Source organism: Nicotiana attenuata, unplaced genomic scaffold, assembly GCF_001879085.1.
Source record: "Nicotiana attenuata strain UT unplaced genomic scaffold, NIATTr2, whole genome shotgun sequence".
NCBI classification, from domain to species: domain Eukaryota; kingdom Viridiplantae; phylum Streptophyta; class Magnoliopsida; order Solanales; family Solanaceae; genus Nicotiana; species Nicotiana attenuata.
This window is the reverse complement of record NW_017673290.1, coordinates 72861-142015: the sequence shown is the minus strand read 5'-3', so window position 1 is coordinate 142015 and position 69155 is coordinate 72861. Positions and strand designations below refer to the sequence as shown.

At 38.9% G+C, this 69155-nt stretch overlaps 2 protein-coding genes across 2 annotated transcripts; one reads left to right on the top strand and one right to left on the bottom strand.

The window, feature by feature from the left end:
• Positions 1 to 18436: 18436 nt before the first annotated feature.
• Positions 18437 to 21517, top strand: LOC109215954 (receptor-like protein kinase ANXUR1). The gene has a single exon (XM_019380079.1). The coding sequence runs from the start codon at positions 18646 to 18648 to the stop codon at positions 21244 to 21246; it is 2601 nt and encodes an 866-aa protein (XP_019235624.1). The 5' UTR covers positions 18437 to 18645; the 3' UTR covers positions 21247 to 21517.
• Positions 21518 to 46142: 24625 nt separating this feature from the next.
• Positions 46143 to 65214, bottom strand: LOC109215953. Its single transcript, XM_019380078.1, has 3 exons — positions 64569 to 65214; positions 59083 to 59168; positions 46143 to 46229 (listed from the first exon to the last, which is right to left on the bottom strand). Exons 1-3 carry the CDS (start codon positions 65212 to 65214, stop codon positions 46143 to 46145), a joined length of 819 nt encoding a protein of 272 aa, XP_019235623.1.
• Between the last annotated feature and the right edge of the window lie 3941 nt (positions 65215 to 69155).

The following is a 69155-nucleotide window of genomic DNA, read 5'->3' as shown; positions in this document are numbered from 1 at the left end:
CCGCCTAGATTGTGCCATAGGGACCGGATCGTCCTCCTCATCATCAATCTCAATGGTAGTGCGAGTGCCCCTCCCCACTCTGATACTGGAAGCTTTGAAAGCTGCTTTTGGGGGCAAGTCACCATCAGCAGGGTTGGTAGGAGTGTTCCTCAGCAAGCATAGTGTGGTTACCAAGGAAGGGAAGTAGAATCCCTTAGACAGCAGCGGTCCCCGTAAGACCATTTCATCGCCAATTATCCGTGCTGCATCGAAATCTTTCCCTGTCACAAAGCACCAAGTCAACAATGCCCTGTTGAAGTTCACGTCCGTGGTGTTGCTAGAAGGCAGGAACCTGCTACAGATAACCGTCAACCAACACTTAGCTAGGTGAGTGAATGAGTTAGAGTTGAGAGTTATATCTTCCTTTAGCCAAATAGGTCGCCCCTCCGTGCAAAGCACATCTGTCATGACCTCCCATGTCACCCCGGGCCGGTCATGATAGTAGTCAACATCGCTGGTGAATGGAGGTAACCTCAACACCCGGCGAATTGTTGGAATCTGAGCACTGATCACCGTACCCCGCACAATCAACTCCCTACCCAAATTCAATGGGCAATTTGCATAAAATTCACGAACCAACATCTTGTTGACAGGTGCAGGGTCAGCAAAGAGGAACTCCATTTCCCGCCGCCGGATCTCTTCATACATCTCCACTTTTTCAACTCGGAGGGCAGCCCGATCAATCGGGATTTCCTGAATGAACGTTTTATTAGCTTTGGCATGGAAGTCATCCTCAGCCTATTCCGATTGGAATCTAGATTCATCATAAGTAGGTCGGTGGGAAGGACCGCCAGAGCGCCTGTGCCTTTTGGGAGCCATTAATCCTGAAAACAGTTAACAAACCATCAACCAAGTGCAGTAGCTAATGCCAATAAGGTGGTTACTCAGACTTCACCACCCAATGACACCAGCTATAACAAACCCTACAACATCTCCACCTTTTCAGTACCACATCCGGCAACATACACCCCACACTTATTCCATTCAATATTATCCCTTATATACAACACCACCAAAAGACCAACACCATTCTCCAACAATGAGCACCTATGCTAACAAAACTACAACACAATTATCTATTAAACCAACAAGTCACCCTACAATAATAACCATCCTGTACAACACCCCAAACCTAAGTCGGGCTTAGAACACCCCCAAAAATATACAACATAGTACCACCATTCATGGGCAACATATGACCCAATACCAATATATACCATAAAACTAGTTTAGGTCTCCAAACCACCAAAATAATTTCACAATTATAATATAATGGAGACCCCAACTAATGTGGCACCAACAACCCTCCAAACAATAACCATAGTAATCATTCAAGAAAGCAAAAAAAAAAAATTGAAATGACTATACTAATCCTAACTAGGGTTCAACTACAACTACAATATTAACAAATTACACTACTTAGAAAATAAAGAAATAGAGAGAGAGGAGAAGAACTTACTTGAGTTGAAGAGGGGAGAAAAATGGAGGTGTGGGAGTGTGGGTTGGGGATGAATGGTGTGGAAGAAGAAGAAGAAGAAGAAGAAGAAGAAGAGAGAGGAAGAAAGAGGGGAATGGGGGTTTGGGGCGGAATAGGGTGCAGGGAACACGAATTTCCCCACCTGAATAAGCACATCATCAAGAATCCCAAATGGACGCTTAACAGTCCTGTCAGCCAGCTCCAATAACATAGAAGTAGGTCGAGCTCTGCCAATGCCTAACCTCTTATAAATGACCAGGGGCATGAGATTAATGCTGGCCCCTAAATCACAAAGTGCCTTAGCAAATGCATAGTTACCAAGGGTGCATGGAATTGTAAAACTACCTGGATCAGATAGCTTTTCAGCAACAGGTCTAGATACCACTGCACTACATGTCTGAGTAAGGGTCACAGTCGATAAGTCTTGAAAGTCAAACTTCCGAGACATCAAGTCCTTCATCATTTTAGCATATCCTGGCATCTCCTTTAGAGCTTCAATCAGTGGAATGTTTATCTGGATTTGTTTGAGCATCTCTAGGAACTTTTTGTACTGCTCCTTTTTTTGATGCTTGGCCAACCTTTGCGGGAATGGTGCAGGAGGTCTTTTCTTCCCAATCACGTGAGGTTTCTCCTTTTCAGCTACTGTCTCAACTATCGGTTCCGTTGCTGTCTCAATTACTGGCTCAATTACTGTCTCAGTCTCTTGCTGCATATTCTTTTCTTCAGGAGCAGGCTGAACCGTTACCTCTGTCAATCTCGTAGAGTCATCCAGTTCAATGGGTACTGGAATTAGTGTCTCAGCCTGTATGTTTTCTTGAGCTCTCTCTTGCTCAACATCTAGATCCCTGCCATTTCGTAGACTCACTGCCATCAGCTGCTTTGGGCCTTGATCTTTTGGATTGATTTGGGTATCTGCAGGTAGTGTCCCTTGAGGACGATTGTTAAGTGACATTGAAATCTGGCCCACTTGTACCTCAATATTCTTGATAGTTGCATCATGTGCATCCACCCTTTCATTTATTTTAGCATTGGACCCAATAACCTGCTGCATCATTGCTTCAAGCCTTGCAAACCCGTCTTCCTGTCTTCCACCCTGCTGTTGCTGAGGTGGGTGGTACCCTTGCTGCTGATTGTTGTACCCTTGTGGTCTAGGATACGGTGCCATGTTGTTGGGGGGTCTCATGCCTCCCATGTTTCCGGCGTTATACTGTGGCTGCGGTGGCCTGTACTGCTGCTGAGTCTGCTGACCCCAGTTCTGATTACCTTGCCTCTGACCCCCATAGTTAGCCACATAGTTCATATCTTCAGGGTGCTGGTGATGATGATCATGCTCTGTATTCCATGGATTACCAATTGGCTGGCTAATGCAAGATGTGCACAAGCCCCCGTTGGTAGTGTCTACTATGTGAACCTGTTGCTTCTGCCCTGATTCCTCCACCTTTTTGGTGAGGATGCTCATTTGCGTCAAAAGAGTCGCCATGTTTTCAGCCATTGTATTAGAAGGATCAAGAGGCACTGAGTGCACCACTGGAGTGATAGGTGCATTTCTAGAAGTCCAACCCGAATTCTGCGCCATCTTGTCGAGCAAATTCTGACCTTCTCTCCAAGTCTTGCTCAAGAATGCCCCACCAGCCGAGGCATCAACTATATTCTTCAAGCTGTCTGACAATCCCATGTAAAACCGTTGTCCCAACATCTGCTCTGGAACACCATGGTGGGGACACATAACCAACATTCCTTTAAACCTGCCCCATGTCTCGTGTAGTGTCTCCATTGGTTTCTGTTTGAAACTCACAATCTCATCAATTTGTTGAGCGGTCTTGTTGGGAGGATGGAACTTGTTGTGAAATTGCTTGACCAACTCATCCCAAGTTGCTATAGAGTTTATGGGAAGCGAGTTTAGCCAAACCTGAGCAGCTCCTGTCACCGAGAATGGAAACAATAATAATCTGATTGCTTCCGGAGTCACGTTCGGTTGCCTTTGAGTTTTGCAAATAGACAGGAAGTTCTTTAAGTGTTGCTGCGGGTCTTCTGTTTGTGTCCCAGAAAAAAGTCCCTTGTTCTGCAACAAGTGTAGCATGTTATTTGTGATCTGGAACGATTCAGCTTGTATTGCAGGCACAATAATGGCAGTGGCCAGATTGTCAGCTGTGGGTTGTGCCCAGTCATAAAGTGCACCCTCAGGCACAGGAGGTGCCAATTGCTCATTCCTGACGTTCCCGTTGGGGTCGTTTATGTCGCCCATGTCAATTTCGAGTTGGTGTATTTGTTGTGATTGTTGAAGTCTTTTGTTTGCACGATTCAATGCCCGGAATGTCTTCTCGGGGTCCGAGAGTCCTTCAAGCAGTTCTCCAGTCCTCGTAGAATTTCTAGGCATGCACCTGTGCACCCAGATCAACAACCGTCAAATTTTCAATGAAAAAGTTGGTAGAGAGAAAACTGACTACAACAAGAATCTTTGTATTTCTGTCAATGGCAATTGATAATTCCGTTAACTCCCCGGCAACGGCGCCAAAATTTGATCACGCCCAACTATGCCTTATAAAAAGGACTCTGCGGACGTTGCAAATATAACCCGAGTATTACGCCCAGGGTCGAATCCACAGAGAGTTAACCTATCAACCGCTATCTTCAGACCCACTAAGTCTTCAGAACCAGCTTCCCAAATATTCAAATCTCAGTTGAGTGTTCTTTAATAACTAGCTTGCAAATAACTAAATGGCTGTAACTAAGTAAAAAAAAAAAGGGTTGTAAACAATTATGAGAAAAAGCTAAGGCAATGATTTCCCCTATTGATGGAATCCCTTCTGTTTATGCTCATACAAATTTACCCACACATCTCTATCAATCATGAACGCTAATCTTACCGCAAATCTCTCCCGAGTAATCACAGTAATCTACTATTGCACTCTCCCGAGATACACTAGCTTGCTTAAATTCGCACAATTCAATTTAAATTGCACCCAAGGCTTCGTTATTCCTAATCCCGCCTTTAAACCCGCAATTATAGATTCCTCTAATAATCTAGGAGTGGTGTTGTTCAACAATACCCTAAATATGCACTCTTTTCCAAGTTATGCACACTAAATAGGCACAGCTAATTGAGGATCCTGTCAATTAACTACAACGAACACGAAGTTGAACAAATAAAGATTTAACTAGCAATTTGTATTCACATAAACAAGAAGTTCATCACTCAATAGGGTCCATCAAAGCCTTAGACAAGGAATTTAGCTACTCATGACTATGGGAGAATAAACTAAGATTGAATTCATCATAAAATCAAAAGAAAAGAAGAAAGATGTTTAGAGTACTTTCTCACAATTGTTTTTCTTGCTAAGAACCCTTAGAAATCAATACCCCCCTCTTTTGGGCGAAGTCTAGCGTTTTAAATAGGGTTTAGGTCTAAAAATCCCGTGTTTTACACTTAAGTCCCCGAAGTTTACTGTACCCACCGCGGTTCTACCGCGGTCGCGGTAGAACCGCGGTCAAACGCCTTCGCGGAATCTTCAACCTTCAGAGACTGCCTTCCACCGCGGTTTCACCGCGGTCGCGGTAGAACCGCGGTGGAACTTGTACCCGGGCATTTTGGCCTGTTTTGAATGGGTTACTTTGAAAATTCAACAATTAGCCTCTTTTCATCAATAATTGACTCCAAAACCGCTCCTTAGCCTTCCTTACACCTATTTCACCTGCAAATCATGTAAAGCACTAATAAGAGCATTTTGTTGTCATTTTCCACATTAAAAGTTCACAAGAAGGTGATTATTTGGTGCGTGATTATAGTCAAATTCACCTATTATCACGAAGCGCGGGTAAATTGGCTAGTATTAGTATATTACTAAGGGGTTTTGTGTTACTTTATCGCACTAATAAATGCTGGTGGTCTATTTTATATTATCACCTTAAAAGAAATTACTGTAGAAAAGAGCATTCGAGATGAAGTTGAAAGGAGATACTGCCATCACTGAGTGAATTTTTACAGCATAGATGCATATATTGTAATATATACTATTAATCATAATCATGCGTTTAAACATAAAGTATTTATTCTAAAATATTTGTTTATTTCATTTAATAAAGATTTGTAATAAATATATTATTGATTTGTTTATTTGCTCCTTTACTTATATAATAGATGTTTCTTTTTAAGTCCTATATTTTTTATTATTTTTTATTTTGGTTTCTTTCCGTCCGATTGATCTAGATTCACGCGAGAAAATCTCATTTTAGGAGATAAAACGTATCCCATCAAAACAATTTTATTCCCAAAGCTCGAAACATCTAATTATTAACAAAGGATACTACCCACCATAACCGTTGGTGGTCATTCTTTTCAACTTCTGTTTCTTTTGGATGAACTTTATGAATATAATAAATCAATAAATTAATAGGAATTCATTATTTTACTCAATAAAGCCTCTTACGATGAATCAACTTCAGATAAATTCCCCATATTGTAAAACACAACACTTCAAATATAAATACCTTTAAGATAAGAAACTTTTTATCAACGTTTGAACAGAAAATATTACTCTTTCTCATTTCGTAAAAAGCGTATAGGATTATGCATACATGTCGATGTTTTGGCAAAATTTTGATGCTTTAATTTGGAACACTTATGCATTACATTTTTTTTCTCTCATTAATTGAACAAGTGGTTCACAAATTCACCTGTCAAGCAATGAGAATATATCTCACATAACAGCACAGAATATTGTGCTATGAACATATGACTATACTAGTTAATTTATTCGTGCTTCGCGCGGTCTTAAAGATCTTATCAAATTTAGAACTCAAACTTATTTAAATATCTACAAAATTAGTTTTTTTGCAAAAAATTTAAGATATTCATAATCCAAACACTAAAGAATTGAAATGACCAGAACGTCGCATAAAGTAGAGAATAGAATATACGTGCCTTGCATGAATTATAGCAGAAGTAGTAGTCTTTGATTCATACTCTATCTATCTATCTATCCTCTAGAAATGACATTAATTGGTCACTAATATAATTACCTTCTCAAGGTTGACTTCAGTTTTTAAAGTATTTGAGCATCTTTTATTTTATTTTTGTGTCGATGAACAATTTATACCTTCCAACTACAGACAAGAACTTCATTAGTCGAAATGAGAGTCTGAACTAGATAATCAATTAAGATAAAAGAAGCTTAAATGAACAACTAAAGAAGAACAAATTATTAATGTAGGTCCCTTGATGTGCTATTTGCTAATAATACCAACAAAATGATGTTATCACAACTTAACAATTCACGCAACTAGAAATTCGATAAATACCGACCAAAAAAACCGATCAACTTTAGTCGGTTATGGCCAATTACCGACCAAAACGCGGCCAAATACGCTTGGTCGTTATTTTGATGGTCGTTTTAATATACCGACCAACGTTGGTCGGTATATTAAAACGACCATGTGAAGAATTTAAATGATTTACCGACCAACTTTGGTCGGAAACATATTTTATTAATTTAATTTTACCGACCAAAGTTGGTCGGTGTATTTAATTTATTTTTTTTATTAATTATTAAAACTAAAAAGGTACCGACCAACGTTGGTCGGTAAATGAAAATATATATTTTTTTTAAATTAAAATTTAATAATACCGACCAAAGTTGGTTGGTAATGTTGAATTCTGGGATTTCCTTGTTCATTAACCGACCAACTTTGGTCGGTAATTGTCAATTATTTTTTATTTTTTAATGAATACCGACCAACTTTGGTCGGTAATGTGCAGTAATGTTTTTTTTATTAGATACCAACCAACTTTGATCGGTTTTTCTGGGTTTAATTTTGGCATAAAATTTCTGTTTTGGTAGCTACACCACCTGCCAGTATATACCAATACATCAACAACAACAGAGCAACAACACAACAACAACAACAACAACAACAACAAAAAATTAAAGTTCAATTGAACATAACAATCCAAAACCAAGTTAAAACTAATTACAACAAGTTCAAAACTGGTTCTATTTGTCTAGTTCAAAGTATATAAAAGTCAAGGGTATTTTGTACAACATCATTATCATCGTCTGATAAACTTTCATCTACAAAACGGTATAGAGAAGGGTCTTGTAGAGGACAGGAAGAACAACCACGGGGAGGATGGGAGGAACGACCACGGGGAGGATGGGAGGAACGATCACGAGCAGGACGGGAGGAACGATCACGTGGAGGTCGAACCTCTGGCGATGACTCACAAGACTGGGGCAATGGAAAAGCTCCAGTAGATAGGAAAGTTCTGATCTGAGCTTGCATGACAAGGAATTGAGCATCTCTAACTCTTTCTCTTTCCTTGGCCGCTTCTAGCTCGGATGTGAGCTTTGTTACAGTCTCCCGCATAGCGGAGAGGCTCTCCCCATTAAGTTGCTCGCCTTGTGAGGAAGTCCCTATTCCTTGCATTCCACACTTATAGCGATGGAACTTTTTAATGGGACGCCCGTATACCTTCCCCCATATTTGGACCGCCAACAGACTCCAACCATATTCTTTCAGCATCCTCGTCCAAAGGTTGGGTTGGCTCGCCCGATTCACCAGTTGGATGACTGCTAATGAATTCCTCCACGTTACTTTGGTAGCGACCCTATATTATTTTAAATTGAATTAGTATTTCAAAATTTATATAAAAGTAACTTATAATACTTAAAGAAAAGTGAAAGATTACATATGCAGTCGAGGCCCGGTCCTCGACCCACCTTTCTTGATCCGTCTCTTTCTTCTTCTTTACAATATGTTTCTCCTTAAATAGCTCATCATGGCTCATTGGACGCCCCAACTTCTTTTCCTGAAAATAAATTAATTTAGTTAATAAACAGAATAGATATACTTTGAAAAGTAAAATAATTTAAGCAATTACGTACCAATCTTCTTTTTATTGTCCCTAGGCTGATCGCACCTCCAGTGTGCAAGGAGCCTCCCTTCTCGGATGCGCGAGCTTTCTTTTCTTTTCGCTCTTGTCTAAGAACTCTGCGGTAAGCCATTGCCTTTGCATATCATCCCATAAATTCTGAAGTAACCAGCACGGCCTCTTGTTCTTCTTTCTAGCATCGGAGAAAGCATCCCTAATCTCTTGCGAGCTTTATGATGAAAATTTGCAGTCACTTTCGCGCTATAACGGTCTTTCCATACACACTTGTTCTGTATTTCAAAAGTTAAATATTATATGGAAATATTATAAATATAAATTATTAAACTGCTTAAAAGAACATTTATACCTTAAATTGATTGAAAATTTGCTCCTTCAGTGAGAATGAAAAATTAATCCAAGTCGCATAAGGGCCATCATAAAGCTTTCTGATGGCATTGGTGATTATCCTCGTAGTCTTATTAATCGGTTTGAACCTGCAATTTAACAATAAAAACACATTAATATCTTAGTAAAAACGTTACTAAACAATAAACGCAAAATAACAAATAACTCTTACCCATCATCCTCATGGACTATGATGATCCTGCCATTGATCATAATGCACTTCCTCGTCATCATCGTCTGAAGCATGTGTATCAGAGGCATGTGTGTATAATATAACATGCAACCACCTTCACAACAATCAATTCTCATTGACGAAAGTCCTAACTTAGAAACCAATCTCTTTGCCTTATAGAAATCACCATGTAAGTTGATATTAGGGTCAACTCGTTCACTCGTAAGGTCAATGAAAGAGTCCATGGCTGCTTGAGAAATATTCCAATCAGATTTGATACTTAGTAATCTAACTGCAACAGACAACTCAGAGTGCGGACTTCTGTCACGTAGTGGATGACTAACTTCCTCTAATTGTTCATAAAAATATTTTGCATCATCATTAGGAGTTTGTTCAATATTTTCATGGGGCTAACCGCCGAAGTGCATCCCAAAAGCATCTGCATCCATATCCTGTATTCTAGAATCAAGATTTGTATTCTCTACCGACCTACTACTTTCACCAACAACCATGTTATGAAATATCCCACGGCTACCATCAATCTCTCCATGATTAGTCCACACAAAGTAATTCTCTATAAACCTCTTCCTATAAAGATGAAGCTTAACTTCCTCCGGTTTTTTAAACTTCACACAATCGCACTTGACACAAGGGCACCTAATCACTCCTTCACTTTGGTATGGTGGAAGTGACATTGCATGTCTAATAAAGTCATCAACCCCTTCTATAAAATCCTCCCGCAATCCCCGCCGATTAGGATAATTCCTATTGTATATTCAAGTACGATGTTCCATCTATACAAATAAAACAAGAACAAATTAATTTATTCTACAATTATAGATTAATTAAATCTTTTTTAGTTAATTAAGATAATTAATTTTTAATAATTACATCCAAAAGGTTCAACAATTATCCCTAAAAGTTCAATTCACATCCAAAAAGTTCAACCATTACCCCTAAAAGTTTAATTTATATCCTAAAAGTTCAACCCATACCCTAAACAATTCAATATACCCTAAGCAATTCAATTAACCTCACACAACATAAGCTCTATCCGAAAAGTTCAAACTTACCCCTAAAAATTCAATTCATACCCCAAAAGTTCAATTCACAGGAACAGATCCTAAAAATACAATTCAACTCAAAGTTAAACATTCAATTCCTAACAAAATTACTCAGGTCAATACAAACTTAAACATTGAATTTACACCCTATATATTCAATTCAATTTTAACATGACCTAACCCTAGATTTCAATAAAATTCAAATTTAAACAATCAATTTAAACAATAATTAACTAATTCATAACGAAATAACAAAATATTAAAATTATACAAACAATGTAAGTTCAAATCAAAACCTGGAATTTTTAGGAAGTGGAGGGTTAGCGGCACTGGAGGCCGTAGCAACTAGCAGCGGCGGCGACCGCGGGGGGCAGTGGCGACATGGGGTGGGGAATGGGATTTGTGTGAGGAAAATAGAGAATGAGAGGAGGAAGGGTGTTGTGTGCGCATGTGGTGGGGTGGGGGGGGGGGGGGAAGAGGGTGGAGAGTTAGAAAATTTTGAGAAGAGAGTAAGAGAAATGAGGGGGAAATCCCGTATTTGGAATCTGGAATTAGAATTACCGACTAACGTTGGTCGGTACACTAAGGGCGTTGACTGTGTTTGACCATTAACCGACCAACTTTGGTAGGTTATTTTTAAAAAAAAGAAATTATTTTTTTTTGTGTTTTTATTTTTTAAAATATTATAAACTATAAAAAATTATTATAAACTATAAGCATTTATTTTATTCACATATATATATATATATATATATATATATATATATATATATATATATATATATATATTTACTATAGTGGTTAGGACACCTCTCTTTCAAGGAGGCGGCGGGGATTCGAATTCCCCTGGGGGTATGGGTACTACGAAAGGAAGTTGATCACGGAGAGAAGGGCCTTTGTCTGGTTCAGTTTCACTCTGAAGAATGTCCTTTTATCTTCCTATTCCATTCTTCCTATCCTACAGGAAAGAAAGCTCTTAGCGCACAAAGCGAAGGTAGGCCTTCTTTTCTTTCAATACTAGCTAGTAGTGAAGACTCTTCTTGCTCACCTTCCTGGGATAGTTTCCATCATCGTCCTTAGTTAGCCGACGCCTCTCTCTTCTCCTTTCTTTACAGAAGCGGATTCGAAAGCGCAAACAAAGCAGCAAGAAGAAAAGCCTAAAGGCACAATCAAGGGAAGGCTCGGACAGCTGCCAAAGGGCTTCCCTTAGGGGACCTATTATACTCTGGGCGACTTTCCTTTTAATCGATCGTGAGGGGGGTTTCCACTTTATTACTCGGGTAGAGTGAAATGGCTAGGCTCCCCTATCGCCTTTCATTCGGAAAAGGAATTATCTGCACTGGCTTCAGTTAGCCGTGAAGTACGCTGATACCCCGGTTGTCTATAAATCGTCACAATAAAGTGTGATAACCTTAAATTCTCTCTGTACTTTGTTTCAAATAAGCGCCTTGAAGCTAGCTAATCCAGCCAGCAAGCCATAAAAGAAAGGGGAAAATTAGTAAAGGTGCCCTGCGCGAAACTAACTCTTCTAAAACCTGAAATGGGGAAGGAGAAAGAAAGGAAGGACTAGCTATTCGATTGATTTACTTTTTATTACCCCGTCTGCTCTCTTGTTCATATATTGGTTTTTAGATTTGATTCCCCGTATGCTCTAGTATATAAATAATTATAAACTATAAGCATAATCTTTATAATAATTATATTAACTAATTACTATTAATAAGTTATAAACATATATTTTATTTACACATATATACAATTAATCAATCATAATAAAAAACAAAGGTATATATATCAGACGTTTATTTTATTTGAATTTCACATTTCGTCTTATATATTCATTCGTTTTATAACTAATTACAAATTACATAGATTAATAAATATCGATCAAGACGTTCTACCTTTTGAATTCATCTATCTAAGTTTTATTTTTAATATTCATCGATGCATCTAAATAAGTTATAAGTCGATGAATCAATTTACAAATAGATATATTTGATGATAATTAAATTATCTATACTAATTAGGATCTTCACAAGTGATCTATCCCTAAAAGAACCTGAAGGGTCGAGTTCTTTTAGGGATAGACTTATGAAGACCCTAATTAGTATATATAATTTATCATCTAATATATCTATTTCTAAATTGGTTCATCAACTTATAACTTACTTAGATGCATCGTTGAATATTAAAAAACAAAACGTTTGACCTATATCTATATCTATCTGTCTATCTCTCTCTCTGTCTCTCTCTCCCTCTCTCTCTCTCTCTATGTATATATATATATGTATGTATATATGTGTGTGTGTGTGTATATATATATATATATATATATATATATATATATATATATATATATATATATGTTATAGTATATGTTAGTGTATTCATTATTTGTATTACAAAAGTGTTAACGGATTACATTTATATTATTTAGATTGTAAATATAAAAGTGATTCATAATTTTGACCAATGTTGANTCGGTAAATTTAAATAAAAATTCTTTAAATTTTATAAAATATTTTAAATAATAATATAACTATTAAAATTTAAAAAATTGGGTCCACATTACCGACCAACTTTGGTCGGTAAATTTAAATAAAAATTCTTTAAATTTTATAAAATATTTTAAATAATAATATAACTATTAAAATTTAAAAAATTGGGTCCACATTACCGACCAACTTTGGTCGGTAAATTTAAATAAAAATTCTTTAAATTTTATAAAATATTTTAAATAATAATATAACTATTAAAATTTAAAAAATTGGGTCCACAATACCGACCAAAGTTGGTCGGTAATGTGAAAGTTTCTTTGACTAAGCAAGTCTGACCAGCTCGGTCAACTTGTTGACCAATTTACCGACTAATTTTGGTCGGTATTTTTTTTAAAATAAATGTAAAATATTTTTTTCCAGTTTCCGTCCTATTGGACAGTTTTTGGTCGCATTTTTTGACCTACCAGCATTGGTGAGAAAATTTTGGTCGGTTTTTTTCTGTATTTCTAGTAGTGTCAATTGAACGAAATAATACTCCAAAGTCTTCAATGAGCATACTATGGCCGATTTGACCATTGTAGAGCTCCTGTAATCTTGATTTCAGTATTGGAGTTGACAATAAAATTTCCAAAGGTAATACTTGCATTCATGACATCCCAAACATGTGAAGTAACTTCATATTTGTTTAATAAAATATTAGGTCAATTCGCACCGTGTCCGATCGATGACCAAATGTCAATTTGGCGATATATTCAAATATTCAGATATATTTCTTTGTAATTGTTGTGATACATATGTGCAGTTTTGGATACTCTTTTGGGATAATTTCACATAAATACAACTCACACACTTGACTTGCAACATAATAGCCTAGATACCACTTTGCAAATTTATAGCCCAAAAATAATAGGCTAATTCCCGAAAGAAGCTTATTTCACACAATCAACTACGGTTTATTGCTCCCTCTTTATACAACCAGTTGTTTTCATACACTATTATGTGCAATTGCTGAAGCAATCCAACATGATAAAAGAAAAACAAAAACTTGGTAAATGACTTGTAGAATCCCTCCAACGCGTACAAATCTTTTTTATACAAGACATATACGAAAAAGAAGAAGAGAAGGAAGTGTCAAACTTCCGTAGAGGTCTCTTACACACTAACAATGTATATACATCCTTATAAACTGGAAAAAAAATATAATTATATACAAATATACACAATTATACAATACTGGTACTAGACAGGGACCTCAGGGAGCTCGTGGTTGAGGTTAGGAGGGTAAATGATAGGTTGATGAGTATTAAGCTGGTAGTTGGTGGGTTTACTGTAAATGTGATTAGTGCTTACGCTCCTCAGGTAGGTTTGGACCAGGAGGTCAAGAAGCAATTCTGGGAGGATTTGGACGAGATGGTGCGTAGTATCCCGCACAGAGAGAAGTTGTTCATTGGCGGAGATTTCAATGGTCATATTGGGGATAGCGCTAGGGGTTATGATGATGTGCATGGCGGCTACGGTTTTGGGGTTAGGAATGAGGGAGGTAATTCACTATTGGATTTTGCTAGAGCTTTTGATTTGGTTATAGCTGACTCGAGTTTTCCGAAGAGGGAAGAGCAACTGGTCACTTTCCGGAATTCAATGGGCAAGACTCAAATTGATTATCTTCTTTGCAGGAAGTGTCATAAAGGTCTGTGCATTGACTGCAAGGTCATCCCGAGTGAGCACCTCACGACTCTACATAGGCTCCTAGTTATGGACCTGGAGATCAAGAGGAGTAGGAGGAAGAGGGCGGGTTGCAGGCAACCTAAGATCAAGTGGGGTAACCTGACCAAGGACAAAGCTCAGGAGTTAGGGGAGAAGTTGTTGGCTATGAGGGCCTGGATGAGTAGGGGGGACGCGTCTAGTATGTGGGGCACTACTGCTGATTGCATTAGGGTAGCTGCTAGAGAGGTCTTAGGGGTCACGACGGGCTCTCCTGGGTGTCATAAAGGGGACTGGTGGTGGAGTGGAGAGGTTCAAGGTAAAGTGGAAGGTAAGAAAGCTGCTTATTTGAAGCTAGTGGAGAGTACAAACGAGGAGGAAAAAAGGACTTATCGGGAGTGTTACAGAAAGGCAAAGAAAGAGGCGAAGTTAGCAGTTACGACGGCTAACAATGCGGCGTTTGCTCGTTTGTACGAGGAACTCGAGGGAAAAGGCGGGGACAAGAGGTTGTACCGGTTGGCCAAGGCGAGGGAGAGGAAAGCCCGCGACTTAGACCAAGTTAAGTGCATCAAGGACGAGGATGGAAAAGTGTTGTTGGACGAGGCACTTATTAGGAGAAGATGGCAGACATACTTTCATAAACTGGTGAATGAGGAGGGGGATAGACGCATTGTGCTAGGTGAGTTGGAGCACTCCGAGAGTCGGCGGGATTTTGGGTACTGTAGGCGGATTACGGTAGAGGAGGTGGAAGGGGCGATGTGTAAGATATGCAGGGGCAGAGCGTCGGGGCCAGACGAAATCCCGGTGGAATTATGGAAGAGCGCGGGGCGGGCAGGTTTGGAGTGGCTCACTGGGCTGCTTAATGTTATTTTTAATACAAAGAAGATGCCCGAAGAATGGAGGTGGAGTACGATGGTTCCGCTTTACAAGAACAAGGGTGATATCTAAAATTGCAATAATTATAGGGGTATCAAGCTGTTGAGTCACACTATAAAGGTATGGGAGAGGGTGGTGGAGGCTAGGGTGAGGAGGTGCGTGTCTATTTCCGAGAATTAGTTTGGATTCATGCCGGGGCGCTCGACTACGGAAGCGATTCATCTGGTAAGGAGACTAGTGGAGCAGTACAGGGAGAGGAAGAAGGATTTGCATATGGTGTTTATTGACCTTGAGAAAGCATACGATAAAGTTCCAAGGGAGGTACTGTGGAGGTGTTTGGAGGTTAGCGGTGTTCCTGTAGCGTACATTAGTGTGATTAAGGATATGTATGATAATGCTAAGACACGGGCGAGGACTGGGGGTGGTGACTCGGAGCATTTCCCTGTGGTGATGGGGTTGCACCAGGGATCGGCTCTTAGCCCATTTTTATTTGCCTTGGCGATGGATGTATTGTCGCGTCACATCCAAGGGGAGGTGCCTTGGTGCATGCTATTTGCCGATGATATAGTGTTGATTGAAGAGACGCGCAGCGGAGTTAACGCGAGGTTGGAGGTTTGGAGACAGACCTTGGAGTCTAAAGGTTTCAAACTGAGTAGAACCAAGATAGAATACTTGGAGTGCAAGTTCTGTGACGGGACCCACGAAGCAGACGTAGAGGTTAAGCTTGATGCTCAAGTTATCCCCAAGAGAGCGAGTTTTAAGTATCTCGGGTCTATTATCCAGGGAAACGGGGAGATTGATAAAGTGTCGCGCATCGTATTGGAGCGGGATGGATGAAGTGGAGGCTCGCTTCCGGTGTTTTGTGTGATAGGAATGTGCCGCTAAGACTTAAGGGTAAGTTTTATAGAGTGGTGGTTCGACCGGCTATGATGTATGGGGCTGAGTGTTGGCCAGTCAAGAACTCCCACGTGCAGAAGATGAGAGTAGCAGAGATGAGGATGTTGAGATGGATGTGTGGGTGTACCAGGAGAGATAGGATTAAGAATGAAGATATCCGGGACAGAGTGGGAGTAGCCTCCGTGGAGGACAAGATGCGGGAGTTGAGGCTGAGATGGTTTGGACATGTTAAGAGAAGAAGCATTGATGCTCCAGCTAGGAGGTGTGGGAGGTTGGCCATGGAGAGTTTGAGAAGAGATCGAGGTAGACCTAAGAAGTATTNTTATCCCTTATTAATAAAAGAAATGAAAAAACAAACGTGATAAAAGTAAGTCCTATAAATTAGGATTCATACCTAGTTTAAACAAGGAAGTATTTACTATACCAAAAATAGTTAATTTTGAAGCCCTAAATTTTAGGCAAATAATTTAAGTTACTATTTTATCCAATATATAATATATTTTTAAAGGGCCTTCGTGCTTTTAATATAGTATAGATTTTATTTTATTTTTTATTTTTTTATTTTTTTTTTTTTTATCTTCCATCTTTCTTCCTCCCTTGCTTTCCTCTTCTTCTTCTTGCCCTTCCTGAGCCGAGAGTCTATTGGAAACAACCTCTCTACCTGAATTAGGTGGGGGTAAGGTCTGCATACAGACTACCCTCCCCAGACCCCACTTGTTGGGATCAAACTGGGCTTGTTGTTGTTGTTGTATACAATATTGTCTAACTTGTATAAACATGTATAATAGTGTATAAGAGGTGTTTGTATATTCATATATACAATTATACACTATTATACAGTGTTTATACAAACTGCTACATAGTTATGATTTTTATCCAAGCCTCGAGTTGTAGTAGAAGGTATTGGATGATTCAACTCGTCTATAGGTTAGCAATTTTCCGCTAACGATTCGGAATTCAACGCACAGATACGATACACCCAATTTCAGATTCGAGACTTCAAGGAGGACAACACACATATTACGGGAATCAATAACTTGCTATGAGCCAAGAAGGTCAACAAGCTTAAGAACAAGCAAGTCTGAAGCTTTCTACTTCATCGTGTTGAAGATTGATTTAACTTCCGATCTTTTCTCCTCGGAGCTCGACCAGACATTGAAAATTAAGGTTTCAAACTGCAAAGAATCAGACCCAATTTCAAAAATCTTCAATATTCTTCTGCTTGCCACCATGGACGACGGAGTAGGAGCCCGAGCCTTCTTCGAGCCATTGATGACAGAACTGCGTAGGGGGTAGGAGAGGTGGAATAGCGGGGGCTAGGTTAAGAGAGGATGAGGGATCTATGTGGGTTGGAAAGAAAGAAGCGAGAGGCGGTGAGAGAGAATTTGGTGTGCTGGGAATGAAGAAAGAAGAAAATAATAAAAAGCCTAAAAGTGTGTCTTTAATAATGGGCTAAAGGCTGAAAAGTTTCTTTCAAGTTATGTACAACATGGGAATAGGGTGAGAGCTTCAAATCTGGGCCATTTTTCGGTTGGGCTGTTAGGCCAAATGACAAGGGCCGTAATTCTTTCTACTCTTTTTCATGTTAAAAGTTTCACAAATTATGATAAGGAGTATTTTCCAGTTTAAAGACAACTGCTATGGGCATATATAGCCAAGAAAGTGCATTAAATTAATAGGATGTATATAATGTATCTGTCATGTGTAGGTTAACCGTTGTGGCCCTAAATTAAAACTTCTACAGGTTCATGATCAGTTACATTGCAAAATAAAGACTTTAAAGGGTGTATAAATAGGAGAAGAGGAAAATACTTGAATAATTAGAGTTCTAATAGAAAGGAACGGTTAGTGTCTGTAATTGTGTCTTTTAGAAACGGCTGTAAAAATAAATGTCACTCTTCGCATATCTTTTTTTTTTTTTAAAGACTGTTGGATTTTTTTAATAAGAAAACATAAGAAAAAAGCAACAAAGAAAAAAGATATAAAAGATAAATAGCATTGCTAGTTGATGAGAGATGCCTCTCTTTTATATACTCCCATCGCTTGTATTAGATGAGCTACTTTCATTTTTAGTCTGTTCCAAAACAAATGACAATTTCTAAATATTGAAAATAATTCAAACTTTAAACTCCTCATTTTACCCATTTACCTTTAATGAGAAGCTTTTATAGCAACACAAATGGCATGACCCCACAAACCTTTTACCCCTTAAGCTTTTAAAACCATAAGTTTCAAAGGTCTTCTTCTTTCTTCTTAAACTCCGTGCCGAGTCAAACTACCTCATCTAATATGAAACGGAGGGATCATATAAGAATAAGAATAAGAATAAGAATATATATAGATTAATATAATTTAATGCCTATTTAATAGATGAATGAATACAGAGGGAAAAGAGGTGGTAGACGTTACCAAAGCATTTTTTTCCACTAATTTGCCGTATCTAACGTCTCTCAATCCTAATACTCATTCAAGGAAAAACACAAATCAAAAAAAGAAGAAAGAAGTCTTTGGAAAAGCAAAAAAATCAGATTAAAACTTGTATCTTTGATCTCCATTTTGTTTGCTTTTCCCTTGTGCATGGCTGAAATGCATTAAAGGTGAAATTTAATGGCTCATATATCCTTCATTTTCCGTGAAATCTATTGCCAATGGTTAACGCAGCAATGAATTTTGTAAAATTTCTGGTTATCATAACCACATTTTGTTCCGGCCTAAGCAAGGTGAATTCATCTAAAAATGGCTCAAATTCTTATTCCTTTGTTTTGGCTTGTGGGGCTACAAGTAATGCCACAGATGCAGATGGCAGGATTTGGAGTCCAGATTCCACACATCTCCCCTCTTCTTCTTCTTCTGGTAATTCAATCACATCTAAAGCTAAATACCAAGATCCTTCATTGGTTTCTGATATCCCTTACATGACTGCTAGGATTTTCAAGACTCAAACCACGTATTCTTTTCCTGTTTCTCCAATATCTCGCCATTGGATCAGACTTCACTTTTACCCTTCTTCTTATGACAATTTCAACTGCTCCAATTCATTCTTTTCTGTAACTGTTGGAGGGTTTACTCTTCTCAATAATTTCAGTGCCTCAATCACAGCACAAGCACTAACGCAGGCTTATATCATAAGGGAATTCACTCTTGTCCCTCTCCAAACTAACACCCTTAACATCACCTTTAACCCTTCATCAGTATACAAGGACTCTTTTGCCTTTATCAATGGAATTGAGATTATTTCAATGCCAGAAATCTTTCAAGCCGCGCCTATGGTGGGGTTCTCCGATCAGACAATGGAAACAGAAGCTTCTTCTATGCAAACCATGTTCAGGTTAAATGTTGGTGGACAGTATATTCCAGCAAATAATGACTCAGGCTTGGGAAGAATATGGTATGATGACGCGCCATATTTGTTTGGTGCATCATTTGGTGTGACATCTGCAGCTAATAACAGTGTCAAAATTTCATATCCTCCTAATCTACCTAATTACATTGCTCCGGTGGATGTTTATAGGACAGCACGATCCATGGGGCCAAATCCAGATGTTAATAGGAACTATAATCTCACTTGGATTTTCCAAATTGATGGAAATTTCACTTATCTCGTGAGGTTACATTTCTGTGAGTTTCAGTTGACACGAATGAATCAGAGGGTATTCAATATATACATTAACAATCAGACTGCTTTGGAAGAGGCTGATGTTATTTCGTGGACGAGTGCCCAAGGTGTGCCAGCATACAAGGACTTTGTAATATATGCCACAGATCAACCTGGTGGTGATGAAATGTGGGTGGCTTTACATCCTAATGATAAGACGAAGGCCGAGTTTTATGATTCAATCCTCAATGGACTAGAGATTTTTAAGATCAATGACACAACAGGGAATTTGGCAGGGCCGAATCCTGTTCCATCATCAACCCCACCTCCGGAAACTGATTCTCAGCCAAAACCGTCATTTGCATCAAATAAATCTAGTAAAAGTGGCATAATAGCTGGTTCAGTTGTAGGATTGGCGGCTGGCTTTGGTATTGTTTTTGGTGTAGTTGCTTTTATCAAACGCAAGAAGAATATGAACAGCGGAGGGAAGTCTAGTAGAGGTGGTTGGTTACCAATTTATAGTAGTTCTAGGACTACAGAAACTAGAACAACTATCTCAGGCAAGAGCAGTGGCAGTAGTCACATTTCCAACATTGGTGGAGGTCTTTGTAGGCACTTCACCTTAGCTGAGATAAAACATGGTACGAAGAATTTTGACGAGTCGTTAGTAATTGGAGTTGGAGGATTTGGTAAAGTGTATAAAGGAGAGATTGATGGAGGGACTAGTGTTGCTATTAAGAGAGCAAACCCTTCTTCTGAACAAGGTCTTCATGAGTTCCAAACTGAGATTGAATTGCTGTCGAAACTTAGACATAGGCACTTAGTCTCATTGATTGGGGCTTGTGAAGAGAATGAAGAGATGATATTAGTGTATGATTATATGGCTAATGGGACATTGAGAGAGCACCTTTATAAGCACAATAAGCCACCTTTATCATGGAAACAAAGACTGGATATTTGTATTGGTGCCGCTAGAGGTCTTCACTATCTTCACACTGGTGCAAGATACACTATCATCCATAGGGATGTGAAAACTACAAACATTTTGTTGGATGATAAGTGGGTAGCAAAGGTTTCTGATTTCGGATTATCGAAAACGGGACCTAATCTCCATCAAACTCATGTCAGTACAATGGTAAAAGGAAGTTTTGGATACTTGGATCCAGAATATTTCAGAAGACAGCAGCTGACAGAAAAGTCTGATGTGTACTCTTTTGGGGTTGTCCTATATGAAGTACTGTGTGGAAGACCAGCTCTAAATCCTAGTCTTCCAAAGGAACAAGTTAGTCTAGCAGATTGGGCATTACACTGCCATAGGAGACATACTACTAAAGAAATTGTGGATCCACATATTAAGGGGGAGATCACACAAGAATGTTTGAAGCAATTTGTTGATACAGCAGTGAGTTGCTTGTCTGATCATGGAACTGATCGCCCTTCAATGGGGTCAGTGTTATGGAATCTTGAGTATTGCCTTCAGATGCAAAATAATCCTGATGGACCAAAAATGGTGGCAGAACAGAAAGCAAACGATGCTTATGCGATGCATACAGAATTGTTAAGTATTACAGAGGAAGGCGGAGAAGGTGAGGAGTCAGAGGAGCACAGCACGGAGGCTGTCTTCTCCCAAATTGTGAATCCACAAGGTAGATAGTTGCTTAGTTCTGCTATTGTACTTTTGTTTTTCTTCTACAAGTTTATAGTTGACGAGCGAGGAGGCTCGCTTAGTTGGTAGAGCACCTCCATCTCCAACCAGTAGGTAGTTGGTAAGTGGAAGCACTATTAATCAGACTTGTAGCCTGTATTTCTGTCTTCCTTATTGGTGCCTTCATTTTTGCTTCTCCATGATGTCTCACGATTTGAGTGAAGCAGCTTTAATGTTATAGCAGTGTTATTTATGGTTAGCACAACGCTATCTTCTGAAATTGTATCCCAAGGGTCTGCGCTATAATTATTCAAGAAAACGAAAATGGATCAACTATTATAACGTAAGGGCTATATGTAAAATGCATGTTTTGATATGCATCTTAGTTAACTAGTGAGCTTAAAGAGAAAATAATTTATCCTTCTAAGGAAACCTATATGATCTTTAAGCATAGTTTTTTTTTCGCAAGAAAGCAACTTGCTTGCTGCTTTTATCACTTAAATGAAGAACTGTTTTATTCATTTGTAAATCTCAAGTGAACAATTCTGCAAGACAAAAGGACACACAAAATGTAAACCAAAAGAGCTGAAGACAAAAAGAAGTGCTCACATTAGAGGTCGGTCAAATTCAGTGTTGCTAAAAGTCATCGCTTTGGTGCTTAAAGCAATGAAGTGGTGCGAAGCGAGGATTATATCTTCTCGAGTGAAGTCGTGCACTTCATTATTCAACATATTTTTTAACGTATAATGCGGATGGATAACTATTTTCTTTTAAACATTTTGTCACCACTAGTAGCAAGAATTGTTATAGATTCATGGGTGAAGCCATGTGTTTCAGAGAAATGTACACTTCAAACAATGAACACCTTAAGTGAGACAAACCAAAAAATGTCTATCGATTCTTTTTTCTTTTAGGCTGGCTTCCTGTCCATATATATCACAAAAATGAGTACATGGAAGAGGACATAAAACTTAGCTTCCATTGTTAGACGATGAAGTTTAGTACCTACATATACCAAAGTGGAGAATGCTAAGGAGGTTGTACTCTAATATTCTTTACCAAAAAAGGTAATAGCTTACTGTTACAATCCAAAATCACGTGACTGATACTCAGCGTATTATCTCATCTGAGTGAACCTACTCGTACAGGAATACCCATCTATATGCCTAGTAGAAGTATGCGAAAGCTTTTTCAAAACAGGATCATTTCAAATGATTGAAATTGTACATCGAACAAAATCATTAAATTGTCCATTTTCAATAAACGGAAATACAAAAAATAACAATATTCTTTCATGCATTCGATTACAACCTCAAAAGAAAATAACAGTCTATGGAATCTCTAAGATATGAGAATAACATAAACGCTTGGGATAATACCGCACTAATAGAAAATGAGGACAACATGACAACTACCATGAAATATAATTGGTACCTCACTATATACCTCAGAAAGAGAGTCATTATGGTCATGTCCGATCATCATGTACCATACTTTCATGGACTCAACAAGTGTCATGGACTCTCTCTAACTCAAGTTCCTGAGACAAGACTTTACAAAAATAATGCAATCAATATTTGATATAAAACAATAAATAATTTAAAATAATTCATGCTCTTTGTCATTTTAAATGAAAAGACTAGTGAAATCTTGTCACGACCCAAAATCCCTCCGAAGGAGTCGTGATAGCACCTAGTCTCTAAAACTAGGTAAGCCTAACACATACCGAAATGATAACAGGTTCTACTAAACAGCTATGAAACATGAACCGGAAATTTCTAAATAAGCCAATAGTCACAACATGATACAATATCCCAAAACTAGTGGTACAAGTCATAAGCCTTTCTAAGAGTAACTACACATAATGAATACATCATTGTTCCGGAATAATAGAAAACGATGGAAACAAATATAATAGAAGGTAACTTCGGAGTCTACGAACGTCCAGCAGGGATACCTTGAAGTCTCCAGCCGCACAAGCATAAGTCTCAAAACCAACTCGATCTGGAAGTACCTGGTTCTGCACAAAAATGTGCAGAAGCATAGCATGAGTACACCATAGTGGTACCCAGTAAGTATCAAGCCTAACCTCGATAGAGTAGGGACGAGGCCAGGTCAAGACACCTACTAGACATGTAAACTTGTGCAGGGTATAACATAAAGCTAATAAGGAAAGAACTTCAATTTAAGGACAATAGTAGAAGGATTCCAAATTACATTCGACTGTGAAAATAATGGGAGCACGAATAGCAATGAGAAACAACCAAATAATTAAGTAACAACACAGTCAGGGTACAAGTGAGATATGAATGTGTCCAAGCAAGGGAAATCAATGACAACTCAATCAATCAAATTATTTCTAATGTACGAATTTCAACAAAAATTATTCCAAATACCATTTCTCGTAATCCCAAATCATAAATCCCAATTTTCCAAACTTTACACATAAGGCACCTTGTGCGCACACTTTTCCAAATCACTTCGCACGGCAAAATACGCATGCTACTCGGTACATAGTATCCGTGTCAAATACTAATTAAGATGTTCAAGAGATTTATTTATGTACCGTTAAGTAAAATTACAGTTTCTGAACCAAGTAGGAAATCAATGAGAAAAAAGGTTTATTTTAAAAATTATTTGGGTAAAGAAAATAACATTTTCAAATAAAATAAAGCATCGAATAAGCTACTGAATTTAATATAGAATTTATTAAATTAAAATATAATAACAATTCTTTTTAAGTAAAGTAAAAACACCAGACTAGGTAAGGAGATTAGGTTGAGAAATCAATTAAATTAAAATATGACAACTATTAGAAATAGTAAAGTACCAAATAAAACGACGAGTTTTAACTTAAAAGTCACATAAGGTAAGCATGTTGATAATTCTTTTATTTAAAACCTTTATGTTACCACAACTCAACATGGTATGAGATAACCACTCAGCGTAGTAAATTCATCTTGAAAATCAATTCACCAAAATAATAGTAACAGAAAAGGAAAACAAGGAATGACCGCAAAGTAGTAAACTAATGGAAACAACTCAATCCTTGAACACCAGGAAAAAAAATAAGAAAGACCAATCCTCAGAGTCTCGTACAAAAGAACCAAAGAAAACACAATACAACAACGAATACAAAACACATAAACTATTGCGTCCCACCGTATAACACGATCCTCCCTTATTCCATCGTGTAAATATCAATAATAATAAGTAGCTATATATATATATATATATATATATATATATATATATATATATATATATATATTGCAGCACGCAACCCGATCCCACCATATAATCATAATCAATATCATAATTCTCTCTTATTTCACCATATCTGTCCACCCTTATTTCACATGTTGTGGCGCGCAACCTGATCCCACCGTATCAATATAAATTCACTCTTATTTCACCATATCAATCCACTCTTATTTTACCTGTTGCGGCACGCAACTCGATCCTGCCATATCAATATAAATCCAACCTTATTCCACATGTTGCGGCGTGCAACCCGATCCATAGATAAATCAATAACATCAACAATCAAATACTCAATTTACAAGAATTACTACAATCATAGGGTGTGAGTACACAGCAATAAAGGAACCACGTAATAATCAAAGGAATGCCACAATATTACGAAAATGATAAGACAAGTAAAGCACATGACAACTAAGGTGTGCAATTACGACAATTAAGGCAACTAGCAGATAAGCACGGAGTCATGGAAGGAACTCAACAATTGAAAAGGTAACAAGATAATAAGAAAAGCGTTAACTGCAAATAAAGCATGTAAGGGCAAAATAACAAGTACGGGGGTACAATAAGTGCTAACAACGTCAAAAAAAGCATGCAAGGGTAGATTAACAATGAGAGACATAACACATTATAACAATTCAATTAAAGGCATGGAAAGAATCTAGATAACCTAAAACGGACAAATAAAATATATAGCCCGTGTAACCACTTGTCACCTTGCGTACACGACTTTCACATAACACAAATAACACAATCAACTTGAATCCTAAGGGGTAGTTTCCCTCACAAAAAGTTAGACAAGATACTTACCTCAAAGAAGTTAAACCGATACTCTAAAATGACCCTCTCATGTGAAACAACCTCTGAACGGCCCAAGTCTAGCCGAAATAACGTAATATCATAAATAAAAGCCATAGAAAATAATTTCAGATGATAAAGCTTCGATCTTTAATTAAAACTAAAAATTCAACTCAAAAGTCAACCCCGGGCCCGCACCTTGGAACCTGATAAAATTCACAAAACTCCAACACCCATTCCGATACGAGTCCAACCATACAAAAATTATCAAATTCCGAGATCGAATCGCCCTTCAAATCCTCATTTTTTATTTTGAAAGATTTTTACAAAAATTCCCATTTTCTCTCATTCAAATCACTAATATAATGTTAAAACAAAGAGTGAATTACGGAATACAATTATAACCAGATGAAGAACACTTACCCCAAGCCAACACGTGAAAGTCCCCTCCCAAATTCGAGCTCTCTAACTCAAAAAGTACTAAAATATCAAAAGCCCTCGAAATAGAGTACTTATACACTGCCCAGTGATTCCTCTTATGTGATCGCCGAACAATCCTCGCGATCGCGAAGAACCAATTGTTGCCCAGTGGAAATAAAGCTTCGCGTTCGCAGCACAAACCTCGCGAACACGATGAACAATGACCAGAGGCTTCGTGAACGCGTGCAGACAATCGCAAACGCGGTGAGTAAAAGTCCACTGATCACGTCCAATGCACGCCTCTTACGAGGTATGATACGGTCGTTTGCAATAATAAAATCCAACAAGGAGCCGGGATCGAATTCACAGGGAGCGAAGATGGGAATTAGTAGTATATATTTGGAGTGAGTATGTGAAGTATCTAGATTGCACTTCCACAAATAGGGTTTTGTTTTTAATTCTAAAATTGTGCTAAGGATTGCAATTATAAAGATATCAAACTAGAGAAGATTGTTTTTGAATGTTTTTTCGTAGATATAAAAAGGCGGTTGTGACCATAAACTAGGTGTTTGCCTAATAGGATGAATACTTTTATGTTGTTTTATTGACTAGGGTGTATTATAGCTCACAACACTATATTGCCCAATCAATACCTCTCAGTCAGAGAGTGATTTTGCCGAATTTGGCTTTCTCAAGACCAAATGGGTATCTACCAAAACGGTTGATAAGAGATCAAGTCGGGTTGTTACTATCTCTAGGGTGAACCCTTTAATTGGGTTAATCAATCTCTCAATTGACTCAATTCCTTATTAGCTAAGTTAACCTAGACTAGGTCTTTCTTTCTCAAGAAGAGACTAAGTCAAATAGACATGAATCAATGTTTGCAACCATTAATTTCACAATTGAAGCATAAACCTAGCTAAATAACAAAAACACGTTCATAAGCAAGCATAAAATTAATCACCCATAAGTTTTACACACTAGAGTTGGGTCACAACCCTAGTAAAAATCTAGCTACTCATAGTGGGATAGAAGAAAACAAAGAAGAAAAAGATAATAAAACTCATATTGAAAAACATAAAAACCCAATGTTAAATCACCAAAATAAGCTAAGGTTGCCTAAAGAAGCAAAGAAAAATGGCTACAGCACTTTGAATATTCAAAACTTAGACCTAATTTCGCGAAACTATTCTATTTATACAAAGCTAGAATTTTTGGACAAAAATGCCCTTTCGAAGGTTCACACTTTGCTTCATTCTTGACAGGATTTGAATTTGCGGCCGCACAATTCTGAAATGCGGCCACATCTCTCATATTCTGCGGTCCGCACATTTCTTGGTGCGGCCGCACAGGGCTCTTCTGCGGACCCCACATTTCTGAGTGCGATCACATAGCTGACTTCTGCGGCCGCACAATAATTGTGCGGTCCGCACTTCCTTCGATTCTGAAATGAGAACTCTCTGAACTTCTGCTCTTGGTTAGCTTCTGCGGCCGTACATTTCCATGTGCGGACCGCACTTGGGCTCTGATGAACTTTCCTTCACAATCTGCAGCCGCAGATGGAAATTTGCGGTCCGCACTTTGAGCTTTTTTGCCTAATTTTGTTCTTGAATTCAGATCACTCCTTCTTGAGTTGGATTTCATCTTAGTGGCTCATTTTCCAATACTCCTGCAATTAAGCATATTTCATCAGTTTTCGAGGATACAATTAAACGCTTTTGGACTAAAACGAAAGCAACAAGGTGCTAATAACTAGTCAAAATCCCCACTTATCAATTCCCCCAAAGTTATGCTTTTGCTTGTCCTCAAGCAAATATAGTAATTCCCACCTCCACAAGTTAAGAGCTATTCCAGCTAATCTAAGGTGCATCAATCACACATCAATTGGGACCAACAATTACCCACAACACTTATGAATTATCAACAAGGCAATGATTTGAATTTTTAAGCACAAATAGTTCTATTGTGACACTTGAGCATCAAGAGTTGACTTTATTCATCGAGGAAGCTCGCTCATTCATGTAGGTCATTGTGGATCCCAAACTCCTCCTCTACTCTCTGTTAGCATATCTCACTTAAGAATGTAGCACTCAATTCAAAGATTTGTGAAAAGTTCGCTCATCTCTCTCAAAAGAATATCACAAATACGGCTCTAAGTACCATATGCTTGCCCCTCATGTAGATCAGCACTAATGTAAGTTCACTTGGCTTGAAATCACGTAGGGATTTTTCGGAATGTAATGAAGGCTTTTGGACTAAGGTTGGATATGTGGGAATAGAATGAGTTCATCTTTCCTTAAGCACTCCATTTTCTCTTTTCGGCTCATGTTTTGCCGACTCTTTGAGGCATTTTCTTTTTCCTTAGGGGAACTAGAGAGACTTAACATCACTCTTTTTTGGTCATGATATTCATTTTCTCCTTCATTGTTTTCTCCATGCTTTGCATCATTACTTTTCTTTGAATCCCTTCAAATTGTCAACTTATTCACTTTCTTTTTGTATTTTTTCTTTTGTTCTTTCTTTCTTTTTCTTTGCCTTTCCTTTTCTTCATTCCTTTTCTCTTTTTGTGCCTTGATACCTTTTCAAACTCCTCTTCTCTCTCCCAAACTTATGTTTTAGCCAATTGTTTCTCAAGAGTGTTAAGGAAAGCTCGAGTGCCAAGAGAGGGTCACTACAAAACGGGTAAAGGCTTGTTACATAATTATCGAATGAGGAAGGTCTTAGGCTCAAATGGGTTGACTAGGGATAACAACATTGGTGGGACACGGAAAATTTCAAGCGGGTCAAGGAGAGCCTACAATCACTTCTCAAGCCAAGCAAAACTTAAAATTTCTCCTAGAAACACATTCGGGGCAAGTTCTAGACCATTCACACGGGTACTTGGACTTGCAACAAAACATCTCACCTCTCACACAGCTAGATTGTTAAAGAGGATAGAGTCGAGGGCCCACAACAACCATATTCAAGATTGAAAATCACTAATGGTTCTACTAAACCACTCGATGATTGCTTAAGTCAACACAAGAGTCAGAAGGTCACTAACTAGAGCTATTTCTTTCCAAGAACTTGTTTTTAGTTATAAGTACATAGTTAAGTGTGTTGGTACCAAGTGAAGCATGTTTTACTCTTCTAGTTTGACTCAGTTAGATCTTTTTATTCATTATTACTACTATTCTTACCTAAACACCAAAAATGGACTCAATCCATTAAGAAGGTTGTCACGCCATCCATCGTTGGGAAGAGTCACCCGGTTCACACAAAAACTTCCTTTGGAAAGAACCGCGGCATTAAGAATACCAAAGGCTTATTGATCACTTAGACATGAAAAGAAACTATTACAGTAAACAAAAGCTATTAAAGTAAACAAGAAGCTATTAAATTAAATATTGACTACTAAGAAAACAAAATAAAGAAGCTATAAAGTAAGCTAATTAAAGCATAAATGAATATACAAAATGAGAGAGGAAGAGAGAAAATATATACACCAATAGAGAGGGAGAAGAATATGTACATAATGAAAAGAAAAAGAAAGTGTTACCAGTAACTACAGGCCAATGTCAAGTATCAAATCAAATAAACTCCACCCCTCCCCCCCCCCCCGACCCGAATAAGAATAAGCATTGTCCCCAATGCTTAACAAAATAAAAATAAGGAAGTGAAAGAGTAAAGAGGACTCATTATGTGGCCTTGGACATCTCTATGTCCATAGCAGCGTCACCGCCCTCAGGCTCTTCCAACTGGATCTCATCGTCCTCTACTCGGGGAGTAGCTGGGTTGGTAAACATTTGTCGCACCGCCTCAGCAGTGTGGGTAGCCAGGTCTGGCTCCTCAGACTGACCAGCTAGTTCCACTGGTACTGAACGTGCTGCTGGGTCTACTGGTGCTGCTGGAGTTGTCTCCATTAGCAAATCAATGGAAGGTCACCAGCTGCTGCTATTAAAGTCACCTCTCTTCTCAACCTGTCAACCGACTTCTTGGATGCCTGGGATTTTATCATCTTCTTCACCTGCTTCCCAAGCTCCTCAATAACTCCTCCATGTGCCACCAAAGTGTCCATTATGGTCTTCTGGTTCTCCAAAATCTTCTTCAAAGTGTCCTCTACTGTCGGAGGAATCTGGGGTGCGGGGGTAGATGTCTGTGCTGCAACAGCACTAGATAGATCAGATAGCTTTGCAGTAGTTGTCTACATCCGGTTGTTAAGGCTCGCCAGTGTCTGGGAGACTCACAACCCAGAAAGTGGATAAGCAGCATAGGCACCGGCCTCAAAGTAGAAGTGGAGGGAACTGATGCTGACGGCCCAGAATATGGAGGTAGAGGCATGGTGGTTGTACTGGTGGAAGGCCCAGCTGTTGTGGAAGGCATGTCTGCTGAATCTACAACTACCACCGAAGGCTCATCAGATTGGCCTACGGTAGCAGTCGACTGACCCTTGTTCTTCAGGTTCCTCGGGTCCTTCAGAGAGTACCAAGTGAAGGGCTTCTTTGCCCGAACCTTCGTGTCAAAACTCTTGGACTCCACCCCCACATCCATAAGATACTCCATGATAGTGTTGGGATATGGGTAGGAGTTGTCACTTTGCCTACCAACCAGAGACATATTGGTCAACATCACGGTACCCACATTGATCGGGTACCCGGCCATGATGGAAGCAACTAGAAGTGCCCTCGGGATTGGGAGATTGTTTTCATTCTGGCATGGATCTAGTATTCTACACACAAAGGTGTGCCATCCTTTTGCTTCAAAGTTTAGGGTGTTCCGCTGAATAGGAACCCCTGCTGTGATCCATGGTAGTGGTGGTCCTGGAGCTGCCAAAATCTCAGCTAGCCAAGGGCGAACTACATCACCCAGTGCGTACTTCTCCAGATATTGCACCGGCTCTACATCCTCTAACCCTAAATATGCATTCAGGGTGCTCTGATCGAATCTCACTTTTAAGTTCCTCACTTTCGTCACCTTGGTCCCCTTCTTGATATGTGCCACATTGGCGTAAAATTCCCGGACCAAGTGCTCTTTGCTATCCACCACACTTTGAGTGAACCATGTCCACCATTTTCTCTCCTGGAATTATCTAGATACATTTGGGTTGTACCTATCCAAGTCTTTCAATATTAACTGACGCTCAAGAGTAAGCAATCTCTGAGGCCACCACTCTCGGAATTTATCAAATGCAGTCATGCTCACGAATTTATCTTCCCACACTTCTTTCTTCTTTGACCTCTCACAGCCGGCAACTATGGTATCACCCCCTCAACCATCATCGAAAATATCATCATCATCAATTGTAGTAGCTGGTGCGTCAGGGGCATGTGTAGATGAAGGCTCTGAACCATGACTATCATCTTCCGAACCCTCGGAAGTGCTTGTTGAGGTAGAAGTCTCATCTCGGAGCTGAAATCTCCCCTGAAGTTGTCGTGGCTGTGATTGAGAATCAGGATGCTCTTGCACAGAGTTGCCCTCCGATGCTTCCCTAGACGGGACATAGGAACTAGACTCAGCAAGCTCTGGAGCTCTCCCAGCTGTCGGCTTTTTGGCTATAACTCTTTGCCCGGCGAGTGGTAAAGTACTCTTGCCTTGGCCTTTGGAGGATTCACCCCTCCCCTTTGATGTGTCACCACGTCCACGAGACCTAACCATTTTCTGCAATAGACAGCAACAGGAGTCAGTTTTAGATCAAGTTCAGAATAGCAGACAGTTGCATAACAAAATATTGTGCAGGGTGGGGAAGTGCGGTCCGCACATTTTTAAGTGCGGCCGCAAATGGGATTGTGCGGACCGCACAATTTGAAAGTGCGGCCGTAGTGATGATTCTGCGGTCCGCACAATGTTGAGTGTGACCGCACATCTGGAGTGCGGTTCGCACAATTGTGGGTGCGGCCGCACAATGAAATCTCAAAAATGACAACTCTCTAAAGATAGAGAATTGCTTGATTTGCAGCCGCACACACTTTTCTGCGGCCGCGGTTGAATTTATGCGGACCGCACAATTTCAAGTGCGGTCCGCACAATCATGCTACACCAAATATCCTAGCCTACCGATCTACAGACCGCACAATTCCTTGTGCGGCCACACAATTCAAAAATTAATCGGGTAGAGTTCTAAGGTTTCTACTTTTACGCACAATTTGAACATGGTATTAGCAATTAAACTATATCAACCAAATGCCCATCCCCCATATAGCAAATAGGTAGTTACCCAACACAAATTTCAGCCCACATGATTATGAATTTGAAAATTGGTCTAAAAATAACTAAACAAATTATAAACTAAATTAAGAAAATTTAAAGATTCTAAAGAGTTGAACATACCAGTGATGAAGTGGTGTTAAGGAGTAATCAAAGATGATGGATTACGTGTCAGATGCATGAATTAGTTGAGTGCACTATTTTTGCCTTTGTTTTAATTCTCAGAGAGTTTAAACTTCTAACAGTAGAGTGAAGGCTACTATTTATACTTAACGGGTTAGGCAAGAGTTCAAGAGATGAGTGCGGCCGTAGAATTCCTTCTGCAGTCCGCGCTCTTTTACATGCTATGCATTTACCCTTAGACGATCTGCGATTCGCAGAATTATGTGTGCGACCGCAGATTTTTGTGCGGACCGCGCATTTCCTTGCACGGCCGCATTGGCCATTTCTCTGATAGGCAAACTTCAGAGAGTGTGCAATTTTTGAATTCCAGTTGTGCGGTCCGCACAAGAATTGTGTGGTTGCAGATCCCTTCTGCTCTGGCATTCCAAATTGTGCAGTCCGCACTTTTTACATACTTAGCCAATTTTTCTGAGCACGGTCCCTGCAAAGCACACTCATTCCTGCAACACACTTCAAAACCAGTTAGCACAAAATAAGACCTATCTAAAGAAGAAGAACAAGAAAAAGAAACATGGGTTGCCTCCCAACAAGCGTCTGATTTAATGTCATGGCACGACGCAGATTACCATCACTTGAAATGAATTACCGCCACGATGTGGCCATCACCAACATTTGCTAGATAGTACTTCACCCAGTGACCATTGACTCTAAACACCTCATCGTTTTTATTTTTCAAGTCCAATGCACCAAAGGGTGTCACACTTAAAATCTCAAACGGGCCACTCCATTTAGACTTTAGCTTTCCTGGAGACATCCGTAACCGAGAATTGAACAACAACACAAGATCACCTTCTTTGAACTCCTTGTTTCAAATGTACTTGTCATGGAGGTACTTCATCTTCTCCTTGTATAAGGACGAACTTGTATATGCATGGTACCGAAACTCATCTAACTCATTCAATTGTGCCACCCTTAAGTTGGCGGCGGCATCCCACTCAAGATTCAACTTCTTTAAAGCCAACATAGCTTTGTGCTCAAGTTCCACCGGAAGATGACAAGCTTTTCTGAACACCAACCGGTGTGGAGACATCTAATCGGTGTTTTGTAAGCCATCCTATAAGCCCATAAAGCATCATCAAGTTTCTTAGACCAATCCGTCCGGTTAGCATTCACTATTTTGGATAAAATACTCTTTATCTCCCGGTTGGAGACTTCCACTTGAGCGCTTGCTTGAGGATGATAGGGGGTCGTGACACCATACTTGGTGACTAAGGTATCGAAAGCTTTGTTGCAAAAATGCGATCCCCCATCACTTATGATAGCCCTTGGAGTACCAAATCTTCTAAAATATTCTTCTTCAAAAACGCCACCACACTTCTCGCTTCATTGTTGGGCAAAGCAACGGCCTCAACCCATTTGGACACATAATCAAGCGACCAAGATGTAGGTGTGTTGATACCCAATTTTGCCCTCATATTTTCTTAAATAGTATATATACTTTCAAAACATCATTTTGCATCATTATTTAGTTTACAAAATCTATACAACTATTTTCTATAATTTTCCATAATTTTTAGAGCTTTAAAATTGATTTTCTTGCATTTAAATTACTTGAATATTTATTAATTAGCCCTTTCAATTATTTTGTGATGACTTAATTACCTAAAATTATTATTTGCATCTATAATACATGTTTCAGATATTATTACTTCATTTTATATAATTACATTAGTATATTTAAGCTATTTGCACAGTCTTGCAATAATAGCCTATATTTTATAATTTTTTTGCATTTGTCATTTTATTCAAGGTCAAAATAATATCTTGCATTTTATAATCTTCAACTATTATTTTAAAGTATTAATTTGCATAAATAGCATTTTTATATTTTATTTAACTATTTATATTAAATTATTTTCCCTTAATTTCCTATTTTAATATATGGCCCAAAATTAGGATTAATTTCGGATCAATTAAGGTCCAAATGAACCCTTGGACCAATAACCTCAGCAGCCCAACCAAACGACCCTTTAAAAGTCCGGGCACAACCCGTTTATAATGACCCACCCCACCTTCCTCTTAATCTTGATTGTTGATCTCAAATGATCAACGACCCGAATTAAAAACCCCACTCTCCTTATATCCCAATAACCCCAAATCTTAGAGACAAATCTCCACCCTGCCGCCTCTGTATTCTCTCATCTCTCTTTCTCCCTCCTTCAGAAACCTAGCCGCCTCACTCAAATCCCAGCCCCAATCCGATATTACATGGAAATCATCCATGATTCCTTTCCTTTATTGCACACACGGAGATACTTACCATCTTTTGAAAGTTACAAGTACTGGGTACTTGATTATTTATGGAAGATGAGTCATTGATGTTCGTTTGACACCGATTCTGTATCATCTTCATGTTTCTGACCTGATACACTCACTATCAGACCCCATGGCTTCGATTCAGTAAGATTTTTGCCATTTTTGTTCCTCGTCTAAACTAGGGTTTCCTAGATTTACCCTAAAACAGATTCTAATTGATTTTTTGCATGCTATATTTTCCTTATTTGTGTTTAATCTACTATATTTCCTTATTTTATGTGTTTATCTTTACTACTATATAAATCCCTCCCCATTCCCCTTTTAAACGGACTTTTAATCACCAAATTCACTAAAAGTTGAAGCTATTGTTCTATCATTCTCTTGTTCTATACTTTGGTTCTTGGCCGGCTGAAAACCAAGGCCACCGGAATTCGATTTTTCAACTTTTCTTGGTATGAGCACTGCCCGGGTTCATTTCAAGCCCTTGGGAACTCTAACGCACTAAGATTCTTGGTTCTTGCTCTTTGTTGACATTCAGAGTATTGTGGAGTTTATTCTTTCTTGTCGTTTATTTATTCGATTGATAACTGGTAAGTCTCTTGGGTTTTACAATTTCGTTCGTCTATGTTCATGTCTTGCATATTCATACCTCTTAAATTTGTTACCTAATGTGTTTCTGGGCTATCTCTGTGTGGAACCTTGTTAGCATTGAACTTGTTTTATGATCTGAACTTCTTTAGTATTTGATTTTACCTAAAATTTCCAGTTCTGAGACATGCTTATAGTACATGCTTAACTTGAATAATTTGGGCTTTTTTAAGCTCATTTAGCCTAGTGTGTTGGTACCTGAATGTATACATTTTGCAGCTTAACATGAACTGCTTCCCTACTTTGTTCTGAATTCTTGTAATAACTAGCACGTACTTAGAATGTACTCTAATCTTGTTGAGACCTTCACTCTATCTATGACCTGCTCCCATGCTATTTTGTCACTCATTATGTCTTTGGTTCGCTTAATCTTGTATCTTTAGTGATTAGTTGGGACCTTAAGAGTAGCTATCTTAATCTGTGTTTCCTTACAATATTTGATACTGTTTTTTCTTATTGATAAGCTAGCATGTCTGCTTTCTGGTGTTATGATGGATATTCAACATAATTTGGACCCTTAGGCTTTAAATCCTTCAAGTTAGTGCTCTACTTTAGACTTGTTTGGTATTATGTACCTTTGTATGTTAATCTTGTAATCTCAAAAAACTTGATTCCCCTATTTCTTACAAAATGTTTTCTGCCCAATCTGTTAAGTGTTTGAATTTGTGATATCAACTTGTCCTTTGAGTTCTCTTAATTCTCTTTGCTTGTATGTTTAATCAACCCTGCTATGTCTGCTTCAAAATATAAGTGCACCTCTTCAAATTCTATCACTTGATCACTGTTCTCTCTTTCTCATTTGTTACCTACACTATTCTGAATCTATCACTCTTGGCCGGCTGAATATCAAGGCCACCAAATCTCTCTCTATTGACCTCCCTAGTGTGAGCACTGCTCGGGGTCCATTTGAGACCCTTGTGAACTCTGACACACTAGGATCTGGGGTTCTTTGGTCACTCTCTTTGCTGCTGGAACTTGAGCTATTTCCGACATTTAGCTTTCTTCCTCACATTATTTGTATAATCTGCAAACTAGGTTATTTAAGTGATTTCTGTGTAATTCGATATTTGGGTCATATGGTCAATTTGTGACTATTTGGTTTGACTTGAGTTCCTCTATGGCTTTTGGGCTATGCTGAATGGGTATAGTCCCCTATTTGGATCTGGGCATGCCATTTGCGAAGAAAGAGTTTGTTGAAGGCCCAAGCAGTACTATGTATCTCCTTTTGGGTCTGTAGTAGGCCTACTATTATTTCTTGTGTAATGTTTATATTTATATTCTTTGGGCATGTAATAATTTGTAATAACAAACAATTTGGGTGTTAGTGAAATTGGGGGGAAACGGGTATAGTCTAATGTTTGCATGAAAGGGTAGAAAATATGCCTATAGGGTTCGTATGATTTATTTGTTATTTCATCCAACCTGCCATGTATGCTATTCAAAATTTCAAATTTCCATGTACACTAGCAGAAATCATGCCATTAGGGGAATTACACACTCACTCAACTTGTTTACTATCAAATCATGAGCTTAAGTACTTTGTTTATTCCTATGCCTACTGCTACGTGTTACTAGACAACATGCCTATAGGAAACAAATGCCAATAACCATTCCTTCAATTTGCATAACTACAGCATATTCATTAGATACCATGCCAACAGGATTATATCAACTTATCTTCTCTTGATCCTTATCTAGAGGTCATGCATATAGGACTTTAATTGGTTAATTTGCTATTGCCATTATAAACATATTGCTCGCCTAGAAAACATGCCTATAGGGGCTAAGTATTACAAAACATCAGTTTCAATTGTCAATCATTAGAAATCCTGCCTATAGGGTATTGTCACTCGCTTAAAATGGTTTATAAGATCAACAATGTTAATGCTGGACTCTCAAACACTGTTTCATTGCTTAACTATGCCACTATTAGGAATCATGCCTATAGGACAATGTCACTTTCCTAAGACGCGTATCTATAAAATCAGCGCTAATAGTTCTAAGCTTACAACTAGTTTACTGTCTCCTCGCCTAAGCCACTAAGAGCAATAATGTTGTATACACGATGCTGGAATTCAGAGTCACATAGAAACCATGTCTATAGGGCTTAATGACTTTAATTTGCCTCAATTCTGAAATTGTCTAACGCCTAATGCAGAAATCTGTTTGCGTGCATTTGTTGTCTATATGGAGGCTAACTTGAGCCCTTAACTGCCTTTATATAGAGTTCTACTTATTTTGTATGTCGCCTAGTTTTATCATTCTGAGCAGCCTAAATAAAGTCTAGAACCACCCTAAATAGAGGTCCAATGCCTCCTGGACCATAGGCATGGGACGGGTAGTGCACACATAGGGTGAGACTTAGAATTGAATTAGAGCGCTTTTAGGTAAACAACTTTAACATAGTAATCGGGTAGCAGGAGATGATAGTTTGTGCCCACTGAATAATATGAGTAATTCCCTATCTCAAAGGAGTTGCGAAGTATTATTTATGTTGCACGGGGTGATCCTTTAGGCTAACTTAGGACCCCCCCCCCTCCCTTTTTTTTTTCTTTCTTGGCACATTTAGTCATCTAATATAGACCGTTATAGTTATATCCTTGTAACCCTTAAGAATTTTATCAATTCTCATTGTGTTATAATAAAACTCTTTGACCGTTTATTCTCTTTGTCTATTTGATCATCTTGCCTAGTTATAATCCACATAGTTTTAAGTTCGGCCAGGACCCACAGTTCTAGATCTCGAAGAGTGCCTAACACCTTCTCTTTGAGGCAATTTGAGCCCTTACCCGATCTTTGGTGGCGTTGACTAGTCAAACAGAGTTATCTGCATAATCGGTGCCCTAACGCACCTTAAAAACTGTTAGGTGGCAACTCTTCTTTTTTTAGCACTCTATCTCCCATCTAAAAGAGTTGTCACAATGTCGAAACCCACTTTCGCGAGAAAACAGGGCACGACAGCATTGCGACTCTGCTGAGGATTTATACTTAGGCTCTTACCATAATGAACTTAACTTATGTGGATTATTTTCTTTGTTTCATGCACACCCCTTCCCTTCTCCGCCTTTAATTGTTTAAATTTGCTATTACATACACACCCCTTTCCCTATTCACCCTTATTCGTTTAAATCCGTTATAACATGCACATCCTTTCTCCGTTTACCTCTATTTGCTATGATTGCTCTTCAATTTGTTTAAGACTATTATATCATGCCTCTCCCATCCCTACTCTCTTACCAGCTTTATTAAATTATTCCATATATTCCACGTATTAAACTAACTTCTTTCTTTTGTCTTTCTTTTCTATGTTTACCTTACTGCTGTATTTACTGTTTCTACATATTTATCATGCAAATACTTGGCAACGTGTTATTAGCTCTGCATAAAGCATGATCCACATCATACTCCACTCGTGCCAATTATCAAACTAGCGACGCTTAATGAGAGTCCGCGCTCTTCCAGAATTACCCTTTTTTAAATCGAAAAGGTTTGTTTGTGGTAGACTAATCGATTAGCGGTGCAGTAGATGGTCCCGTGCCTTTCCCTCTCAAGTTGTCCACTTGAGAGTACCAGTCTAGGCCATTCTAGAAACCTTACTCCAATATCAAATGTATATACATCATGTTAAACCTAGTACGGGTTAGAACATTGTTAACGTAATAGCCCGCTAAGATAAGCCTTGTCCAAAGTCCAACGGGATTTCCACAATCCCAATGGACAACATCATGTTATGTGCATTACTTGGAGAAAATATGTCAATATATTGATCATTATTGTGTAAGTGGTCGAATTTGGAGGGGGAAAGGGCTAACATTATTTGTTTGCAGAAAATGAAGCACGAAGTCCCCAAGTTTGGCATGGTCCAAAACATCCCACCTCTGCTACTTGATTAGTGGAAAAACCTCGCGCCTTACGACAAGAATCATCTGAGAAGGGTACTTAGTGACTTGCCATCTTTGCTCGACATCCAACCAAATAGGGCATTGATTGAGGCCGCTACCATGTTCTGGGATGAGAAAAGGGTTGTCTTCCATTTTGGTGACATAGAAATGACTCCTGTCCTAGAAGAAATAGGAGGTTTCACTAAGTTGCCTTGGGATAATCCAGGGTTATTAGTGCCAGAGAATCGCACCCCTCGCGGTTTTCTAAAAATGCTAGGTTTCAAGAAAAATGATGAGTTGCTTTGTTTAAAGAAATCATACATCCATTTAAATTTCTTTATGAGTGTAACGGGCACAGTAAGTCATATTTTCTTCACCATGAGGAACTCGCCATTACTTCTTTGGGTTGGACACACCCTCGAGTTTATGTGTTCATCGTCTGCTTCTTGGGGTTGTTGATATTTCCAATGAAAGGGGGAAGGATTCATAATCGTCTAGCCATGGTCGCTAGAACTTTGATGGAAGGCATCGAGGGGAAAACTTATACCATCATCCCTATGATCTTAGCTGAAATGTACCGTGATCTAGATCGGTGCAAGCAGGGATTCGGACACTTCAAAGGTTGTAATCTGTTATTGCAAGTTTGGTTATTGGAACATTTCTAGAGGGGAAAATATTGCCAAGAGCTTCTACGACGACCGTTGAATGACTACATAGCTTACCATCACCCAAAGAAAATGACATATATCCCGGACACGTTTGCACAACCTGGAAATGCTGTAAGTTGGGTGCGTTTTTTCATCAATCTGACAGACGAGCAGGTAAATTGGATGTTTGAATGGTTTCCTAGCAGTGAATTATCAGGTTAAGAGAGACTACTCATCTGGTACTGATCGGGTTGAGGGGCATCTATCCTTATGCTCCTATAAGGGTAATGAGACAAGCGGGAAGAAAACAGGTTATACCTCGGGTTTCCAACATGGTTCAATACAAGGAAGACTTCAAAGGGGACGTCATTCCATTCAAGTTCGAGTCACAGCACATGTGGAACCAGAAGGTCATTGTGGAAAAGGAAACTATTGAGCCAGACAGGTATCATGCTGGTCATGTGTACTTCTACCCTTCATGGCTGGTAGACGATATAGCAGGAGACGTCAAGCTGGGAATTAATCTGAAAAACAGGATCATAGATGATGCTGCTGAAGCACAGGTTAAGTATAGGAGGTTACGCAAAAGGGTTTCGAGTCTGAAGCTAGGCATCTGGAACAACACAAAGTGGACATGGAAGCAATCAATGAATGGAGGGAAATTTCCACTAAGTCAACAGAGAGATTGGAATATTTGGAAAGGATTGATGGAGCTTGAGGGGAAGATGAGAAAGAGGCTTTCAGGTTGTCAAAACACGGATGGCAGTGAAGGAGGGCATCTAGGAAAGGCTTACATATTGTTGGATATGCGCGACCTGAGGAACCTAATTGATGGAGTCAAGAGTACCAAGCACGGGGAAGGTCCTTTTGGGACCAAGTAGATTAGGAAATGATGTTCTTTACTGCTTTCTAGCTTAGTTTTAGATTTCGATTATAATAAGGCTAAATGCCATTAGTAGCTTTCCCATTATTGTCAATTTAGTAAGGATTTGACTCATTTTTGCATTTAAATGACACAATTATTGGCATCAATTTTCTCCAAGTCTATGTGTCTCTTAGGCCTATCTCAGGCACAATGAGGTCCCCAAACTAGGACGCAAATTATTACGTGATTTTTCAAAAACATATTTAATATTGCAAGCATTCTTTCAATATCCCTTACCGACTTGGTTACCTTATGTTTGTTTTTCTTTCTTTTGATTATTCCCATTCCCCAAGGTTGGTTTGTGTATACTGGCATCGTCTTCATATCACATTAGATCCAGAGGTCCTCCACCAAGTGATCCTAAAGGCAGAAGCAAAGGGGAAGGAAAAATGGATGATTTGAGTGGTATCAGAAAAGACAACGCTACTATGGCAGAAAACGTTGAAACCTCAGATTATCGAACTACTCTGGCACAGAATGAACTGGTCTTACGCGTGGAACAAAAAATCATGGAGCTACAAGGAGAACCTGAGCAGGTACGAAACTTGGAAAACCTTTCTCTCACCCTAAACGTCCCTGATATTAACCAATAAATCCAAATACGCAAAACCCAGCACCACCCTAAAACACACAGAACCAAAATTCACCGCCAAATCCTCCTACACCACATCAATACCCCACACCTCCTCATAACCATAACCCTCCACCGGTACCTACTCCTCAACAACACCATCATCATCCAACACAATACCCACAAACCACCACTTATCACACTCCCCAGCATGCACCACAACCTACTCCCGATCCCCAAAACTCAACCAATGACCACTCTTATGCCCAGATTCCTAGAGTTCATCAAAGCAACCCCATATATGTGGAAATTTTACCCCATACCCCACAACAAACCATATACATACCTAAACCAACCGAGAAAGACCTGATCATTAAGAACATGGCGGAAGAAATCAAAAAGCTCACTAGCAAGGTTCAGAGTGTCGAAGGTGGTAAAGGCATTGAAGGTTTGAACTATGAGGACTTGTGCATTCAGCCAGATGTAGAACTGCCGGAGGGTTATAAACCTCCCAAGTTCAAAATGTTCGATGGAACTGGTGATCCGAAAGTGCATCTAAGAACATTTTGTGACATGTAGGAGTGGGCAAAGATGAACGAATCCGTATGAAGCTGTTCATGAGAAGCCTCACGGGAGATGCTTTGTCGTGGTATATCAAACAGAACCCGAAGAAGTGGGTCAATTGGGTAAGCGTTTTCATGGATAGATTCAGGTTCAACACAGAAAATGCACCAGACGTTTTCTACATTCAAAATCTCAAGAAGAAACCAACAGAAACTTTCTGCGAGTATGCTACTCGGTGGACATCTGAAGCTGCGAAAGTAAGGCCAGCACTTGAAGAAGAACAAATGAATAAGTTCTTCGTTAGAGCCCAAGACCCGTAGTACTATGAAAGGATGATGGTTATTGAAAACCACAAATTCTCCGACATCATCAAGCTGGGAGAAAGAATAGAAGAAGGAATTAAGAGTGGAATGGTGACAAATTTTGAAGCACTGCATGCCACAAATAAGGCCTTGCAATAAGGAGGTATCTCGAAGAAGAAAGAAGTAGGTGTTGTGATGGTAGCCCAGTGTCCTAAGTCTCCTCTCATATACCAAACACCTCCACCCACATACCAGCATTCACCCCTCAGATACCAACAACCTTCTACCATGCCTATAACACCAACCCGTATACTATTACTCATCACCAACCAACCGCCAAAATTACCAAAAACCAAGACCAAACTTCGACCGCAGACCACCCAGATAATACACACCAATTGCTGAACCCATAGACCAACTGTATGAGAGACTAAAGGCTGCTGGTTATGTCACTCTCATTCCTGTTGCTGCTATGGAAACTTTTTCTCAGTGGATTAATCCAAAATAGATGTGTGCCTATCACTCATGCATGAAGGGCTATACCATTGATGAGTGTCGCACGCTGAAAGACAAGATCCAGACATTAATCGACACCAAGGTTATACAGGCAAAAAAAGATGCACCCAACGTTCGTAACAATCCTCTCACGGATCATAGAGGTGAGGGAGTGAATGTGATAGAGACCGACGAAGAATGGGATCCGGAGGGATCAATTGGACTCATCCGAGAGGGAGATGATCCTAAAACATCTCCAGTCACACTCACACCTGTTGTGGTACAAACGCAAGCACCGTTTGAAGTCGAGGTAACTACACCCTTCACTGTGATGGTAGCTCCCATGCCATCTTACAAGTCTGATGCAATACCATGGGATTATGTTGCGGAAGCAAAGAGGAAAGGAAAAGCAAAAATAGAGGAAACAGTTGCAGCACAAGGCATGACTAGAACTGGCGTGGTTTATACACCTGAGCACTTGGGAGGAACAAGCAAAGAAGCTGCATCTAGGCCTTCTGTTGTTGAAACCGGCCCTGATGGCCTTTGGAGGAAAGTACAAGCGAGAGAATACTCTATGGTTGACCATTTGAACAAAACTCCCGCTCAGATATCTATCTTGTCACTGCTACAAAACTCTGAGACACACAGGAATGCCTTGATTAAAGTGTTGAGTGAAGCTTATGTACCCACCAACATCACTAGTGGGGAGATGGCCAACATGGTCGGATAGGTATTGGAAAGCCACAAAATCACCTTTCATGAAGACGGGCTGCCACCAGAAGGACTAAGTCATAATAGGGCACTACATATCACAGTAAAATTTGAGGATAAGTTCATCGCCAGGGTTCAGATAGATGTAGGTTCAAGTCTTAATATATGTCCACTGACTACTCTGAAGAGGTTGGGTAAAGGCCTGCACGAGATACTAGCAGGAAGTATGAATGTGAAGGCGTTTGATGGATCTCAAAGAGCCACAATTGGAGAAATCAACCTTAGCCCAGATGGGCCCAACCTGGTTTGATGTTGAGTTTCAAGTTTTGGATATATCTGCTACCTATAACTTATTGTTGGGGTGACCCTGGATACATGTCGCTGGGGCAGTGGCTTCTACTCTGCATCAGGCTGTGAAGTTTGAATGGAACCATCAGGAGGTAATCATCTATGGAGATGGAAGTAATCCCATCTACACCAATTAGACCGCTCCAGTCATCGAAAATAGAAAGAAGTTAGGAGGAGAAACATACCATCGCATTGAGCGCGTCAATGCAATTGAAAAAGACAAATGGTGGTGCAACAAGATAGAAATCATACTGCTATGGACAGGGTATGAACCTGGCAAAGGTCTCGGTAAAAACCTCCAAGGGATCACCAAACCAGCACAACTGAAGCGTCATGGTACAACTTTCAGGCTTGGGTATGAATACACTCGGCAAGAATACCAAAATTGGTCGCCACCATGGCGTGGTCCTTACTATCCGTTGGAACAACCAGTACCACATTTGCACCAGACATTTCATCAAGCTGACATGATGTGGGGGTCTGAGGAAGACGAAGTCTTAGCTGGCATGAGGAGGCTGTTTCTGGATGATGAAGACATGGATTGCAGTGCGATAGTTTAGGAGGAGGAAGACCTTACCATTCAAATCGTGGAGAAAGGAGTTGTTCTCAAGAATTGGACTGCTGCACCATCCCGGGCCCGTCGTGTTCTTGGGTAGCCTGGCCAATTAGCATCAATTATTTTAAAAAATAGTTTTGAGCATTCAAGACATTTTCAGTATTTGGTTTTGAACTTATTTTGTTTTGAAATAATTGCTCAAGTCATCGAGCCGTACTTGTTGATGTTTTCAAGATTTTATTAATGCATTGCTATTTTTCGTATTTATTATTATTCTTTACATTTTCTCTCTACAGCATTATATTAACTATCCCGATGAACCTACGACTGTGACATGTAATGAGACAATGCAACATAAGGATAGTGATTCGGAGGATCTGGAAGATGATATAATACTTGAGGAAATCGTCAGAGAAGTGGAGAACTTTGAAAACAAACCAAAATCTATTTTGGACGAAACGGGGACAGTCAACTTAGGGGATTCTGAAATGATCAAGGAAACACGCGTAAGCATTCACCTATCACCGTCAGAGAAGGAAGAGTATGTCAGATTCCTAAAAGAGTACGAAGATATCTTTGCATGGTCATACGATGATATGACTGGTTTGAGCACATCCATAGTGTCTCACAAGCTACCTATCAATCCCATGTGTCCACCGGTAAAGCAGAAGCTCGGAAAGTTCAAGCCGGATATGAGTTTGAAGATAAAAGAGGAGGTCACCAAGCAAATTAAAGCCAAGGTTCTCCGAGTGGTTGAATATCCGACTTGGTTGGCCAACATCGTGCCAGTTCCGAAGAAGGATGGGAAATTTAGAGTATGTGTTGATTACAATGATCTAAACAAGGCGAGTCCTAAAGATGATTTCCCATTGTCCAATATGCACATATTGATCGAAAACTGTGCCAAGCATGAACTCCAATCCTTTGTGGATTGCTTTGTGGGATATCATCAAATCTGGATGGATGAAGAGGATGCCGAAAAGACAGCCTGTATCATACCAGGGGGAATGTACTGCTATAAAATGATGCCTTTTGGTTGGAAGAATGCTGGAGCCACCTACATGAGAGCCATGACAACCATTTTCCACAACATGATACACAAGGAAATAGAGGTGTACGTGAATGACATCATCATCAAATCCAAAAGGAGTACAGATCACATAGCAGACTTGAGGAAATTCTTTGATTGGCTTCAAAGGTACAATCTGAAATTGAATCCTACAAAATGTGCCTTCGGAGTCCCTGCTGGAAAATTATTAGGATTCATCGTCAGTCGCAGAGGGATTGAGTTAGACCCGTCAAACGTCAGAGCTATCCAGGACCTGCCACTTCCAAAGAATAAGAAAGATGTGATGAGCTTTTTAGGGCGTCTCAATTACATCATCCGTTTCATAGCACAATCAACCGTGATCTATGAGTCGATCTTCAAGATGCTGAAAAAAGATGCTGCAACAAGCTGGAATGAAGAATGCCAGAAGGCCTTTGACAAAATCAAGGAGTATTTATCTAAACCACTCGTTCTGGTACCACCAGAACCAGGAAGAACTCTGTTGCTTTACTTGTCCGTATTGGACGAGGCTTTCGGTTGTGTTCTCGGACAACATGATGATACTGGAAGAAAGGAACAGGCGATATATTATCTGAGCAAGAAATTCGCACCTTACGAAGCCCGATACTCTTTGCTGGAGCGCACCTGCTGCGCTTTGACATGGAAAAGTTGAGGCATTATTTCTGTGCATACACCACATATCTCATATCAAGGATGTACCCGCTGAAATACATCTTCTAGAAACCCATGCCTACGGGTAAGTTAGCAAAGTGGCAGATATTGCTGAATGAGTTCGACATCGTCTATGTAACTCAGAAGGCAGTCAAAGGGAAAGCGTTGGCAGATCATTTGGCAGAAAATACTGTAGACAGAGAATACGAACCATTGAAAATGTATTTTCCCGATGAGGAGGTATTATTTGTAGGAGAAGATATCACCGAGGCATACGATGGTTGGAGAATGTTCTTTGACGGAGCTGCAAACTTCAAAGAAGTGGGTATCGGAGCTGTCTTAGTATCAGAAACCGGCCAACACTATCTGGTATCCGCAAAACTCAGGTTTCCATGCACCAACAATATGGCAGAATATGAGGCTTGCATCTTGGGACTCAGGTTGGCCATTGACATGAATGTTCAGGAGCTGCTTGTGATTGGAGATTCCGATCTTTTGGTGCATCAGGTGCAAGGAGAATAGGCTACAAAGAACACCAAAATATTGCCATATTTGCACTGTGTACAAGAGCCGATCAAGAGATTCACAAAGATAGAATTCAAACATGCCTCGAGGGTTCAAAATGAGTTTGCAGATGCATTGGCCATTTTATCTTCCATGATACAACACCCAAATAAGAACTTGATCGATCCTATCCCAATAGGAATTCATAAACAACCAGCTTATTGTGCTCATGTTGAAGAAGAAAGTGATGGAAATCCATATTTCCACGACATTAAGGAATACTTGGAAAAGGGAGAGTATCCAGAGCACGCAACTCATACTCATTAGCGCACACTCCGAAGGTTAGCCAAACATTTCTTTCAAAGCGGAGGAATTCTGTACAGAAGGAATCCAGACCTGGGATTATTACAGTGTGTTGATGCCAAGGAGGCATCCAGATTGCTCGAGGAAATACATGCCGGAACTTGCGGACCACACATGAATGGCCTCGTCTTAGCCAAGAATATACTCAGAGCGGGATATTTCTGGATAACTATGGAAACAGACCGCATCAAGTATGTTCAGAAGTGTCACCAATGCCAGATACATGCTGATATGATACGAGCACCACCAAATGAACTCAATGCAACAAGTGCATCCTGGCCTTTCTCCGCTTTGGGTATGGATGTCATCGGTCCAATCGAACCCACTGTTTCAAATGGGCATAGGTTCGTTCTGGTAGCCATAGACTATTTCACAAAAATGGGTCGAGGTCGCATCTTACAAAGCGGTAACTAAGAAGGTCGTCGTATACTTTGTTCGGGATCACATTGTTTGTCGGTTCGGAGTGCCAGAGTCAATCATCACCGACAATGCCGCCAATCTCAACAGTGATCTAATGAAGGCCATGTGTGAAACTTTCAAGATCAAGCATAAAAATTTCACAGCATACAAACCGCAAATGAATGGAGCTGTAGAGGCCGCCAACAAGAACATCAAGAAGATACTAAGAAAAATGGTAGATAATTACAAACAATGGCATGAGAAACTACCATTTGCTCTGCTCGGGTATCGTAACACGGTCGCACATCAATTGGGGCAACTCCTTACCTACTGGTTTATGGAACTGAAGTCGTTATTCCTGCCGAAGTAGAAATCCCTTCTCTAAGAATCATACAAAAAGTTGATCTCAGCGACGCAAAATGGGTACAGAGCCGCTATGAACAATTGGCTCTCATTGATGGAAAAAGAATGAATGCGGTATGCCACGGTCAACTCTACCAGAACAGAATGGCAAGAGCTTTCAACAAAAAGGTCAGACCAAGGCAATTCACACCGGGGCAGTTGGTGCTAAATAGAAATTTTCCTACATCAAGATGAAGCCATGGGGAAGTTTTCACCTAACTGGCAATGTCCCTACATAGTTCATCGAGTACTAACAGGAGGAGCACTCATACTTGCAAAAATGGACGGAGAGATTTGGCCAAAACCTATCAACTTAGACGCAGTCAAGAGATACCATGCTTAGGCTTGTTTACATTTCTTTACTTGATGTACCTAAACTACGCTTGACCTGATTCCTGTTTAAGAGGGGATACGTAGGCAACCCATTGGGTTCGGTCATATCTTAATAAAATCTATATTTTCCCCATGATCGAAAATTGGGGGCAAGGTTGCAAGTTCAACCAACTTCGTCATATGTGGAACAGCCAAAAGTATTGCATTTAAACTAGGGCAGAATTTGAGGGGGCCCCTCAAAATTCTAAGGCAAGGAGGTTGCAATGTCTTAAACATATGTCATAGTCACTGGTTCATCTAAATTATTTGAAATCACACACCAATACATTTCAAATAACTATATTTTGCAAACAATTTATTAAGTGCACGCATAATTTTCGAAAAAACTTTATTTCTATGACAGCCAGACGTTGCCCAAGGTAACTCAAACAGGATCTCAAGACATGATTTAAGACAGAGCAAGAAGACAAAAGCACGAACCAACCTTCCCCCTCACGATATTTCTTTGGATGCAGGCACGATAAGACAACAATATCCGCAGATACATCAAATCACTACTTTCATGATGACAAGTTACCGAGCGTAAACATCTCCAGCTAAGAAATACTTTACTTTATCACTGTCACTCGTCGTTTTCTTGCATAAGGCTAAGCATTGCCTTTCCTTGCATGAGACTAAGCATTTTCTTCTCTCCTTGTATGAGGCTAAGCATTGCCTCCCTAATTGCATAAGGCTAAGCACTGCCTTTCCCTGTATGATACTAAGCATCGTCTCCTCTTCTTGCATGAGGCTAAGCATTTGCCTCCCTAATTGCATAGGGCTAAGCATCGCCTTTCCTTATATGAGACTAAGCATTGTCTCCTCTTTTTGCATGAGGCTAAGCACTGCCTCCCTAATTGCATAAGGCTAAGCATCGCCTTTCCTTGTATGAGACTAAGTATTGTCTCCTCTTCTTGCATGAGGCTAAGCATTGCCACCCTAATTGCATAAGGCTAAGCATTGCCTTTCCCTACATGAGACTAAGCATTGTCTCCTCTTCTTGCATGAGGTTAAGCACTGGCTCCCTAATTGCATAAGGCTAAGCACCGCCTTTCCTTGCAAGAGACTAAGCATTGTCTCCTCTTCTTGCATGAGGCTAAGCATTCCTCCCTAATTGCATAGGGCTAAGTATTGCCTTTCCTTGCATGAGACTAAGTACTATCTCCACTATGCTACCTAAGACCTAGCGCTATCTCTTTATTCGCCTCGGGCCAAGCACTGCCCTCATCTCACACAAGACTAAGCCTTGTCTTGTCTCGCCCTCGCGTATAACCAAGCATCATATCTTTGCATTTCATAGGCTGAAACATCACCACATTGTCCAAAGGCATCATAGTCCGAAGGCATCATCCTCATAGCTGGGAGACACCATTCTATGGCTTGAGGATCTCTCAAAATTGCATATCATTATTCAAAGGCGTCATAGTCCAGAGTCACCATCCTCATGGCCCGAGGACACCATTTCACGGCCTGAGGATCTCTCAAAATTGCACATCATTATTCAAAGGCGTCATAGTCCTGCGAATCCCTTATCATACGCTTCATGGCCCAGGACGTCATGGTCGAAGGACATCATCCTCGCCGTCCAAAGACAACTTTCATGGTCCAAAGGGAATTTGCATCGCATTTAAATTCTCGCAATAACCCATATATATATATATATATGTGCGCATGCACCGTGTTTTAAGTTTTGCATGCAACTCGGGAGGTAACCGTTCTACAAACATGATCAATCTTCGCTCCGGTTTCCGTTCGCAACGCTCACATCCTTCAATTGTTTCAAATGTAACCGACTACCAGCAATTGCCCACCTTTTGCTCTATGACCGTTCAGATATTTGCTCTCTGGTACATCCATAACATTTCAAATTCACATTCATAACTCCGCATAAATTAATCCAATAGTATCCTATCCAAAAGAACCCTTTCCGAAACATATGACCATTCATATAACAACTCCATCGGTTTCGTTCACCGTTAGCTCTAGAACTACACACGACTTGATTCCCGTAGCACCAGGGATATGGAGGCAACTCAGGAACCAGGGTTCAGCCCCTATTTTTTCGAATCGCATCATTCCTCACTCAATTCGGCCAAAATTGGTCATTATTTTCTTTACACGAATAACTCTTTCAACATTCCCGGGTAAAGAGGGGCAGTTGTTGATACCCAATTTTGCCCTCATATTTTCTCAAATAGTATATATACTTTCAAAAAATTATTTTGCATCATTATTTAGCTTACAAAATCTACACAAGCATTTTTCGATTATTTTTCATAATTTTAGAGCTTTAAAATTGATTTTCTTGCATTTAAATTACTTGAATATTTATTAATTACTCCTTTCAATTATTTTGTGATGACTTAATTACCTAAAAATTTTATTTGCATCTATAATACATGTTTCAAAAATTTTACTTTATTTTATATAATTACATTAGTATTTTTAAGCTATTTGCATAGTCTTGCAATAATAGCCTATATTTTACAATTTTATTACATTTGTCATTTTATTCAAGGTCAAAATAATATCTTACATTTTTGTAATCTTTTAATATTGTTTTAAAGTATTAATTTGCATAAATAGCATTTTTATATTTTAATTAAGTGTTTTTATTAAATTATTTTCCCTTAATTTGCTATTTTAAAATCTGGCCCAAAATTAGGATTAATTTCGGACAAATTAAGGTCCAAATGAACCCCTGGCCCAATAACCTCAGTAGCCCAACCAAACGACCCTTTACAAATTCGGGCACAACCTGTTTATATTGACGCGCCCCACCTTCCTCTTAATCTTGGTCGTTGATCTCAAATGATCAATGGCCCGAATTAAAAACCCCACTCTCCTTATATCCCCATAACCCCAAACCTTAGAGACAAATCCCCACCCCGCCGCCTCTGTATTCTCTCATCTCTCCTTCTCCCTCCTTCAGAAACCCTAGCCGCCTCACTCAAATCCCAGCCCCAATTCGATATTACAAGGAAATCATCCATGATTCTTTTTCTTTCTTGCACACACGGAGATACTTACCATCTTTTGAACGTTACAAGTACTGGGTACTTGATTATTTATGGAAGATGAGTCGTTGATGTTCTTTGACTCTGATTCTGTATCATCTTCGTGTTTCTGACCTGATACACGCACTATCAGACACCATGGCTTCGATTCAGTGACATTTTTGCCATTTTTGTTCCTCGTCTAAACTAGGATTTCCTAGATTTATCCTAAAATTGATTCTAATTGATTTTTTGCATGCTATATTTCTTGTGTTTAATCTACTCTATTACCTTATTTTATGTGTTTATCTTTACTACTATATAAATCCCTCCCCATTCCCCTTTGAAATGGACTTTTAATCACTAGATTCACTAAAAATTGAAGCTATTGTTCTATCATTCTCTCATTGTCTTGTTCTATACTTTGGTTCTTGGCCGGCTGAAAGCCAAGGCCACCGAAATTCGATTTTTCAACTTTTCTTGGTGCGAGCACTGCCCGGGGTTCAATTCAAGCCCTTAGGAACTCTAACGCACTAAGATTATGGGTTCTTGCTCTTTGTTAACATTCAGAGTACTGTGGAGTTTGTTCTTTCTTGAATTTTGTTTATTCGATTGATAACTGGTAAGTCTCTTGGTTTTTACAATTTCATTCTTCTGTGTTCCTGTCTTGCATATTCATACCTCTGAAATTTGTGACCTAATGTGTTTCTGGGCTATCTCTGTGTGCAACCTTGTTAGCATTGAACTTGTTTTATGATATGAACTTCTTTAGCGTTTGATTTTACCCAAAACTTCCCGTTCTGAGACATGTTTATTGTACATGCTTAACTTGAATAATTTGGGCTTCATTAAGCTCATATAGCTTAGTGTGTTGGTACCTGATTGCTTACACTTTGCTGCTTAGCATGAGTTGCTTCCCTACTTTGTTCTGAATTCTTGTAACGACTAGCTCGTACTTAGAATGTACTCTAATCTATGTTGAGACCTTTACTCTAGCTATGACCTGCTCCCATGCTATTTTGTCACTCATTATATCTTTGGTTTGCTTAATCCTGTATCCTTACTGATTAGTTGGGACCTTTAGAGTAGCTATCTTAATCTGTGTTTCCTTACAATATTTGATACTGTTTTGTCTTATTGATAAATTGGCATGTCTGCTTTCTGGTGTTATGATGGATATTCAACATAATTTGGACCCTTAGGCTTTAAATCATTTAAGTTAGTGCTCTACTTTAGGCTCGTTTGGTATTATGCACCTTTGTATGTTAATCTTGTAATCTCAAAAAACCTTATTCCCCTATTTCTTAAAGAATATTTTCTGCCCAATCTGTTAAGTGTTTGAATTTGTGATATCAACATGTCCTTTGAGTTCTGTTGATTCTCTTTGCTTGTATGTTTAATCACCCCTGCTATGTCTGTTTCAAAATATAAGTGCCCCTCTTCAAATTTTATCACTTGATCACCGTTCTCTCATTCTCATTTGTTACCTATACCATTCTGAATCTATCACTCTTGGCCAGCTGAAAGCCAAGGCCACCAAATCTCTCTCTATTGACCTCCCTAGTGTGAGCACTGCTCGGGATCCATTTGAGACCCTTGTGAACTCTGACACACTAGGATCTGGGGTTCTTTGGTCACTCTCTTTACTTCTAGAACTTGAGTTGTTTCTGACATTTAGCTTTCTTCCTCACATTATTTGTAGAATTGGCAAACTGGGTTGTTTAAGTGATTTCCGTGTAATTCTATATTTGGGTCATATAGTCAATTTGTGACTGTTTGGTTTGGCTTGAGTTCCTCTATGGCTTTTGGGCTATGCTAAATGGGCATAGTCCCATATTTGCATCTGGGCATGCCATTTGCGAAGAAAGAGTTTGTTGAAGTCCCAGGCAATATTGGGTATCTCCTTTTGGGTCTGCGATAGGCCTACTATTATTTCTTGTGTAATATTTATATTTATGTTTTTTGGGCCTGTAATAATTTGTAATAACAAACAATTTGGGGTGTTAGTAAAATTGGGGGGAAACAGGTATATTCTAATGTTTGCATGAAAGGGTAGAAAACATGCCTATAGGGTTCGTATGATTTATTTGTTATTTCATCCAACCTGCCATGAATGCTATTCAAATTTTCATGTACACTAGCAGAAAACATGCCATTAGGGGAATCACACACTCACACAACTTGTTCACTATCAAAGCATGAGCTTAAGTACTTTGTTTATTCCTATGCCTACTCCTATGTGTTACTAGACAGCATGCCTATAGGAAACAAATGCCAATAACCATTCCTTCAATTTGCATAACTGCGGCATATTCATTAGACACCATGCCCGTAGGATTATATCAACTTATCTTCTCTCGATCCTTATCTAGTACTTTAATTGGTTAATTTGTTATTGCTATTATAACCATATTACTCGCCTAAAAACATGCCTATAGGGGCTAAGTATTACAAAAAATCAGTTTCAATTGTCAATCGTTAGAAATCCTGCCTATAGGGTATTGTCACTCGCTTAAAATGGTTTATGAGATCAACAATGTTAATGATGGACTCTAAAACATTGTTTCATTGCTTAACTATGCCACTATTATGAATCATGCTTATAGGACAATGTCACCTTCACAAGACGCATATCTATAAAATCAGCGCTAATAGCTCTAAGCTTACAAATAGTTTACTGCCTCCTCGCCTGAGCCACTAAGAGCAATAATGTTGTATACACGATGCTGGAATTCAGAGTCACATAGAAACCATGTCTATAAGTCTTAATGACTTTAATTTGCCTCAATTCTGAAATTGTCTAACGCCTAATGCAGAAATCTGTTTGCATGCATTTGTTGTTTAAGTGTGGAGGCTAACTTGAGCCCTTAACTGCCTTTATATGTAGTTCTACTTGTTTTGTATGTCGCCTAGTTTTATCATTCTGAGTAGCCTAAGTAAAGTATAGAACCACCCTAAATAGAGGTCCAATGCCTCTTGGACCATAGGCATGGGACGGGTAGTGCATGCATAGGGTACGACTTAGAATTGAATTAGAGCGATTTTAGGTAAACAACTTTAACATAGTAATCGGGCAGCGGGAGATGATATTCTTTTCCCGCTGAATAATATGAGTAATTCCCTATCTCAAGGGAGTTGTGAAGTATTATTTATGTTGCAGGGGATGATCCTTTAGGCTAAAAAACTTAGGACCCCCCCCCCCCCTTTTCTTTCTTGGCACATTTAGTCATCTAATATAGACCGTTATAGCTATATCCTTGTAACCCTTAAGATTTTTATCAATTCTCATTGTGTTATAATAAAACTCTTTGACCTTTTATTCTCTTTGTCTATTTGATCATCTTGCCTAATTATAATCCATATAGTTTTATGTTCGGCGGGGACCCACAGTTGTGGACCTCGAAGAGTGCCTAACACCTTCTCTTTGAGGTAATTTGAGCCCTTACCCGATCTTTGGTGGCGTTGGCTAGTCAAACAGAGTTATTTGCATAATAGGTGCCCTAACGCACCTTAAAAATTGTTAGGTGGTGACTCTTCTTCTTTAGCACTCTATCTCCCATCTAAAAGAGTTGTCACAATGTCGAAACCCGCTTTTGCGAGAAAACGGGGCATGACAAGGTGTTTTCACAAGAACTCACAAAAGGACCCATGAAGTCAGTACCCCACACATCGAAAATATCAATATCTAAAATGGTAGTGAGGGGAATTTCATTTTTCTTTGAGATTCCACTGGCCCTTTGACATTCATCACAAAGTTTGACGAGATAACTTTCATCCTTGTAAAGAGTGGGCCAATAGAAACCGCAACTTAACACTTTGGCCGTTCTTGCTCCACCATGGTGACCACTATATGGCGAAGAATGACAAGCCCCAAGAATTTCAACTTGTTCCTCCTCCGTACACATCTTCTATTCACTCCATCCATACAAATCTGGAAAAGGTACGGTTCATTCCAATAATAGTGTTGGCAATCCCGTTTGAGCTTCTTCCTTTGGTTTGAAGAGAATCCAACCGGAATGATACCACTCACAAGATAATTTGCTAGATCCGCGAAACAAGGCACCTCTTTCATTGAAATAGCCAAGAGTTGCTCATCGGGGAAGGAGTCATTGATTTCAATGCCATCATGTGGCCTCCCCTCCTCCTCCAAACGAGATAAGTGGTCCGCCACTTGGTTTCACTCCCTTTTCGATCTTGGATGTCTATATCAAACTCTTGCAACAAAAGTACCCATCTCATCAACTGGGCTTTGGAACCTTTCTTGCTCATAAGATAGCGAAGTGTCGCATGATCCGTATAGACAATTACTTTTGCACCTATCAAGTAGGGGCGGAACTTCTCAATAGCAAACACAATGGAAAGGAGCTATTCATCTGTAACGGTGTAGTTGACTTGGGCACTATCCATGGTCTTACTTGCATAATAGACCGGATGAAACATTTTGTTGATGCATTGCCACCAAAACAGCCCCTACCGCTACATCACTTGCATTGCACATGAGCTCAAAAGGAACACTCCAATTTGGAGCGGTGATGATGGGAGTAGTAGTCAACTTGAGCTTTAGCAATTCAAAGGCTCTCATGCACTCATCATTGAAATGAAACTTGGCATCTTTCTCCAAAAGCTTGCACAGCGGGTTCACCACTTTAGAGAAATCCTTGATGAAATGCTAGTAAAATCCCGCATGGCCTAAGAAAACCTGCACGCCTTTCACTGAGGTTGGATGTGGAAGTTTAGAAATCACCCCAATCTTTGCCTTGTCGACTTCACTGCCATTCTTTGAGATCTTGTGGCCAAGGACAATGCCTTCCTCAACCATGAAATGACATTTCTCCCAATTAAGCACCACGTTTGTTTCTTCACATCTTGCCAACACTTTATCCAAATTTGCTAGACAATCATCAACAGAATTCACGACCACCGAAAATTCATCCATGAAGACTTCAAGATAATCCTCCACCATGTTCGTGAAGATCGTCATCATACACCTTTGAAAAGTCGCCGGTGCATTGCACAACCCAAATGGAATCCGTAAGAATGCAAAAGTACCATAAGGACATGTGAAAGTAGTTTTCTCTTGATCCTCCGGAGCAATAAGAATTTGATTGTAGCCGAAACACCTATCAAGGAAACAATATATAGCACGGCCAGCCAATCTATCAAGCATTTGATCTAGGAAGGGAAGTGGAAAATGATCCTTCCTTGTGACTTTGTTGAGCTTTCGATAGTCCATACACACTCTCCACCTGGTCATCGTTCTCGTAGAAATCAACTCATTCTTATCATTGGTGACCACCTTCATGCCCCCTTTCTTTGGGACACATTGAACTGGAGAAGTCCACGAACTATCAAAAATGGGGTACACAACCCCGGCATCCAACCACTTGATGATCTCCTTTTTTACAACCTCTTGCATGGCTTTATTGAGTCTCCTTTGATGTTCAATAGATGGTTTGGCACCTTCCTCCAAGTTAATCTTGTGCATGCAAGATGTGGAGCTTATCCCACGAATATCCACCAATGTCCATCCAATAGCTTTATTCCTCTTTTGTCAATGTAGAATCTACCTGCGCATTAGTCAAATAGGAGGAAAGAATAACCGGTAAAGTAGAAGAAGGGCCAATAAATTCATACCGAAGATGTGGAGGCAATGGCTTCATCTCCAAGATGGGAGGCTCCTCAATTGAAGGCTTTGTTGGAGGGGTGGTTCTGTTTTCAAGATCCAAGGACAATTTGCCGGGCTCATAAGTGTACGACCCACTCACACATTCCACGTAACCCTCCATCTCTTCATCATCACAATTGAGCAAGACGGCCTCCAATGTATCATCAACATTCATCACAGCACTTGTTTCATCCACAATCACATTGGTCGCTAAGTCCACGAAAGAGCACACCTCATTGCTATTGGGTTTCCTTATAGACTTACACACATGGAAAACTACTTTTTCATCACCAACCCGGAAAGTAAGTTCTTCGGCTTCAAGATCAACTAGAGCCTTCCCTGTAGCAAGGAAAGGTCTCCCAAGAATAATCGGCACCTCATAGTCAACCTCACAATCAAGAATGACAAAATCTGCTGGAAGAATGAAGTGATCAGCACGAACCAACACGTCATCAACCACTCCCAACGGTCTCTTCATGGTACGATCAACCATTTTTAATCTCATAGATGTGGGTCTTGGTTGCCCAATTCCCAAAGTCTTGAAACTCGAATAAGGTATCAAATTGATACTTTCCCCAAGATCACAAAGAGCGTTAGCAAACTCGGCACTTCCAATAGTACAAGGGATTGTGAAAGCACCGATATCTTCCAATTTAGGAGCCATTGAGTGCACAATTGCACTCACTTGATGAGTCATCTTTATAGTTTCACAATTCATCGATCGCTTCTTTGTCACCAAATCCATCATAAACTTTGCATAACTGGGCATTTGCTCCAAAGCCTCAACCAATGGCACATTAATAGATAGACTCTTCATCATGTCAATGAACTTTTTGAATTTATTCTCACCATTTTCTTGGAAGGACTTTGAGGATATGGAGGAGGGGGCCTAGGCATTGGTGCCTTAGCCTTTTGCACTACCGGCTCTGGTATGTCAATAATGTGCTCCGTAGAGGGGTTCACTTCCTCTTGAGTCTCCTCCACATTGTCATCAATATAAATCCGGACTTCATCATTTGCTTGCACCACATTGTTCGGGATATCATCTTCGTGTACCACTTGCTCATCATCCACAAGTTTCTTTTCATTTGAGGTGGTTGCATCCCCACCTTTTCTACTCCTAGTAGTAACGGCCATGGCATGTCCCGTGTTGTTCCCACCCTTTGGGTTCACCACCGTATCACTTGGTAGTGCCCCCTTAGGACGAGTGTTTAAAGCTTGAGAGATTTTCCCCAATTGAACTTCCAAGTTGCAAATTGATGTGTTGTGTGAGTCTAGTTGAGCATCAGAGTCGGCATTCTTCTCCATCACTTGTTTGATCATATTCTAAATTCATCCCATCTCACTGTTGGAAGAACTTGGAACCATGGGAAGGATAAGGAGGCGGGTTGCTCGGTTGTTGACACATTGGGGGCCTTTGAAAGCCCAACCCACGATTGCCTTGGTTATTGTTCCATCCCACTTGGTTGTTGCCTCCCCAATATCCTTGGTTGTTGCCGCTCCAATTGCCTTGGTTGTTTTGACCGCTCCAATTTCATTCCAATTCCTTTGATTGTTACCACCATTCCAATTACCTTGGTTGTTAGAATTCCAATTCCCTTGATTACCTTGAGGTCGCCATTGTTGTTGATTCGGGCCTTGAGAGATGTTTCTTTGACCTTGAAAGTTGTTCACATATTGTGCTTCCTCCTCTTGTTCATTGTAAGATTCATCTTGATCAAACCCACTCTCTTCTTGCACATAATTTTCCATCACGGTTTTGCACTTGTGGACCCTTTTGCCTTCTCTTGTTCACCATCATACTAACTCCCCCTATTGCATTGACTTGCTTAGGACCTTGCACTTGTTGAAGTTGAGTCTTGGGTAATTGATTCATTGTGGTGGTCAACTCGGCAATTGCTTGCCCATGATCATGCAGTTCTTTATGTAGGTAAATCACGTTCGGATCACCTTGAGGAACATTTGCTATACTTTCCCATGCCGATGAAGTATCCACCATCTCATCTAAGATCTCACAAGCTTCCGCATATGGTGTTGTCATGAAATTTCCACCGGCAAGGTGGTTGACCACGCATTGATTGGTAGTATTGATCCCCCGATAGAAAGTTTGTTGAATTGTACCCTCTGTCATGTCATTGTTTGGGCACTCTTTCACCATCCTTCGGTACCTCTCCTATATTTCATGCAACGACTCATTGGGCTTTTGTTTGAATGCTAGAATCTCGTCTCTAAGAGTAGCCATATGCCTAGAAGAAAAGAACTTGGAAATAAATTTCTCCGCCAATTCATCCCATTATGGATAGAATGGTTTGGCAATCTCTCTAACCAATCCAAGGCTTTCCCCGTAGAGAGAAAGGAAATAGCCTCAACCTTAAAGCATCCTCATAGACGTTTGTCTGTTTACTCCCCCAACAAGTGTCCACAAACCTCTTCAAATGTTTGTATGTATTTTGATTCGGAGCCCCGGTAAAGAATCCCCGTTGCTCTAGCAATATGAGAATTACATTCATGACTTGAAAGTTGCCCACCCTAATGCGGGGCGGGACTATGGAACTTGCATACCCTTCATTCGGCAACACTCGATGTGGAGCCGATCTTGGTGGAGGTGGGGGTGGAACTGGGACATTATCTTGAGGCTGTCAGTCTCTTCTATTTGCTTGAGGTTCAAGAGGAACCTCTTCAACTTGGTCATCTTCCACATCCACATCCCCCATAGGCATGTTTTCGAGTGGATCATTGTTGTTGAGAGCCATAGTTGCACCTTTAATTGTTTCACAAAAAAGATTAGTAACACGGAAGGAAAAGAAGACAATACACATACAAAACCAAATATATAGCTAAATCCGTTTTTAGCTCCCCGGCAACGGCGCCAAAGATTGATCACGTCCAAATGCACGCCTCTTACGAGGTATGACACGGTCGTTTGCAATAATAAAACCCAACAAGGAGTTGGGATCGAATCCACAGGGAGCGAAGATAGGAATTAGTAGTATATATTTGGAGTGGGTATGTGAAGTATCTAGATTGCACTTTCACAAATAGGGTTTTGTTTTTACTTCTAAAATTATGCTAAGGATTGCAATTCTAAAGATACCAAACAAGAGAAGATTGTTTTTGAATGTTTTTTCGAAGATATAAAAAGTCCTAGGGCTGTGACCATAAACTAAGTATTTGCCTAATGGGATAAAGACTTTTATGTTGGGGTGTATTATAGCTCACAACAGTACGTTGCCTACTCAATACCTCGGTCAGAGAGTGGTTATGCCTAATTTGGCTTTCTCAAGATCAAATGGGTATCTACCAAAACGGTTGATAAGATCTCAAGTCGGGTTGTTACTATCTCTAGGTTGAACCCTTTGATTGGGTTAATCAATATCTCAATTAACCAAATTCCTTGTTAGCTAAGTTAACTGATAGAATATATGGGTCCACCAACTTCTATAGAGAACCAGGTTCGACAGTTACACACACAGAGAAAACAGAAGTTAAATGACAGAAGGAATTTTACGCGGAAAATTTCCAGCTCAACGATATTAAAAACCACGACCTACCCGTGTAGGATTTCAACCTCACTACTGAGCAACCTTCAGATTACAACCTATGCAACCTCGGAATTAAACTCTTAATCCCTCTCTAACTTGTAATACACCTATTACAAGCCACTTTGCAATAACTCTATTACAAAGACTTTAAAACTTGACTACTCTAGCCAAGACTTAAACACGATGGTTTAAGGTTTACAAAGATGTTCCTATAAAGTGCTTATAAATAAGATGGATAGGAATTACAATTTGAAGAACTATTACAAAGTTACAACTCAACTAAGGACACACAATAGCTCGATGTGAGAACTGGTTCGTAGTTGCTTTGTTCTTTGTTCTTGAGGCACTTGAAACTTGCTAGCTGAATAGTCACGTGAGTGAGCTTGAGTAAGATCTCTAAGTGTTCAAGTGCTTTGTTTTACCTCCCTTGAATGCATATATACATGTGTGACATCACTTTCATTGATGCAAGCAAGGTAGGTAAGAAGTCTTCTCTGGAAAGTTGACTGCACCACTGTTCTGCATAGTAGCGTGTACAGGCAGCAACTTTCCAGCTGCAGAGTTGACTTCGTACAGTCTCCTCGGGACTGGTAGGGACCTGATCCCTCAGCTGTTCCTTCCACTCTGAGGAGTTGAATCATATTCCACGTTAAGTCCCAACCTGGAATCTTGTGAACTTGAAGTCTTGTAAATGTGTAACAGGTTCCTTGACTGTTCTGGATAGTAAGTTTGTTAGATCATCAAAACATAAAGTAAAGTACTTATAACCAAAGTACATGTAACCTATCATTAACTAGACTAGGTCTTTCTTTCTCAAGAAGAAACTAAGTCAAATAAGCATAACTCAATGTTTGCAACCATTAATTTCACAATTGAAGCATAAACCTAGATAAATAACAAACATCCATTCGTAAAAAAAGCATAAAATTAATCACCCATAAGGTTTACACATTAGGGTTGAGTCACAACCCTAGTAAAAATCTAGCTACTCATAGTGGGTATAGAAGAAAACAAAGAAGAAAAGATAATAAAACTCATATTGAAAGATTAAAATATAAAAACCCAATGTTAAATCACCAAATAAGCTAAGGTTGCCTAAAGAAGCAGAGAAAGACGGCTACAACACTTTGAATATTCAAAACTTGACCTAATTTTGGTGAAACTATTCTATTTATACAAAGCTGGAATTTTCGAACAAAAATGCCCTTTCGGAGGTTCTGCGGCCGCACATTTCCATGTGCGGACCGCACTTTGCTCTTGGGCTCTGATGAACTTTCCTTCAAAATCTGCAGCCGCAAATGGAAATCTGCGGTCCGCACTTTGAGCTTTTGTGCCATTTTGTCCTTAAGTTCAGATCACTCCTTCTTGAGTTGGATTTCCTCTTAGTGGTTCATTTTCCAATACTCCTGCAATTAAGGATATTTTATCAGTTTTCGGGATACAATTAAATACTTTTGGACTAAAACGAAAGCAAAAAGGCGCTAATAAGTAATCAAAATCCCCACTTATCATCCACCATCTCCCAGCTCCACTATGCGAACGCGAACATATCGGGTGCTAACGCAAACAATGGACAACTAAAGCATCGCAAACGCGTACCCAAGATCGCGTTCGCGAAGAACAAAATTCCTGATCCATGAATTTAATAAAAATCATTCAAACCATTTCAATGAAATTAAGTCATTGAAATCACATTCGGCTCCTTCGGCCAAAACATACAAAAATCCTCTTTTACATTTTATTGGAGTACTATACCGACACCGACATAAACAACCACTAGGTGATCAATCTAGCAACAAGACGCTACTTGTATGGGAGGCTTCCCGTAGTTCCGTACGAGTTGACTTAACCTCATCACTTTAAGTAATAATTATTTGCCCTCATGATGGGGGACTTTATCGCAAACCTCAGCTTAGCCTTAGAATGTGTCCCTACACTGGCATGTGTAGTTCCATGATAACGAACTCAACATTCGAACCAATCTCGGTGATCTCCACTAGTAACTCCCAAAATATTTGATATTCCAAAAATAGATTCATATCCCAGGAGCCTCAAAGGATCTATTTTTATCAAATTATGGATCATGGCAAAACAAACCATTTGAACAAATCCAATATATTAATTTTTCATGTTAAAGCCTTTAGCAATTAACATGTAAGTTTTAAAGACACTACAAGTTCTATTCCATTTATCAAGTTTCAAAAAAAAATTCTATACTATCTTTTTTTCTTATTTAAACTATATAATACCATATTTATAAGATAAATACTAGAAAAATCAAAGCAGGAAATAACGTGTACTTAGAACTCCTATAAGGTTCAGGAGTGTTGTCTTTGTTATAGAATTATTGGAGGTTAGTTCTTTAGAATTAAACTATTTTAGGAAAATAAAAAAAATAATTGAAAGAGAATAAGTAGGAAGAAAATAAAGTCTCGTGCAGTTAGAACTCCTTATTCTTTCTTTCTTAAATATAAGATGTTACTCTTGTAGTGTGATTATTTCAAAGGTTATCACTATCCATTTTACAACAAATAACTTAAAGTAATTAAAGGGTAGACATGCATTGAAATTTACCAATAAAAGAAAAGATTTAATTTTAAATCCAAAACTATTAAAGATTCATATACATCATAAATCAAACCTATAAACCTAATAAAAATATATATAATTACGAAAGACAAGAATACAATTTTTAAAATGATTATAATTATATTATACTAATAATAAACTATTATGTATTTTACTTTATTATACATTTTAAAGCACAAATCCAATTAGATAATTGAAGCATAAATAAGATAACGAAGTTTATATATCCAAATTAATAGTAATAAATTGCACGTATTTCTTTATAAGAAATTTACGGATAAAATAGTAAAAAATAAAGTATATTATAAAAAAATTGTCATTTTTAATGTTTTCTTTTTTTGCCTTCAGTCCTACTAATAATAGCTTCACTATATTTATTTTATATTAAACTATTTATCATAAATATTAACTCAGCCGTAATTATTTTTTAGACTTTGTAATATCAAGTTCAAAACAATTGAAGTCTCCTATACATCGTAAATCAAACCTCTAAACACATTATGACGATTAAAAAAACTATCTATGACTAAGTTTACAAAATGACAAGACTACATTTGAAAATAAATATAATTATAGTAATAATAACTATAATGTATTTTAAGGTTTTTGTCGAACTTTTACATGTTAAAGCACAAATCCAATCAGATAAGTGAAGCATGAATAAGATACTGAAATTTATATATCGAAATTATACTAATAAATCGTATGTATTTTTGTAAGAACTTTAAGGATGAAATAATAGGAAAAAAATGTATTGTAAATAAGTTATCATTTCTTTGCCTTTCATTTACTCCGTAAAAGAGTTTCTTCACTATATTAAATTATTTATTGTAAGATATTAATTCTACCATAATTGTTTTTTAGACTTTATGTTGTCAATGTTAATTTTTTTTTTAGCTATAAGACCAACCTTTTTATTCTCTTTTGTGTTTTGTTTTAAGTATCCGGCCACTACAATAACAATAATTTTTATAAGATCACATATATCCTCATAAATCACACTAAAGCATCTAAACTTATGGCGTACATGATTTTTTCATTTATTGGGCTAACTTAAAGGGAACAACATTCAACATTTTCAAGAATATTTCTTTACCTTTTATTATATAATTTATATTAGACAAATACATAGTCTGGTAATATCTACGTAATTTTGTAAAAATTGTGTACTTATTAATATAGGTACACGCGCAATGCACGTACCGTAAAGCTAGTTATTATAAAAAAAAAAAAGGCGAACATTGTATTGTAAATCGCATGAAATTTTAAACATGGGTGGCTCGACTATAAGGCCAATAAAGCAATCGCTTGGGGCCCTAACTTTTTGGAGGCCCTGTTTCTTTCATAAAGATGTATTGTATTTGTATTATTAAAAAAATGTGTGTACATTTAAATTTAAAAAGAATTTTTAAGCAAAAGTACAATAACTTTAATGTGAGAATCGTTGTAATAATTAGAGATTGGAATAATTTTTAATGAATTATGTTCCTTACATGGTAGGGTAGTTATTTTTTTTTTTTTTTTGCCTCATTTATATCCTAACAACTAATACGGGCCCACATTATTATTTATATATTTACCTTTTTCATTCTCTCGTTTACTATTTTTATTCTCAATATTGAAAAGTCTCTCAATCGGCAACTTACCGCGGCTTACAAGTTGTCTTTTCCAAAGCATTACAACAAGCAATCATTATATTGAAGCAATGCAACACTTTTCGATATCATTATATCAACTTATCTTGCTCTATAGTTTCTTACCCTTTGATTTCTGCTACTATTTTGTTTCTTTTACTTCTTTATATGTGATAGCTATTGCTCCTTTTAAGACTGCTTTATCATGACTTATTCGCTTTCGTTGCTTTCATTTTCATACTACATTAAATTGATTGTCCTTATCTGGCTGTTTTTTTTGGTTGAAAGGATATTTATATATAACTAGCATATAAAGACATTACACTGTTAAGTCATTGTTGGGGTACTGTAGGACCCCTACTGAAGCAATGTTTTGGAGTATTATTTCCATATTACATCCCACAAAAATCCTAACAAAATCAGTTCCTAGGATGTCTGCCCAAAATGCATCATTGGCAAACATCGAAGGAACTGCTAGTATGCTAGATCTGTTCAAAAAAGTTGTCTTTGTTGCTTCCTTGGCTAAGGCATCTGTCACCCTATTCTGCTCCCTGTAAGTGTGCTTCACCACGGCCCTGTCCATCCTGCATATTAAGGACCTGCATTCACAAATTATAGGATCATAAGTGAGGTTACTTGTGATTAACATTTGTATAATTTCAGCGGAGTCAGTGTTGATGTCTAAAGGAACCAAATTATTCTGCTCAGCAAGTTGTAGTCCTTTTAGGAGGGCCTTCAGCTCAGCCGAAGTGTTGGTTGTGTGGATGATATTCTCCACAAACCCAATTATCCAATCTCCATTGTGATTTCTGAATACTCTACCTATTCCTCCTATGCCTGGGTTCCCTTTAGCTGTTCCATCCGTATTCAGCGTGTAAGAGCCTCTCCTGGGTGGCTCCCATTTGATTGTGATTTGATGTGTTCTTTTGGTGAATGCATTTTTTGTCAACACAAAGTATTCTGTCGCTTTAGAGATGGTGTTGGAAGTGTTGATTTTATCTTTTTTGCCATTGAAGAGATTGTTGTTACTAGATAGCCACATATGCTAGAAACAGAAGGCGATTATGTTTTCCTAGAGAATGTGGCCATTGAAGGGATTTTTCCTAATTGTATTCCAAGTTGATGGCCATTGTTGGGCTGAAAAGATAGGGTTCTGTTGTCTGCTTTCAATGGATGCTTTGGAGAGTAATTCATTCCAGAACTGGACTGCATTACTGCACTCAAAGAAGATGTGGTCGACTGTTTCTTCACAGTTATTGCAGTAGGAGCACTGGGGGTCACAGTTGACCCTAATTCTGTGGAGGTAGGCCCTAATGGGTATCCTTTTGTGGGTAAGAAGCCAGATGAAGTTTTTTATTTTGTTGGGTGCCTGGAGTTTCCAGATCCAATTGAAGGTTCCTTCCTCATATGTTCCAACACTATTTTTAGCTTTGCTAACAAAGGAGTAAGCAGGACTGTTAGTGAAGGAACCACTGGAAATTAATCCCCAGATAAGATTGTTATCTTTTGTGGGATTTGGGGGGATGAAGACAGATTTTATCAAGTTGAGGATGCTCGGGGGCAGATCCATGGATATGGTGGAGAGATCCCAAGCCCCTGAATTGTAAACAGTGTCTACTTTGGCATTTAGGTCATTCAGGGAAAAAGGGCCTTCAATCAAGTCCCTAATTGCTGGTTGATTTGGTATCCAAGCATCAATTAGAAAGTTGACCCTATTTCCTCTATGGACTACCCATCTGCTTGCTTTACTGCAAGTGTTCCATCCCTTGAGAATGCACTGCCATGTAGGGGATTTGGGGTATCTAGGACATCTAGTGGCTCCAGTGACTCTATGTGTTTGGCTCAGGTTGCTGTGCTTATAAATGAGGACTCTTGCTCATAAGCTATTGGTGTTGTGGTAAGTCCTCCAGGCGAGATTAGTGAGGGCTGCTTTGTTTTTCAGATCAGCTTTTTGGAGCGCTAAACCTCCATCAGCCTTCTTTTTTGTGACCTTATACCAGTTGATTAGGTGCAGCTTTTTCTTGTCGGAGTGGTGCCCCATATGAAGTTCCTTTGGACTTTATTAATTTGTTTGGTAACTTTGGTGGGCAGATTGATGTATTGCATGACATGACTTGGGATGTTGTTTAAGGAAGACTTGGTCAAAACAGTTTTGCCAGCCATGCTTAGACAACTGGTTTTCCAGCCAGCTAGTTTGGATTGCATGTTATTTTTGATACCCAATTTTTCCTCAAACTATTTTTAAATTTGCATATATACCTTCAAAATCACTTTTTATAATAATTGGTATTTTCCCATAATTTTCCATATTATTATCAATTTATTTTTTCTAATTTATTTAGTACTTTATATCCAATAATTATTCATAAATTACATTACGAGTCATTTCAAAGTATTTCTTAGCTCAATATATCATTTTTAATCCTATTAGGATTTAATTATTTCACAAAATTAGCCAATTTGGCATTGTTTGGCTATAATTACAATAATTTTGCAATTATAGCCTAATTGTACACTTTATGCTATTTTAATTCAATAATCAGTCATTTTATATTGTAAATATTAGTTAATTACCTTAATTTTACCTATTTAACTTTAATTTCATTTTGTCTAATTATTAGATATTTTTATTAATTATTTATCTAATTTTGATGGGTATTTAACAATTAGCCATTCTTATTTAAATTATAGCCTAATTAAACCTGGTCCAAATTAAATAAACCACCAAACCCCAAGCCCAATACCCTATCCTACTTGGCCCAATCCCCATTCCATCTGAGTCATTGATTATTTTGAATCAACGGTCCAGATCAGCCCCTTCCTAATTTAACCCCCTAATGACTACCCCCGTCTCTCATCCCCCCCCCCTCTAATTCTCTCTCAAACCGGTCTCTCTGTCTCCCTCTCTCTATCTCTGGTTCTCTCTAGAACCTTCTCTTCTCCCCTCCTCTCCGATGGACCCTGTCCACCTTCTCCGGCCACCTCCCTCGCCGGAAACCATGGCCTCTCATCATCTCCTGGACTCTGCTTCACCCCACACCGGTTTGACACTACCCTGAGGTCCTCAGGTGAACCTGGAGCGGTTCAACTCCTACCCATGGTCCTTCATGCCATTTTCCAGCCACCTCCGGCCGTTCAAGTAAGATCTATGACTTTTCCGGCTAAAACCGGTAACATTTTAAGGTTTTCTCATCTTCTCTAGGTTCTCTGAAATCCTAACTCTTAAGATTTTCCGATTTCTTTTAGATTTGTCTTAGATCTGTGTATATTATGAGCTTTTGTTATTTTCCTCAAAGGTTTTTTTTCGATTTTTCTAAAGTAACTCTTCATCTTCAACTAGGGTTTTAACCCCCTTTTCAGAAAAAAAAAACGCTTTTCTTTTGATTTTTTTAATTAATCTACGACTCTCTCTGTGTTTAAACGCTTGTTTGAGCCTTCTCCTTTATCCGAGTTATTCTGTTGAGAACCCTAATGTTTTCTTAAGTTTCTGAGTTCGTCTTGGGTGCTAAGTTCAATTAATCTGTATATTTCTTATGAACGTTCTGTGATTCTGTGGTTTTACCCTATTTTGCTTGTTAGAGTGTCTGGTTGCAACTATTCCTGCCTATTATGTGATCCTATTCTATTTCTTGTTCACCAATGTTGCTGAAACTTCACTTCTCCTGCCTGTATTACATCTATTCTGTTAATTTAGGTCATGCTCTATGTGAATTCCTGATTTATATGGTTTTTACCCTATGTGTGCTTGTTAAAGTTGCTGATTTTCGTCTATTATGAGTTTAATTTGTTTATTCTCATGAGCTTATGCTAATTTCTCCTAAATTGGTATTTTTCTCTATTTGTGGGTCTTCGAATCCCTGTGATTGGTTCTTCATCGATCTTGCATGATATTCTCTACTGATTCTTGAGATATCCCTTTAATTAAGGCTGGTTTCCTGTTTATCCTTGCCTATAGCATGTTACTCCGCTCATGTGTGATATTTTCCTTTGATAAATATTGATTCCCTGTAATTAGAACCTCACTCAAGGATCTCCTTACTGATTTCCAGAATTTGAAATATCTCTTGCCTTATTTCTCTGGCTGATTCCGCTGTCAAACTAATTTGTATGTATTTTCCTTAAATAGGATTCTGAACTTGACCTTAATTGCATGCTCTATACCTATATTACACTTGTACTACTTCCTTATTGTGTTATAAGCAGCTTTACTTGATTCCTTTCCTTATTTTGCCACTGCTTCTTACCGTTTGAGTATGATTCCTTAATTAAAGGAAGTCTGTATACTAAATTGATTCTAATTAACGTTTATTTCTATAATTACTGCTGAACTATTATTTTTACCTTNACCTATTTAGCTTTAATTTCATTTTATCTAATTATTAGCTATTTTTATTAATTATTTATCTAATTTTGATGGATATTTAACAATTAGCGATTCTTATTTAAATTATAGCCTAATTAAACCTGGTCCAAATTAAATAACCTACTAGATCCCAAGCCCAATACCCTATCCTACCCGGACCAATCCTCATTCCATCTGAGTCGTTGATTATTTTAAATCAACGGTCCAGATCAACCCATTCCTAATTTAACCCCCTAATGACTACCCCTGTCTCTCATTTCCTGTAACGACCCGACCGGTCGTTTTGAGCTCTAGCGCTCCGTTCAGCAGCCTGAGACCGTGAGCAGCTTCATTTCAGGTATTGTGACTTGTGCGCGTGGTCGGAATTGAATTTCGGGAAGTCCAGAGTTGATTTGGAAAGAGAATTTTCATTTCGGAAGCTTAAAGTTAAAAGAATAAACTAGGATTGGAATTTTGAGTAAACGACCTCGGAATCGGGATCTGAAGGTCCCAGCAGGTTCGTAGGATGATTTCGGACTTGGGCGTATGCCCGGTTTGGGTTTTGGATAACCGGGAGCGATTTGGACGCCTATTGTGGAAGATAGCATTTTTGAAGAAATTTCTTAAGTTTGGCTTGAAGT

Coding starts and splice junctions, on each gene's coding strand:
- LOC109215953 (XM_019380078.1), bottom strand. CDS start 65,214: ATGTGGCTATCTAGTAACAACAATCTCTTCAATGGCAAAAAAGATAAA. Junction 59,169..64,568: donor TGTTAGGATTTTTGTGGGAT/GTAATATGGAAA, acceptor AAACAATTAAAG/GTGCAACTATGGCTCTCAAC. Junction 46,230..59,082: donor AAGATGACCAAGTTGAAGAG/GTTCCTCTTGAA, acceptor TGTTCTTTGTAG/CCTATTCTCCTTGCACCTGA.
- LOC109215954 (XM_019380079.1), top strand. CDS start 18,646: ATGGTTAACGCAGCAATGAATTTTGTAAAATTTCTGGTTATCATAACC.